The sequence below is a fragment of the Bufo bufo genome, chromosome 6 (assembly GCF_905171765.1).
Source record: "Bufo bufo chromosome 6, aBufBuf1.1, whole genome shotgun sequence".
NCBI classification, from domain to species: Eukaryota; Metazoa; Chordata; class Amphibia; order Anura; family Bufonidae; genus Bufo; species Bufo bufo.
The window spans coordinates 135,512,922-135,585,010 of record NC_053394.1 but is presented as its reverse complement, the minus strand read 5'-3'; the positions used below and the strand labels follow the sequence as shown (position 1 = coordinate 135,585,010).

Below are 72,089 nucleotides of genomic sequence, written 5' to 3'. Positions count from 1 at the left end.
AATCACTCGTCCAGAAGGTCGTCCCGCGGGGCCAGTCGGGTCAGCGCGGTCCAGGAGCCAGTTCCTCCAGTGGTACCTGTGTAGCCTCCGTCAACTTCCTCTGGTGGTGAGTTTAATTTCCCTGGGGCTTGGGGTTCGGCTTCTATGGGGCAGCAGTTAGTTCCGGCCCTTAAGGCCTTGCTATCTCAATTGGATCCGGGTACTTCCTTTCCGCCTCCTAAGCCCACTGGGAATTCAGCCACCTAGGGCCAGCGATCATAAAGAGTCTCTATTTTGTGGCCTTTCCCCTTTGGGAGCACATTTAGATAATGACACAAAAGCAAAAATTTGGAACAACCAGTATGTGTACATCTGGTCCTTGATTACTGTCGACCAACACACGGTTGACAAAGAACGTAGGCCCACCTCGGACAGATTTATTGATCGCAGGCCAAAGGTAGCTCACACCATGGGTAATTGGTTGCAGGCTTTCTCAGTATTAGACTATGTTATGGGACCGCAGCCTCCAGAACGCTGTTCAGAGTTATTTGTTTATATGGACTCCATTTACAGCGCCTACAAGTCCCATGGTGGGTCTGCTTGGTGGCGATATGATGAAGAATTTTGCAGACGCCTTTCCTACCGGGGCCCCTACCTCTTCTAGCGGTCAGGGGCCAGTGGCCGTTCGCAGACCAGGAGCTTGTTGGATCTATAGCGAGGGCCATTGCAAATTCTTCGCATTGTGCAAATATAAACACGAATGCTCTGTATGTGAAGGAACCCACACAGACCCCAGACCCCTAGCGCCCTTTAGTGGAAAAGACCCCAGTGAGCGTACTCGCGATGTCCCCGTACCTCGACCTGTACCTCAATAAAAGTGCCGCCTCCCAACTCCGCTGCGGTTTTACTTTTGGTTTTTTCATCCCTTTTTATTTTTCCAGTTCTCCTACCCATGCTGTTAATTTAACCTCCGCCAAGTGCCACCCAGATGTTTTGCGTGAAAAAAATCGCAAGGAGGATGAATTTGGTAGAATCGCTGGACCGTTTAATTTACCCCTTTTCCCGAACATTCGGGTTTCCCCGTTGGGTCTGGTTCCCAAATTGGAAACCAGGAGGTTTCGTCTGATTCAGAATCTCTCCTTCCCCAAGGTTGCCTCAGTAAACGACGGCATTTCAAAAAACAATGCATCCGTTTCCTATGTTTCTTTTGATAGGGTGGTCACATTAGTCAGGGAAACAGGCAGAGGGGCTTTGATGGCAAAATCGGACATAGAATCTGCCTTCAGGCTTCTTCCGGTGCACCCAGATTGTTACCATCTGCTAGGTTGCATTGTGGACGGGTATTATTATTACGATACCTGTCTCCCCGTAGGTTGCTCCATTTCATGCCATTTTTCTTTAGTTATTTAGCTCCTTTTTGGAATGGGTAATCCGCTACGAGACTGGCTCCCGCTCCATCATTCATTACCTAGACGATTTCCTATGCGTCTCCTCCGGTGATTCTTCCCAGTGCCAATTCCTTTTGAACTCCTTTTGTTTTTTTCATGTCCTGTTTCGGCGTCCCCCTTTCTGTGGAAAAAAACGCTCGGTCCGTCCACCTCCATTACCTTTTTAGGAATTGAGATCAACTCCTCCCTAATGGTTTTTCGACTAGACTACCCCAAGATAAGCTATCGAAACTCCTAGGCCTTATTGGCGGTTTTTGCGGCGTAAAATCCGTTACACTCAAGCAGCTCCAGTCTCTTCTGGGTCTATTGTTTTTTGCGTGTCGGGTCATGCCAGTGGGCAGGTTTTTTTTCCAGGCGACTATCCTTGGCCATGTGAGGCATTTCAAAACCTCATCACCACGTTCGTTTAACCCTGCAGTTAAAACGTGACCTCACGGTATGGCGTGATTTTCTGAAGAGTTATAACGGTCACACATGCTGGCAGCTTCCGGACATTTCTAGCTCTGACCTCTCCCTCTTCACTGATGCCGCGGGATCCACGGGTTTTGGTGCGATTATGGGTACAGAATGATGTGCCGCCCCCTGGCCGACTGGCCGTCCCAGTGGCGCACAGCTGGTCTTTGTTCCAACATCACTCTGTTAGAATTGTTTCCCATTATAGTCATTGAATTGTGGGGTCCTTGGCTGCAAAACAGACGGGTCTACTTTTGAACAGACAATATGGCGGTGGTTTATTGCATCAACAAATTGACCTCTTCCTCCCCTCCAGTTTTGTCCGTCTTACGTCACCTCGTTCTTCGCTGTCTGGAGTTTAACATCTATTCCACGGCGTCCCATGTCCCAGGGGTTATCAATGTGGCTGCTGATTCTCTCTCACGTTTTCATTTGCAGGAATTTCGGGAGCTTGTGCCGGACGCTGTGCTAGAGGGTCCTCCGTGCCCTACTCAGCTTTGGGAAGTACCGATGAACGACTGATGCCCCTTGTCCGAGCTTCAGTGGCGCCTGGGACCTGGTCTGGTTATGGTAAGGCATGGTCAACATGTTGGCTTTGCACACTGCGGGGGTTTCAGCTGTCGTTGCGCAGCACCGTCTGTTGGGTGTCTGTTTTCACTTTAGTTTAAATGGATGGCCGGATGTCACCAAGTTCTTTATAGTTCGCCAAGCCCTTAAAGGGTGGCGAAAAGAGTATGTGCACAAGGAGCGTAGACGCCCCATTTCATATCAGGTCCTCACCCAACTTATACAAGCATTAGACCGGGTCTGCTCATCTCCCGCAGAAGATTCACTTTTCACTGCCGTTTTTTTCCTTGCTTTTTTCGGTGCTTTTAGGATCGGTGAACTTCTCCCCCAGTCTAGACACAGGCCAGACGGCCTCGCCCCAGCCGATGAATCTATTTCGGACACATCTGTCCGTATTTGTATTCGGCGCTCAAAAAATGGCTTTTTTGCCGTTGGGTCGTGGGTCCCTTTGTACCGCATGGACGGCCCGGTTTGCTCTTACGGAGCTGTGGTGAATTATGCCACATCTCGGTGTGATGGCGCCTCTTTCTTATGTCATGTCTCTGGGTTTCCCCTCACCCGTTTTCAGTTTTGTTCCGTTCTTCGGCGATGCCTCGGTACCATCGGTCTACCTCCTTCCGACTACGGTTCCCATTCGTTTAGGATCGGGGCGGCCACTGAGGCTGCAAGGGTGGGGTTACCTGATTTGGAAGTACAGCGCATTGGCAGGTGGAAGTCGGCATGCTTTGCTTCTTATGTTCGCCCAGAGCTGTTATGAATTTTTTGATTTTCCTTTCAGACCCTTCCCGCCCCACAGTTTGCTTTCTGGGGCATTCGTATATTCTCTGGGCCGGGCACAGAGCCGAGTTCAGGCTGGGCGGCCGAAGCCTGTGTTTCTAAAACGTGGAGGATGTGTGACGTGTTATTCGCAGGCTTTGCTGGCCGCAGGTCCTCCCGGAGGCTGTTAATTTCAGCAAGGTGGTACAACCCCCGATTATTCTAGTGGTCCACGCTGGAGGGAATGATCTCTGTATGCTTAAGGTCGCGGAGCTCATTACCCTCATTAGAGCCGACTTGGAGAGAATCCCGTCCTTTTTTCAAGAGGTGATCTTGGTATGGTCGGAGATTGTTTCGCGAGTCACTTGGCAGGGTGCTAAGGACGCGGGTGCAATCGAAAGAGCCAGGCGTACAGGTAACGCCAGAATTTCTCGTTTTGTTCGCTCCCGGGGGGCGTCGTGGTACGTCATCATAAACTTGAAGGGGATAATTAGCGGCTTATGCGTCCAGATGGCGTGCACTTGAATGAGATTGGCCTAGATTTTTTTCTTTCTGGCCTTCAAGATGCGGTGGAACAGGCCTTGTTTTTGTTGGGTGGGGGTCGGAGCGCCGTGTAGGGTTACATGGGCTCCTCCATGGAGGTCGGTTCAAAGAATATACTAAATGGGAGTAGAAGGCGGACTTGCCCACTGGGGTGCAGTGGTGGCATATCGCTTCTCACACTCCTGGAAGTGTTTGTGGTTTTGAGAAAAAGTTTGTGATTTGCAAAATTAAAGAAAAAAAAAAAAAGAAGTTAAATAAAGCTGTGACAGACCCTCATTCCAACAAAAATCATTGTTATCGTGTGGTTATTTGTTTGTGGGAAGACATGCGATTAGGTGGTTGGATTTTAGTTTAGGCAGTCTAGTTAACGACGCAGCCATAGCGAGGGCGTTTTTGAATGCTGAGACTGAGTGTTAGGCCTTTGTCACATGGGCGTCATGTTTTTGGGCCGGATAAAGATGCGGGTGCGTCGCGGGAAAATGCACGATTTTTCCACGCGAGTGCAAAACATTGTAAAGCGTTTTGCACGCGCATGAGAAAAATCGGCATGTTTGGTACCCAAACCAGAAGTTCACAGAAGTTCGGGTTTGGGATCGGTGTTGTGTAGATTGTATTATTTTCCCTTATAACATGGTTATAAGGGAAAATAGTAGCATTCTTAATACAGAATGCATAGTACAATAGCGCTGGAGGGGTTAAAAATAAAATAAAAATTTAACTCACCTTAATCCACTTGTTGGCGCAGCCCGGCTTCTCTTCTGTCTTATTTCTTCAGGAGCTGGGTAAAGGACCTTTGATGACGTCACTGCGCTCATCACATGGTCCATCACCATGGTGATGGAACATGTGACGGACCATGTGATGAGCGCAGTGACGTCACCACAGGTCCTTTTCCTACTGCACAGCAAAGATGAAGACAGAAGAGAAGCCGGCCTGTGCGAACAAATGGATTAAGGTGAGTTTAATTTTTATTTTTTAACCCCTCCAGCCCTATTGTACTATGCATTCTGTATTAAGAATGCTATTAGTAAAAGTTTGTGATTTGCAAAATTAAAGGAAAAAAAAAGAAGAAGTTAAATAAATCTGTGTCAGACCCTCATTCCAACAAAAATATTTGTTATCGTGTGTTTATTTGTCTGTGGGAAGACATGCGATTAGGTGGTTGGGTTTTAGTTCTCGGCAGTCTAGACTGGCACTGTTATTTTTAAGATATCGGTTTTACTTCCTGGAGAAACTAGTGGTATTATGAGGGCACTGTATAGCCATATAATATAGATATTATATAGCATTGCTAAATAGTCATTGACACTGTTATGTGGGCTCTATATAACAGTATTATGTAGAGGTACTATGTATTAAATATCTAGATGTATTATGTTGCTTCTGTATAAAAGTATTATGTTGTAACTGTTGTGAGATAGTGACAGATCTCACAGAGGTGAGAGGCAAGGAAGGGGTGGATAGTGCGGGCTGGCATAAAGCACCTCCCAGGGTGTCAGTCTAGGGGGAGACTCTTTCTGCAACAGAGTCCTGCTGGAGGCTTTGGAAGAGTGGTCTCAGCCGGGCTGGCTGAGGGGCCACGGGGTTAGGTGCTAGCCAGAACATTGGGGGATGCCGTGACGCCTGGGCGCAAGGGTCACAAGGCCAGAGTCGGGAGGACTACTGGGCCACACTCCCCCATAAAGGTACTGGACTTAAGACCGTGTGTGAAGGGTGCCCTGTACAGCCAGGATGCTGATGGCCATTGGGCTGGAAAAGCCGCATGTTATGACCGTGTGTGAACGGTGCTTTAGGTGAGTCAGGGATATGTTACGTTTAGTTAGAGCCCATAATTGTTTGTTTACGCGGATGTGCCGCAATAAAGCACAATGTTTGGACCTTAAACTTGGTGTCTGGCGAAGATACTTGTGTGAATGACCCCCGGAGAAGAGCTAATCCCCCACACTGTATAGAATGTGGCCACTGTGTAGTAGTGTTAGATATTCACTATATAGAGGTATTATGTAGTCACGGTATAGTAGCATTATGTAGTCACTATTTAGCGGTAATATGTAGTAACTGTACAGAGGTATTATGTGGCCACTGTATGGAAGTATTATGTATTCACTATGTAAAGATATTATGTAGTCACAGTATAGTGGTGTCATTGTTTTGGATCTGGTCAAACTGCCAGTTCGGTTGATATACTGCTCCAAATTAGTTAATGTACGTGCACGGAGAAATCCAACTGAGACACACAGCTGGGGGTCAAAACAGGATCTCTGCTTTATTGTAGGTTACAGCAGATTATATAGAACAGGAAGAAGCGGGGGAGGTAAGGTGGCGTGTATCTTTTCTATTGGCTATAAACTCTGTATTTTCTGTCACATCTGTGTGTAAGAGGAAGTTCCCCCCTCCCCCTTCCAGATGGGGGAAGCTGCTTGCTTGAAATGAACAGAAACCGTCTTGAGGTACATAATAAAGCAGAAAGCAATATTCTTGTTATAGGCGTTGGCTGGGGGCCTGGCCGCCATTTTAACCACTTAAGGACCACAGGTTTATACCCCCCTAAAGACCAGGCCCTTTTTTACAAATCGGCACTCCACAACTTTAGCGGTTTATTGCTCGGTCATGCAACTTACCACCCAAATGAATTTTACCTCCTTTTCTTCTCACTAATAGAGCTTTCATTTGGTGGTATTTCATTGCTGCTGACATTTTTACTTTTTTTGTTATTAATCGAAATTTAACGATTTTTTTGCAAAAAAATGACATTTTTCACTTTCAGTTGTAAAATTTTGCAAAAAAAACGACATCCATATGTAAATTTTGCTCTAAATTTATTGTTCTACATGTCTTTGATAAAAAAAAAATGTTTGGGTAAAAAAAAAATGGTTTGGGTAAAAGTTATAGCGTTTACAAACTATGGTACAAAAATGTGAATTTCCGCTTTTTGAAGCAGCTCTGACTTTCTGAACACCTGTCATGTTTCCTGAGGTTCTACAATGGCCAGACAGTACAAACACCCCACAAATGACCCCATTTCGGAAAGTAGACACCCTAAGGTATTCGCTGATGGGCATAGTGAGTTCATAGAACTTTTTTTTTTTTGTCACAAGTTAGCGGAAAATGATGATTTTTTTTTTTTTTTTTTTTTTTCTTACAAAGTCTCATATTCCACTAACTTGTGACAAAAAATAAAAAGTTCTATGAACTCACTATGCCCATCACGAAATACCTTGGGGTCTCTTCTTTCCAAAATGGGGTCACTTGTGGGGTAGTTATACTGCCCTGGCATTCTAGGGGCCCAAATGTGTGGTAAGGAGTTTGAAATCAAATTCTGTAAAAAATGACCAGTGAAATCCGAAAGGTGCTCTTTGGAATGTGGGCCCCTTTGCCCACCTAGGCTGCAAAAAAGTGTCACACATCTGGTATCTCCGTATTCAGGAGAAGTTGGGGAATGTGTTTTGGGGTGTCATTTTACATATACCCATGCTGGGTGAGAGAAATATCTTGGCCAAATGCCAACTTTGTATAAAAAAATGGGAAAAGTTGTCTTTTGCCAAGATATTTCTCTCACCCAGCATGGGTATATGTAAAATGACACCCCAAAACACATTCCCCAACTTCTCCCGAGTACGGAGATGCCAGATGTGTGACACTTTTTTGCAGCCTAGGTGGGCAAAGGGGCCCACATTCCAAAGAGCACCTTTCGGATTTCACAGGGCATTTTTTACACATTTTGATTTCAAACTTGTTACCACACATTTGGGCCCCTAGAATGCAAGGGCAGTATAACTACCCCACAAGTGACCCCATTTTGGAAAGAAGACACCCCAAGGTATTCCATGAGGGGCATGGCGAGTTCCTAGAATTTTTTATTTTTTGTCACAAGTTAGTGGAAAATGATGATTTTTTATTTTTTATTTTTTTTCTTACAAAGTCTCATATTCCACTAACTTGTGACAAAAAATAAAAAGTTCTATGAACTCACTATGCCCATCACGAAATACCTTGGGGTCTCTTCTTTCCAAAATGGGGTCACTTGTGGGGTAGTTATACTGCCCTGGCATTCTAGGGGCCCAAATGTGTGGTAAGGAGTTTGAAATCAAATTCTGTAAAAAATGACCTGTGAAATCCGAAAGGTGCTCTTTGGAATATGGGCCCCTTTGCCCACCTAGGCTGCAAAAAAGTGTCACACATCTGGTATCTCCGTACTCAGGAGAAGGTGGGGAATATGTTTTGGGGTGTCATTTTACATATACCCATGCTGGGTGAGAGAAATATCTTGGCAAAAGACAACTTTTCCCATTTTTTTATACAAAGTTGGCATTTGACCAAGATATTTATCTCACCCAGCATGGGTATATGTAAAAAGACACCCCAAAACACATTCCTCAACTTCTCCTGAATACAGAGATACCAGATGTGTGACACTTTTTTGCAGCCTAGGTGGGCAAAGGGGCCCATATTCCAAAGAGCACCTTTCGGATTTCACAGGTCATTTTTTACTGAATTTGATTTCAAACTCCTTACCACACATTTGGGCCCCTAGAATGCCAGGGCAGTATAACTACCCCAAAAGTGACCCCATTTTGGAAAGAAGAGACCCCAAGGTATTTGCTGATGGGCATAGTGAGTTCATGGAAGTTTTTATTTTTTGTCACAAGTTAGTGGAATATGAGACTTTGTATGAAAAAAAAAAAAAAAAAAAAATCATCATTTTCCACTAACTTGTGACAAAAAATAAAAAATTCTAGGAACTCGCCATGCCCCTCACGGAATACCTTTGGGTGTCTTCTTTCCAAAATGGGGTCACTTGTGGGGTAGTTATACTGCCCTGGCATTCTAGGGGCCCAAATGTGTGGTAAGGAGTTTGAAATCAAATTCTGTAAAAAATGACCAGTGAAATCCGAAAGGTGCTCTTTGGAATATGGGCCCCTTTGCCCACCTAGGTTGCAAAAAAGTGTCACACATCTGGTATCTCCGTACTCAGGAGAAGGTGGGGAATGTGTTTTGGGGTGTCATTTTACATATACCCATGCTGGGTGAGAGAAATATCTTGGCCAAATGCCAACTTTGTATAAAAAAATGGGAAAAGTTGTCTTTTGCCAAGATATTTCTCTCACCCAGCATGGGTATATGTAAAATGACACCCCAAAACACATTCCCCAACTTCTCCCGAGTACGGAGATACCAGATGTGTGACACTTTTTTGCAGCCTAGGTGGGCAAAGGGGCCCACATTCCAAAGAGCACCTTTCGGATTTCACAGGGCATTTTTTACACATTTTGATTTCAAACTTGTTACCACACATTTGGGCCCCTAGAATGCCAGGGCAGTATAACTACCCCACAAGTGACCCCATTTTGGAAAGAAGACACCCCAAGGTATTTCGTGATGGGCATAGTGAGTTCATGGAAGTTTTTATTTTTTGTCACAAGTTAGTGGAATATGAGACTTTGTATGAAAAAAAAAAAAAAAAAAAAAATCATCATTTTCCACTAACTTGTGACAAAAAAAAAAAAATTCTAGGAACTCGCCATGCCCCTCACGGAATACCTTGGGGTGTCTTCTTTCCAAAATGGGGTCACTTGTGGGGTAGTTATACTGCCCTGGCATTCTAGGGGCCCAAATGTGTGGTAAGTAGGTAAATGACCTGTGAAATCCGAAAGGTGCTCTTTGGAATGTGGGCACCTTTGCCCACCTAGGCTGCAAAAAAGTGTCACACATGTGGTATCTCCGTTCTCAGGAGAAGTTGGGGAATGTGTTTTGGGGTGTCATTTTACATATACCCATGCTGGGTGAGAGAAATATCTTGGCAAAAGACAACTTTTCCCATTTTTTTTATACAAAGTTGTCTTTTGCCAAGATATTTCTCTCACCCAGCATGGGTATATGTAAAATGACACCCCAAAACACATTCCCCAACTTCTCCTGAGAACGGAGATACCCCATGTGTGACACTTTTTTTGCAGCCTAGATGCGCAAAGGGGCCCACATTCCTTTTAGGAGGGCATTTTTAGACATTTGGATCCCAGACTTCTTCTCACGCTTTACGGCCCCTAAAATGCCAGGGCAGTATAAATACCCCACATGTGACCCCATTTTGGAAAGAAGACACCCCAAGGTATTCAATGAGGGGCATGGTGAGTTCAAAGAATTTTTTTTTTTTTGGCACAAGTTAGCGGAAATTGATTTTTTTTCGTTTTTTCTCACAAAGTCTCCCTTTCCGCTAACTTGGGACAAAAATTTCAATCTTTCCTGGACTCAATATGCCCCTCAGCGAATACCTTGGGGTGTCTTCTTTCCAAAATGGGGTCATTTGTGGGGTGTTTGTACTGCCCTGGCATTTGAGGGTCTCCGCAATCATTACATGTATGCCCAGCATTAGGAGTTTCTGCTATTCTCCTTATATTGAGCATACGGGTAATGAGATTTTTTTTTTCCGTTCAGCCTCTGGGCTGAAAGAAAAAATGAACGGCACAGATTTCTTCATTCGCATCGATCAATGTGGATGGAAAAATCTCTGCCAAAAAAAGAAAAAGGAGGGGAAAGGCGTCTGCCAGGACATAGGAGCTCCGCCCAACATCCATACCCACTTAGCTCGTATGCCCTGGCAAACCAGATTTATCCATTCACATCAATCGATGTGGATGAATAAATCATTGCCGGGATTTTTTAATTTTTTTTATATATACAAAGTGTTTGCCAAAGTATATGAACACCGCCACCTCCTCAGCTCATATGCCTCGGCAAACATATCTTTTACTGCAGAGGAGAAATCTCGTCTTGCAGCGCCGCATACACTGACTTGCGTGTAATCTGACAGCAGCGCAATGCTTCTGTCCGAATGCACATCAGTGCTGCAGCTAGTCGATCGCATGGTCCACCTAGAAGGTAAAAAAACAAAACAAAAAAAAAAACAGGCCGCAACGCAATAAATTTATTAACATTAACTTTTATAAACTTTTGAAACAGAACAATAACTTTTTTGCTTACCGGTGATTTTTTTTTTGTTTTGTTACCTTTATAGGACAAACCTCTCCTTCCCCATGGGACAATGTGCAAAGCGCAAATCGCCCAAAGATGTGGCGAAGTACGTTATGCACTTTGTCCCAGGTGAAAGGAGAGGTTTGTGGCAGCTCTGTGTGAAAGGGCCCTAATAGCCCTGTGTGCCTGTCCTGTGTCACGCGATCCCTACACTAATAGTGTACCTGAGTGTGGAACTTGCGGAAACACTCCCCTATGCATAGGGCAGGCTGGTCAGGACAGTCAGGACAAAAAACGGTGGTGTCACGCCTTATTCCAGCCCTGCTGCAGACACGACATCTTTTTCTTGGGGAACGTTGAGTTGGGGTACCAGGATAGACAGACGGGAAGTGTCTGCCATGTAGCCGGCTCACTACATCAGGGCCTTGGGGCACGGACCCTCCTGGATACAGGAGTTCCGAAATGATCTCTTCCTGGAATTTTAGGAAGGATCCTGTTCTCCCAGCCTTACTGTAGAGAACAAAACTATTATACATCGCCAATTGAATTAAATATACAGACACCTTTTTATACCAGCGTCTGGTGCGTCGGGAAACTAAATAGGGAGCCAACATCTGGTCATTGAAGTCCACCCCTCCCATGTGAAGGTTATAGTCATGGACAGAGAGGGGTTTCACAATGACTCCAGTTGCCCGTTCAATTTGGACAGTCGTGTCTGCGTGAATGGTGGACAGAAGGTAAACGTCCCTCTTGTCCCTCCACTTCACCGCGAGCAGTTCTTGGTCACACAAGGCAGCCCTCTCCCCCCGTGCTAGTCGGGTACTAACGAGCCGTTGGGGGAAGCCCCGGCGACTAGGTCGCGCGGTGCCACAGCATTGAATTCCGACTAGATGTAAGTGCCGAAAGAGGGCCACGCTTGAGTAAAAATTGTCCACGTATAAGTGGTACCCCTTGTGGAGTAAGGGTGACACCAAGTCCCAAACAATCTTGCCACTGCTCCCCAGGTAGTCAGGACATCCGACCGGCTCCAGTTTTGAGTCTTTTCCCTCATAGACCCTAAAACGATATGTATAGCCTGTGGCCCTTTCACAGAGCTTATACAGTTTGACCCCATAACGGGCGCGCTTGCTGGGGATGTACTGTTTTATGCCAAGGCGCCCGGTAAAATGTACTAGGGACTCGTCTATGCAGATGTTTTGATTAGGGGTATACGCATCTGCAAATCTGGATGACAAATGGTCTATGAGGGGCCGAATTTTATGGAGCCGGTCATAAGCAGGGTGGCCTCTTGGATGACAGGTGCTATTGTCCGTAAAATGCATAAAGCACATGATGGCCTCAAAACGTGCCCTAGACATTGCAGCAGAGAACATGGGCATGTAATGTATTGGGTCTTTAGACCAATATGACCGCAATACATTTTTTTTTGTTAGACCCATGCTGAGGAGAAGGCCCAAAAAAATTTTTAACTCGGAAACGGTGACTGGTTTCCACCGGAAAGGCTGGGCATAGAAGCTTTCCGGATTGGCGGTAATAAACTGTGTGGCGTAGCGGTTGGTTTCTGCCACAACTAGGTCATAGAGATCCGCGGTGAAGAACAGCTCAAAAAACTGAAGGGCCGATCCTAAATGAGCCGTCTCCACGCGAACTCCAGACTGGGCGGTGAAAGGGGGCAATACGGGTGCGGCGGAAGCAGGGGAGTGCCAATTGGGATTTGCCAGCACCTCTGGGAGACTAAGGGTTCTACGGGCCTGTGAACGCGGTGGCTGCGACAGGGGAGTTACTGCACGTGCCACCGTACCAGCTGGAACTGCCCTTCTGGTGCTCGCCACTTCACCAGGGAATACGGCAGTGCTGGTAGAAGGTCCAGGGTGTGCTGCGCTGCTGGTGTATGCCGCACCATAAACAAGATCAGCGCCAGCACCACTCTGCTGCAAATGAGGGTCATCATGCAGGGTAGGCAGAACCCTGACATGGGATCGGGTACGTCTGGCCGTAGCAGGGACCTCTACCTCGTCATCCTCACTAGCGGTTAGAGTGCCACTGCTGTCTACAGGTTCATATTCTGAACCACTGGATTCAGCGGGTGAGTCGTCCCCATCGCTTTCATCCATCAGGGCCAGAATCCTGTAGGCCTCTTCAGCGGAATACCCCTTGTTTGACATTTTGGGTTCACTAAATTTAGGGGGTATTCCTCTGAGACTACCCAGGAAAAAGAGCAAACCTGCCTAGTAAAAAGGAGTGCTTGCGAAGAAAAGCTGCGACCGCTAATAAAGATCCAAAAAGCTCAAAAGTGATCTTTATAGCGGCGCAGCGATTTTACCGTGTTTTTGCAGTGATCAGAAAAAAAAAATTCTGTCACTGCGGTGGGGCGGACTGAACGCAAGTGTGCGCACAAGATCAGGCCTGATCGGGCGAACACTGCGTTTTTTGTAGAACCTAAGGTGACCCTAATGTACTTATATAGATCTGATTGCGATCAGTATTGATCACTTACAGATGCTATATAGTACTAGTGCTGATTAGCGACAGCGATGACGCTAATCAGCGACTAATCGGTGACTGCGGTGCGGTGCGGTGGGCGCTAAACTACCTAACAAGTGGCTAACTAACTGGCGGTGATAAGGGACCCTTACAGGGGGGGTGATCAGTGACAGGGGGGTGACAAGGGGGTGATCAGGGTGATCAGGGAGTCTAATATGGGCGATCAGGTGCTAAATAAGGGGTTAAATAAATGACAGGGTAATGTCTAATGTGTAGTGTGGTGATTTGGTGCTACTTACTGAGCTGCCTGTGTCCTCTGGTGGTCGATCCAAGCGAAAGGGACCACCAGAGGACCAGGCAGCAGTTATATCAGACGCTATTTTCAAAATAGCGTCTGATATAAGCATTTCATTCGTCCATTCAAAAATCTACAGCCTGCCAGCGAATGATCGCGGCCGGCAGGCTGCAGAAGAACTTGTGCACTATGCGTTCCTGTGAACGCGCGCTCCTGTGTGCGCGCGTTCACAGGAAATCTCGGCTCACGCGAGATGACGCCAATCGGCGTTAGCGTAGCCTGGGGGAGCCGCAGAGATGACGCCTTTCGGCGTTACAGTAGCGGTAAGTGGTTAACTACAGTATAGTTCTCAACAAGCAAGTATCCATTTTGTATCAATAGTCCATAACAGTCCCCCCTTTGGAGACTTGATTGTAGACTTTCCCTTGCCTAGCGAATCCCCTGGGCATACCATTCGTATCCTAGTTACCCTCAGTGGTGACAACCTACCCCTTCTAGGGATTCATCTCACCCTATCTCAGCCAGGCATCATAGTGAGGAGGGGAGCTGTGTTGAGCGATGTTTTCTTCTGTTCTTCCTCATCACCATACATGAGCATGATGGGTGTTCATCAGTTTTCTTCATTCTTTTTTAAAAGGCGGGTCACACAAGTAAGAACAAGCTTAATTACTATATATATCACCAATAGTATTAGGGCTACCTGTAATATTCCTTGGACAATTCCCATGAGCCAACCCCCAATACCTTTAAACCAGTTGGCTGGGTTAAGGAAGGAGAAGGTATCAGACCACCATGTATTTTTATCAGCTTTATGTGCGTCCAGCCATTTATCCCTTAGATCCGCCATTTTCTCTAGACCCACCTTAACTTGCAAATTACCCTATGGGTCTATGTAATGGCAGCAAGCGGGTCACACAACCTGGCACATACCTCCATCTTTGGCTGTAACATAGTCTAGAACTAATGTGTGTTGGTTGGTGACAATGATAAACTGGTTTTGCACACTGTTCGAGGTATTCATAAGTCTCATCACTTCCCATATTTGATCATCTAGATAATCAGTTACCGCCACCAAATGATCCCACATCTGCACTATCATGGGATATATGAAAAGGCTACTAAGAATTTTATTGGAAATGCTCATTTCTACAACATGTGGCTTACCGTTTGGTCTGGGTGTGTTCTCTTTGGCCCTGCGGTACAAGGCGTGTTTAGGAATAGCATTTATGTCAATTTCAGAGTGTGGCAGGAGTAAGCCTGGCAATGGTGCACAGTCCTGGCAGGAGTAAGCCTGGCGATGGTGCACAGTCCTGGCAGGAGTAAGCCTGGCGATGGTGCACAGTCCTGTGACATTCTTGGATAACCATTTGTACCCTTTGTGTCCACAAACTAAGTATATGTCTTCTGGAACTGCCACTGCTGTGCTATTGAATAATTGGGTAATTAATTTGGCTAATTTTATCCCTTTCGCCAGCTCATATCCTTTTAACTAACCTTCGGTGTTGTTAGCTAATATACCTGTGATAAGGTCCTGTACAGTATGGTTGTTACAGGGTAGGTCTTTTCCATTCACAGGATCTACACCAATACACTGCTCGTGCCTGTTTTTGAGTCATTGCAACCTGAGTGTATGTGTGGACTAAATGTCATACCTTTGGTTTGTACTTAGAGACAATAACAGTGTGTCCAGCTAGGAAAACATGTGACATTAGCCTAGTGTCCCTCTTGCCAGGGGGTAGAGCTATAATCTGTCGAGGGTCTTTATCATGAGCCATGGGGCATCTGCCTACCCTGCGACAGGTAAGGACTCTTCCCTGTCCTTATCTTTTCTGGATTTACCTCGGTATATGCTAGTGAGAAAGATAGTAAAGTTAGACAGGTCAATCAGTTCAGAAAGGTCCAGGGGTATTGCAAAATAAGGCATACTGGCTGAGCTCCCGGGACTGTGGGTACAGATCCAACAATCTCTCAGAGTTTCAGTTTCATTCAACCCCTGGACTAGAATTTTTATTGTGCCGTATCAGTGAATTGTCCCATTCATCAACATTGCGGATATGCCTACAGTCAAAGTCATGATAAGTAGGTGGACCCTCATGGCTTATTGTTCCAGGGTCATCAGGACAGCCTTTACTCTTTTACAATGTGAGGAGTGGATCCGGGTAGGTCTCCCTTCGAGTTTCACAGAGGTCGGGGTAGTCATCAACACCTGGTAAGGGCCCTCGTATCGTGGTTCGACTGTGTTTCTGACGTGTTTCTTGACCACCACCCACTCTCCAGGTTTGAGAGTGTGGCTTCCCTCTAGGGAGTCAGGATCTGGAATGGAAGAGAAAACTTGTGCACGTATGTTAGACAATTGTTTGCTCAAGGCTATCACATATTTTGCAACAGATTCATAATGCATTTGCAATTGCTGTGGGAAGTACTGCCCCATCCTAGGCCCTGTCCCAAACTAAATTTCATATGGAGTCAGTTTGTGTGGAGGCCTAGGGGTGTGTCTAACTGAAAATAGTGCTATTGGCAGGCATTGTACCCAACTGAGCCCTGTCTCCCTAGTCATTTTCAGCATCTTGGACTTCAGTACCCCGTTCAGTCTTTCGACTTTGTCGCTGCTTTGGGGTATGTAGGGCGTGTGATAGGCTAAGTGTGACCCTACCATCTTCCAGACTTCTTGGGTTAAGCTAGCAGTGAATGCTGGGCCCTGATCACTTTCAATGACCTCAGGTACCCCGAACCTACATACCTGCATTAGTTTCTAAGCAGTTGTTGTGGCTGTCTGATTTTGGACGGGGTAGGCTTCTGGCCACCCAGAGAACAAGTCTACCACTACTAGCACATATTGAAACCCTTGGCACATTGGCATCTGGATGTGATCAATTTGAATCCGTTGGAACGGGTACTGGGCTTTGGGGAGACATTTGGTTGGTGTAGGCATAGTTCTTCCCGGGTTGCACTGCGCACAGATGAGGCAAGACTGAGTATGCCTCACCAGGACAGGGGTTATCCCTGGGGTCACCCATGTTTTGTCAATTAGTTCTTTCATGATGGTCTTAGATTGGTGGATGGGCCCATGAGCTATTGAAGCTATTAGAGTATAGAAATCTTTGGGCAGACATACTCTCTTTTCTTGGGTCCACAATCCAGATTCTCTCTCTTCTTGGGCTGACTCAGCCAATCCAATTTTTCTTGTGGCGTGGCCTGCTTCTGTAACTGGACTAGCAGGTCCCAGGAGACCTCTTTTGGTTTCTGTGTTGGGTCTGTTGTGGACTCTGTTGCCATCAAGACTTGTGAAGTCTGTTCTTCTTCCTCTTTCACTGCTGCTTGCTTTGCTGCTTGATCAGCTAGGGCATTTCCTCAGGCTTCAGGGGTGTCAGCTCGAGTATGAGCCTTTACCTTAATCACTGCCACTTGGGTGGGCAGGAGTACTGCTTCCATTAGAGCCGCTACTGCTGAAGCATTCTTGATTTCTGATTCCTGCGGCCGTGATGTAATCCCGGGCCTTCCATATTACTCCAAAGTCATGAACTACTCCAAAGGCATATCTAGAGTCAGTGTAAATGTTGGCAGTTGAGTCTTTTGCCATGAGGCAGGCTACAGTGAGGGCAATGAGTACAGCCTCCTGTGCTGACTGGTCTGGGTGCAATTGTCATGCACACAGCACCTCATGCTCACTAGTGACTGCCATGCCTGTATGGAACTTCCCCTTGTCATCGGCGTACCTTGAGCCGTCCACAAAGAGAGTCCATTGTGGATTCAGTAATGGAGTGTCCTGAATTGATGGTGGCGTTCCTACTTCAGCCTCCATCATTGTGAGGCAGTCATGTTCCGGTTCAGCATAAATTGAGTCAGAGGAACCCCATAGTTCTTATTCTTAAAGATCCTCTTCAGCCTGTAGATCAATAAAATCTTCAGATTCTCCAGTATACTCCCCCTTGGAAGAGGGAGAAGAGCAGCAGGATTGAGGATGTGACATATTTGAATAGTGACATTATCAGGTAGGAGCAGGCAACCTTGCAACCGTAGGTGACGTTGATTAGTCAGATACCTAGGTTGTGTTTGTTGGAGAATGGAAGAAATGTCATGTGGTGCTAGGATAGTGAGGGGGTGGCCTAGTACCATATCAGACATGGTGTCCATCAGGACACTGGCTGCAAGTACAGCTCTGACACAGGAAGGGGCTGTCCTGGCTACTGGGTCCAGTCTCTTTGTATGGTACGACTTTGGTGTCCTTCAGGGTCACAGTGACTGGTGGGACATTGAGGCGTCCGATATCCTGGGGTCCTTTGGCCCAGAGAGTATCGGCAATGAGGTGCAAAATGGTTTGCAGTGAATCCCCTTGCTCATATGAATCAGTGCTGAATTTTATTGTCAGTTGTGAGCGTCACATAACTTGAGCGAAAAGCACAAAGAAGCGAGACAGTGTCTTATCAGAAAGAGGATCTTAAACTTAGAACAGCAGAAACTAGCATTTCTGAGAAAAGAAAAGGTGGGGGTCAACAGCTCCCCCGCAGCTGGGCGTAGCTGTCCTGCAGTGTGGTGGAATGATCTGCAAATTTTGCTTTTGCCCCTTTATGTAGTTGCTCTATAAAGTATTCCCCAGACTCATGATCCCAGGGGTCAAAGTTCTGACCCCTCAGCTCAGGAATAGGAATGTGGTCCATTATCAATGAGGAGTCTTCACCGGTCTTATTCTCCACTACACTTTGCAAATCAGACCACGTACATCCATATGCTTGGTGCACTTGAGACAATTTCCTGTAAAATGGCATTGGGTGAGTAGTAGGATCAGGCAGTAAGTTCACTGTAGTAAATAACTGTTGTGGAGTAAAATACACATATTTGGGCAGGCCCTGGGGACGTGTTAGTGCCATTGCTTCCCTAAGGGTTTCGTAATTGCCCCTCTCTAGATCTTGCATGTTTCTTTGCAATGCAGTAATCTGAGACTAGAGGGCGGTGTTTGGGTTCTGTGCAGCAGGACTACCCTCGTTCCATGGTGCCAATTGGGGAAGGGTGGGAGTCCTTGTGCCCGACACAGATTCTACCGCCTCGTCAGACTGCGTTTGATCGGGCTCTTCTGTCTGACCTCCCACCATTATGGGTGTGGGGGTCATGATCTGACGGGGAGTCATAAAAGTGCCATCTGGGTTTATAGAGATCACCAGGACACTAGGGGTGACGGAGGGATCCGGGTCAAAGGATATAAAAAGGTCCAGCCATGGGCGTTGACTGTGGAAAAGATGGCGCCGTAGCGGGGACTGATGAGACGTGCTGGGGAACTACAGAGGTTATGTGGGCGTAAAGCACCACAGGCTAGGCCTGTATTACTGGAGGTGGAATTCTGTTGACCGCACACTTTACAAGTCCAGCCTTTTTCCTGTCTGACGGCGCCATCATAGGGTGGTGGCTGCTCGCGCCCAGTTAGTATAGCGGGTTTACAGTAGTATCTCCGGCTGCTTTCATCATAATTTAGTTCTCCCCCTGTCTTTTCAAATTCCGTACTACAGTCCAACCACACACGGACAGTATCTATTAACTTTTCATCCTCCAACTTCCCTCTTTTCTCATTCAACAACGTCTGCCACATAGCAGGGCAGTGTGCCACCTTTTGGTATGTTATACAGATGTAGCAGGGTTAGCACTCAAACTCTTAACTCAAACTTCTTAAATCATTGTGTTATCTTGAAACAAAAGCCATTGAAAATTGAAGGTTTGCTTAGTTTAGATAACACATCTCAGAAATATCAGAAAGCATCAGTGTTAACTCTTCTACATTGGCACATTTTTTCTAAGTTGCTTAAACATTTAACATGGCGTTTGCCTCTCCGGTCCGCCACTTACTGTTCTGGTGAACAGTAGCCCTTCGGGACACTTTTCTCATTTCCCATCTTCTGGATCCTTCACCTTGTTCTGGACAACACAGAAACCCGATATAACACGTTGAGCCTAATGTCCCACACACTCTGGGTAGACACTGGCTGGTCTCCTCCCTTCTGTCGTCTCTCGGTCACAACACCGGTGTGACCGATTGACACAGGCACTTTAGAAGACCTTTGGGTTTCTATCAGTCTGTGTTTCCATTACAAAGGGAACAATAAACCACAATACATCAAGGAAGAACCCCGTACTGTCCCATCGTCTCTCGCACCTACTGGAGCCGTCTAAAGACCTCTGTATAGAGTAATCACTGGACTTGATGACCTTTGAGTCCCGGTCAAGCACACTCTGGGCTACCGCGGACCGCTCTCCCTCTTCTGTGATCGTCCCCTTTTTGGAGATTTGAGTCAGACGCCGGGCTGCACTCCAAAACAGGCTAATAGGAGAACTCAGTGTCTCAGTCAGTGATACTTGTCAACAGAGTCTTCACAACTTATAAACACAACACAGTACATCAAGACTTTAAAACACATGGGGTTCTTACTTTCATGCCCTCGAGGACATCCCAAGCTGACATGGCACCCCTCCCTCAGACAGGCACGGATGGACTACACCAAGGGCCACATGGAGGTAAGATAAGACAGTTTTCTTACCTCTTATAACGGGCCTGCAGTCCCAGTGTTCGTTAATGAGGTACTCCTTGTCTGATCTCTGGGGGTGCTGGATCAGGGGATCCTATCTTCGAGCCCCACGTTGGGCGCCAACTGTTTTGGATCTGGTCAAACTGCCAGTTCGGTTGATGTACTGCTCCAAATTAGTTAATGTACGTGCACGGAGAGATCAAACTGAGACACACAGCTGGGGGTCAAAACAGGATCTCTGCTTTATTGTAGATTACAGCAGATTATATAGAACAGGAAGAAGCGGGGGAGGTAAGGTGGCGTGTATCTTTTCTATTGGCTATAAACTCTGTATAAATGAACAGAAACCATCCTGAGGCACATAATAAAGCAGAAAGCAAGATTCTTGTTATAGGCGTTGGCTGGGTGCCTGGCCGCCATTTTAACTACAGTATAGTTATCAACAAGCAAGTATATCTTTTGTATCAATAGTCCATAACATTATGTAGTCACTGTATAGAGGTATTATGTAGTAACTGTACAGATGTATTATGTGGCCACTGTATAAAAGTATTAGGTAGTCACTATGTAGAGGTATTGTGTAGTTTAGAGGTATTATGTGGCCACTGTTTAATATTATTATATGGCCGTTTGAGTGCAGTGTATTAATGGGGTGATGGATTTTGGCTTTGGTATAGTTGGGGATACACACAGACTGGCATTTACTGCATAGGAGATGATGAAAGAATACACATGGTTAAACGGTTGTACATTTATATATTTTATTCCCTACAGTAGGGAAGATATAATAAACTGATTAAAAAAGACTCAATTAGATGAATACAATGTGAAAGTGATGAAGTGCTGCAATGAACATAGTGCTGGCCAAAACTCTCCAATATACACAGAGCTGGGATAGAAAGTGGCGTTTGCACAAAGCTGGAGCAATAACACTAGTATACTCAGTGCTGAGTGACAGTCTCCTGTATACACTGTGCAGGTCTCCAGTGTAATCAGTACTGGTGAAAATATCCCATGTATTCAGTGGTGTATCAAAGTGTTCTGGGTTCTCAATACTTGCACAGCGTCTTCACTGTTCGCTCACAGTCTCCTGTGTACACCCGGATAGTTCAGAGTCTCCATTGTGTACTAGCTCAGTCTCCATTGTACACAGTTCTCACTCAGTCCCATATGTACACTCTGCTGGTTCAGAGTCTTCAATGTCCTCAGTGCTCACTCAGAATCCTCTGTGTACACTCTGCTGATACAGAGTCTTTAGTGTACGGAGCTGTTCAATATCCAGCGTACACAGCGCTGGCTCAGAGTTTCCAGTTTACACAGTGCTTACTCAGTCTTTCATATACTTGGTACTGGTTCACTCTCCAGTCTACACAGCGCTGGTTCAATCTGCAGTGTATACGGTGCTGGCTTAGTCTGCAGTATACACAATATAATCACAGCAGGACAGTATATACAGTGCTGGTTAGTTCTGCGCTTGTTACAGCACCAACTACAGGCTGAGCTGGATGCTACACCTACGCAATAAAATAAAATAAAAAAATCACAGCTTGTGCCATAAATGTTAAAGAAATAGGAAAATATTAAATTTGCTACTTTCTATAACTATTAAAATAACAAGTTGCAGACATGATTGATCTGCCATCTTATTGGTAATGAAGTACACAGGGCAATGTAGAAGTGTTAGGAGGCGGTAACCTGAAATAGGTGGGCAACAACAGTACATTGCTCAACTGATGACTTGCAATGATGCGGTTGTGTGTCAGATCTAGATCGGCAGTGGCATTAGCGCATGTCCTGACAATCCTTATGGCTGCTGCTGGTACTGGCTTTCCGTGGCAGTGAAGAAATCCTCCAGGACACCTTGCAGGTATTCAAAAGTTGGTCGCTGCTCTGGACTTTGTTGCCAGCATTGTAGCATGATGTTATAGAGAGCCTGAGGGCAGTTGGTTGGGCACGGCATGCGATACCCCCGCTCCAGAGCAGTAATTACCTCCAGATTGGACATTCCTGGAAGAAAAACAAGTCATGCACATTAGCACATCTCCTGTGAGCCCTACAGTATGTAGCACATACTTATGAATTTTACAGTCCACAAAATGCCCACTTCCACTAAGCATGCCTGCAAAACCTGATGCTCTCACCTGGATACGGGGTCCTTCCGTATGTGACAATTTCGGTCATTAGAATGCCAAATGACCAGACGTCAGATTTGATGGTGAATGAGCCATAGTTTGCTGCCTCGGGAGCTGTCCATTTAATGGGAAACTTGGCTCCTGGGGGGAGGAGGGGGAATAGGTAAAAATTATAGTTTTATTTGCTTAGGTGCTGCCTGATGATGCCAGCCACATTGCCCCTTTCCAGTGCTCACCCTCACCAAAACAGTGTCCACCTTACAATGCCAGTGATGGTACCCTCAAACAGTACCACTATGCTCTTATTACATTACCATCTACTGTCCCCAAAACAATTATCCCCCTTAAAATACCAGCCACGGTGCCCTTTTTACACTGCCAACCACTGTATGCCAAGTTGTGTCTTCAAAGTCATGCAACTGTGTTGGATATGCACTGCAGCTAGGACCATGGTGTGACCACCAGGTGCTCCACAAAGAAAAAAACTAATGTTAGTAGTGCAGAGTGATCTGCTATACTGTTAGCTATTAATGGGGACTCACAGTACCCCCATTTGAATTTGCTGTACATTATCTGAAACTATAATCCCATGGCAGATCATGTACCCCTCCTCTGAATTCTAGCACAATGGCCAGCTTAGCAGGTACTGCCATCGATGATAGCTCTGCATGCCCCATTACTGTGCCGATATTTACCCTCTCGTGCTGTATACTCGCTGTCCTCGATCACCCGCGCTAAACCAAAGTCTGCGATTTTACACGCCATAGCTGTAGACACTAGGCAGTTGGCGGCTCTCAGATCCCGGTGGATGTAATTCTTCTGTTCAATGAACCACATTCCCTCTGCAATCTGTGTGCAAAAATGAGAATATAACCTACAGTGAGACACGGTCTGAGAGAAGACCAGACGGACTGGGGCTATGAGCCTCACCTGAGCAGAAAAGTCGATAAGCTGCGGCATCGACAGGTAATTCCCTTCCTGACTCTTGAGGAAGTCTAGAAGGCTGCCTTTCTCCATGTACTCAGTAATTATATATATGGGCTCTTCTTGAGTCACTACAGCATGAAGGCGAACAAGGCGGTCATGCTGCAAAGTCTTCATCAAGTTGGCTTCTTCAAGAAAAGCCTCAGGGGACATAGTGCCCGGCTTCATGGTTTTCACGGCAACTTGGGTATGCCCATTGTATGTTGCTGCGGGTGAAACATGGCACAAAGATGAGTGTATAGCTGACAACATTATAGAAGCAATCTCCAGGACCTGCTATCTGGGGTAAGCCTTCATGTGTGATACGATCTGCTGAGTTGTGTATGTAAGCATATCATGCGGAATACTGTCTGCCGAGCTGCTGTATCTAAGCCTTTTGTGCCTATTACTGTCTGTTGAGCCACTGTATTTATTCTTATCATGTATGATATGGTCTTCAGAGCTGGTGTATCTGAACCCAAAATGTGTCATATTGTCTCATAATGGCAGCAATCTAGATTGTGAGAGCCACTGGGGACAGCTAGTAATGATAATGTCTGCAAAGCATTGCGGAATATATCACCGCCATATAAGTAGATAAATAATATCTGCTAAGCCTGCTATGTGTGATACAGTCTGCTGAGCCATGTATCTAAGCTTTTCACCTGTGATGCTATTAGCTGAGCTACCATATTTTAATCCTAGCATGTGTGATACTGCCTGCTGTATCTAATCTTGTTATGCCTATTATGTGTGATGCTGCCTACTGAATGTCTATATCTAAGCCTATCATGTGTGATACTGTCCCTTAAGGCTGGTGTATCTAAGTCTATCCATCTTCTGAGCTAGTGCATCTAAGCCTATCGTGCCTCATAATGGTGTACTGAGCCACTGTCCTCAGAGCTGTGTATCTAAGCCCATCATGTGTGATACTGTCTGATCAACCGCTGCATCTAATCCATGTATGATACTGTCTGCTACACCGGTGTATCTAAGCCTATCATGTGTGGTACTGTCTGCAGAGCACTTACCCAGCCAAACATCTCCAAACTGTCCAGCTCCAAGCTTCTTCTCCAATTTCAGTGATTCCCTAGAGACTTCCCAGGCATCCTTCTCCCACGGTTTCTGTGGACGAGCCGTCTTACAAGCAGTGGTGAGATACTGGCACAACCCGTCCATATTACCTTAGAGCAGAAATAATCAGACACAAAGTCGGAACCTTCTGTCACCTAGCTAATAAGTTTATATATCTAAAATAATACAAATCTCTAATATGTACAACTCATTGAATTAATTATTACTTTGCAATAGATTTTGTGTTTCAATTCCCCACCATTTTAAAGGGAACCTGTCAACTGCTCAGTGAGGGCAGCACAGTACAGCGACAGACGCAAAGATTTCAGAGGTCCGTCACGGCTGTGATGGCAGTCAGTACTGACCTGCCAAAGACCGCACCAGCGCTGCAAGGGAGATGAGTCCGATGCTGCCCCCCCTCATCTCTGGACGATTAGTGACAGTTTTCTTTTCCATTGTCCATAGTAAAGAAATCTGTCAATCATTATCCGTAGATGGGAGAGGACAGGGACAGTGAGCAGCATTGGACTCAGCTCCCTCGCAGTGCTAGCGTGCTCTGCAGGCTTCAGCGGGTTAGTACTCTAAAAGTACTGTTTGCCATCACAGTAGTGACAGACCGCTAAAATCAGTAGGTCTGTCACTACATTGTGCAGCATAGTGTAGCTGACAGGTTCCCTTTTATAAACTGCTGCTTGCTGTTAGTTAATGGCAGCACGTTTGTTTACATTTGGAGTCTAAAAACCTGTCCTGATCAGGCGCTGCTACACAAGTACAGGCCTTGACAGGTGCTGCTCACACAGGTTTAGGGCTTGTCGGGCCCTGCTCACACAGGTTTAGGGTCTGTCGGGCCCTGCTCACACAGGTTTAGGGTCTGTCGGGCCCTGCTCACACAGGTTTAGGGTCTGTCGGGCCCTGCTTACACAGGTTTAGGGTCTGTCGGGCCCTGCTTACACAGGTACAGGGCTTGTCAGGCGCTGCTACACAAGTACAGGCCTTGTCAGGTGCTGCTCACACAGGTTTAGGGCTTGTCGGGCCCTGCTCACACAGGTTTAGGGTGTGTCGGGCCCCGCTCACACAGGTACAGGCCTTGTCAGGAACTGCTTACACAGGTACGGGCCTTGTCAAGCGCTGCTCACACAGGTACAGGCCTTGTCAGGCGCTGTTCACACAGGTACAGGGATTGTCAGACACTGCTCACACAGGTACAGGGATTGTCAGACAGTGCTCACACAGGTACAGGGATTGTCAGACAGTGCTCACACAGGTACAGGGATTGTCAGACAGTGCTCACACAGGTACAGGGATTGTCAGACACTGCTCACACAGGTACAGGGATTGTCAGACAGTGCTCACACAGGTACAGGGATTGTCAGACACTGCTCACACAGGTACAGGGATTGTCAGGCAGTGCTCACACAGGTACAGGGATTGTCAGACAGTGCTCACACAGGTACAGGGATTGTCAGACACTGCTCACACAGGTACAGGGATTGTCAGACACTGCTCACACAGGTACAGGGATTGTCAGACACTGCTCACACAGGTACAGGGATTGTCAGACAGTGCTCACACAGGTACAGGGATTGTCAGACACTGCTCACACAGGTACAGGGATTGTCAGACAGTGCTCACACAGGTACAGGGATTGTCAGACAGTGCTCACACAGGTACAGGGATTGTCAGACAGTGCTCACACAGGTACAGGGATTGTCAGACACTGCTCACACAGGTACAGGGATTGTCAGACACTGCTCACACAGGTACAGGGATTGTCAGACACTGCTCACACAGGTACAGGGATTGTCAGACACTGCTCACACAGGTACAGGGATTGTCAGACACTGCTCACACAGGTACAGGGATTGTCAGACACTGCTCACACAGGTACAGGGATTGTCAGACAGTGCTCACACAGGTACAGGGATTGTCAGACAGTGCTCACACAGGTACAGGGATTGTCAGACACTGCTCACACAGGTACAGGGATTGTCAGACAGTGCTCACACAGGTACAGGGATTGTCAGACACTGCTCACACAGGTACAGGGATTGTCAGACACTGCTCACACAGGTACAGGGATTGTCAGACAGTGCTCACACAGGTACAGGGATTGTCAGACAGTGCTCACACAGGTACAGGGATTGTCAGACACTGCTCACACAGGTACAGGGATTGTCAGACAGTGCTCACACAGGTACAGGGATTGTCAGACAGTGCTCACACAGGTACAGGGATTGTCAGACACTGCTCACACAGGTACAGGGATTGTCAGACAGTGCTCACACAGGTACAGGGATTGTCAGACACTGCTCACACAGGTACAGGGATTGTCAGACAGTGCTCACACAGGTACAGGGATTGTCAGACAGTGCTCACACAGGTACAGGGATTGTCAGACACTGCTCACACAGGTACAGGGATTGTCAGACAGTGCTCACACAGGTACAGGGATTGTCAGACACTGCTCACACAGGTTCAGGGATTGTCAGACACTGCTCACACAGGTACAGGGATTGTCAGACACTGCTCACACAGGTACAGGGATTGTCAGACAGTGCTCACACAGGTACAGGGATTGTCAGACACTGCTCACACAGGTACAGGGATTGTCAGGCAGTGGTCACACAGGTACAGGGATTGTCAGACACTGCTCACACAGGTACAGGGATTGTCAGGCAGTGGTCACACAGGTACAGGGATTGTCAGACACTGCTCACACAGGTACAGGGATTGTCAGGCAGTGGTCACACAGGTACAGGGATTGTCAGACACTGCTCACACAGGTACAGGGATTGTCAGACAGTGCTCACACAGGTACAGGGATTGTCAGACACTGCTCACACAGGTACAGGGATTGTCAGACAGTGCTCACACAGGTACAGGGATTGTCAGACAGTGCTCACACAGGTACAGGGATTGTCAGACACTGCTCACACAGGTACAGGGATTGTCAGACACTGCTCACACAGGTACAGGGATTGTCAGGCAGTGGTCACACAGGTACAGGGATTGTCAGACACTGCTCACACAGGTACAGGGATTGTCAGACAGTGCTCACACAGGTACAGGGATTGTCAGACAGTGCTCACACAGGTACAGGGATTGTCAGACAGTGCTCACACAGGTACAGGGATTGTCAGACACTGCTCACACAGGTACAGGGATTGTCAGGCAGTGGTCACACAGGTACAGGGATTGTCAGACAGTGCTCACACAGGTACAGGGATTGTCAGACAGTGCTCACACAGGTACAGGGATTGTCAGGCAGTGGTCACACAGGTACAGGGATTGTCAGGCAGTGGTCACACAGGTACAGGGATTGTCAGGCAGTGGTCACACAGGTACAGGGATTGTCAGACAGTGCTCACACAGGTACAGGGATTGTCAGACACTGCTCACACAGGTACAGGGATTGTCAGGCAGTGGTCACACAGGTACAGGGATTGTCAGACACTGCTCACACAGGTACAGGGATTGTCAGGCAGTGGTCACACAGGTACAGGGATTGTCAGACACTGCTCACACAGGTACAGGGATTGTCAGGCAGTGGTCACACAGGTACAGGGATTGTCAGACAGTGCTCACACAGGTACAGGGATTGTCAGACACTGCTCACACAGGTACAGGGATTGTCAGGCAGTGGTCACACAGGTACAGGGATTGTCAGACACTGCTCACACAGGTACAGGGATTGTCAGGCAGTGCTCACACAGGTACAGGGATTGTCAGACACTGCTCACACAGGTACAGGGATTGTCAGACACTGCTCACACAGGTACAGGGATTGTCAGACACTGCTCACACAGGTACAGGGATTGTCAGGCAGTGGTCACACAGGTACAGGGATTGTCAGACACTGCTCACACAGGTACAGGGATTGTCAGACACTGCTCACACAGGTACAGGGATTGTCAGGCAGTGGTCACACAGGTACAGGGATTGTCAGGCAGTGCTCACACAGGTACAGGGATTGTCAGACAGTGCTCACACAGGTACAGGGATTGTCAGGCAGTGGTCACACAGGTACAGGGATTGTCAGACACTGCTCACACAGGTACAGGGATTGTCAGACACTGCTCACACAGGTACAGGGATTGTCAGACAGTGCTCACACAGGTACAGGGATTGTCAGACAGTGCTCACACAGGTACAGGGCTTGTCAGGCAGTGGTCACACAGGTACAGGGATTGTCAGACACTGCTCACACAGGTACAGGGATTGTCAGACAGTGCTCACACAGGTACAGGCCTTGTCAGGCAGTGCTCACACAGGTACAGGGATTGTCAGACAGTGCTCACACAGGTACAGGGATTGTCAGACAGTGCTCACACAGGTACAGGCCTTGTCAGACAGTGCTCACACAGGTACAGGGATTGTCACACACTGCTCACACAGGTACAGGGATTGTCAGACACTGCTCACACAGGTACAAGCCTTGTTACAGTGGACCAATTTTTCTTGTAACAAGCCCTGCAGCTCTGTGAGTAGTGCATGACTAGGACAGGGTTTCAGCCTTTAAATGTAATCAATTATTGTTTCCATTCAATATTGGAAAGAACTGACTTGGGCACTCTTTAACTAAACCTTGCTTGGCTCACTTTTATAGTAGCTGACCAGGTCCTGCAGAGAGTTGAAAGTTTTCCGGGGAGAGACATAGAATCCTCCATTATCCAGAGTACGGATCTTGTAATGTTTCACCATGTTCCCAGACTGAGCGTTGTGGTCTCTAACCGAAAGTGAGTAACAGCCTAGAAAAACATATCAGTAGAGATGCTTAGACATCTGGAAAATAACTCCAAGGCAATTCTAAATAAGACTGCAATGCCCTCTAGTGTTTTGATAAAGATGCAAATCCATGAAATTGCTTATTTCTGGAACTCACATGCTCCGCATTAAATAGAATTTTGTATTTAAGCTTCTGATATCATGAAACCCAATACGCTGTGAGCAATCAAGATAACTATTACATTCTGGGGATTACAGTTAGTTTCCATATGCACGATTTGTCTTACTATTAGCAAGGGAAATAGAAATGCACCCTCTTTAGTATCTCACAAAATGCACCAGAGCAGAGCAAGTTGTATAAACACACTAGGCCAGCAGATGGCAGCAATGAGATGTTGAAGCCTGCAGCCTGAGAGTTGAAGGGACAGTAAATGCAGCTTTAGCTGTGACTGGAGTATTAGACATCATGATGCTCATAATAATGAAAACAAGTAGTGTGGACTTTAGGGTTACATGGAAACTTTGGTTGTGCGACAGCATTGCAGTCTATGATGAAGTCCTGTGTGACCTGTGACCAAAAATCCAACATTATTGGATTTAACTTTTCCACAATAGTTGTCTTGCTGCTGCGGGAGGTTGCAGTTCACTGTTGCATTAGATAGTTTTAACCCTATCTCTTTAGCTCACAATCACTTATATGTAGTAAGTTTTTTAAACTAAGATAGTAAAAGTTAGGTTTTAATATCTGGGACAAGTGTGGTTATTAGACTAAACAGGCTTTATTTTGGAGGTTGCAGTTCACAACACAACCCCAGTATTACATGTGCTGTCACAACGCGACGTTGTGATTTTGTTGCCACAGGACAACTTTTTTGAGTAGCTCTAACCTTAGTTTTGTGGGTTTACATAAAGAACTCCCCTTGTATATGAGGTCTGCACACACACTCACCTTTCATGGTCTCACTGTCCCGTATCATGAACGCTCCGGCCTGGTTCTCGGGGGACAGCAGCTGCCGCTCAGCTTCTTTCCTGCCAACGCCCTTGAAATACCATCTGCAGAAATAAGACGATTAGTGGAATTCACCATTTTCCAAATGTAAGTTTGAAGACTTGCTAAAATTCAGGGCGGTTTATTAGAGTTCTGTACTGTCAAGGCCACCAAAACTTTATTTTCATATTATCCTACTGCCGTAGCCTTCTAACAATCTGCCTTTCCAAAGGCCACAGAGACCTATCTGATTGTTTTAAAAATCCCAATAAAATATGCCTTCAAGGGTCACAGATAAAATTCTGCTCTGATGAATTTAATAACATACCTTTATGGGGGCCAGAGCCAGGGCCAAATCCCAGTAAAAACATAGTTACGTGATGAAAGGCCGACAGCCATCTCTTGAAAGGGATTGGTGAATAAATCTATTCAGCTCTCATTGAATTCAGTTTTCAATATATGTAAGCTCAATTTTGTTATGTAATTCTATGGCTATGCAGGGGATTTGGAGAAAAACAGAGCTCCAGAGTTAAGTTACGGTCAACGGTAGCGCATCTACCGTATATATGCTATGTACCAATTACATGTTTATCCCGATGATTACCATTATAGGATATAGGTGGGCTCCTGCCAAGCACCCTGGTTGTGTGCGACTTTGTTAAGGCACTTTTTACCGATACTGACAGTGGTTCTTATTTACTAATTCTATAAATGTTGTAAACCTGGACAGATTGTCTGGACCTGCAACAGATTTATCACAGGGGTTCAGGCTGGAGAAAAAATTTGGTGCAGGATTAGACATTGTTGTCTTACTCTATACCAACTATTGGTTGGCTTACTTTGAGACAGAATTTTACACCAGAACTGTGACACAATTTTGGCACATTCCGAGCAAGACAGAGAAAAGGGTAGATACCCTAGTTGCACCTAATTGCCCCATATTGAGCCATTTTTTAGACAGATTTTAGGTGCAGACATATTAGTAAATCTGAGCCAGTATCTTCTTGACTAATCATTGACCAAGAGTAGGTTTGGTCAGCATTTAATTGGTGGTGAATAAGGCCTCTTTCACATGATAGTGAATCATGGACACGGGACAACACACATAACGATTGACTTTAATGTGTGTATTCACACATCAGTGGTTTTCCACGGACCCGACACTATGAAAGCATGCCCTATTTTGGTCCATGATTACAGATCCCTCACACACATTATAGTCTATAGGTCTATGAAAACCACAAACACAACAGAGATGCCATCATGGATCATGCTGTTGAAATTGATTTTCAACTGAGCAGTGCCTGTGAAATATAGATGACACATGGAGACCAAAGGATAGACGCGTGGACCAAACACAAATTCTTGATGGACATCTTCACTGATGAACCAGACTACCTTGTCACAGATGTCATCACAGGCACGGAATGAATGAGGCCTAAGACTGATAAGGTATACCTGTTCAGTGAAATGAGAAGCGTAAAGAGGGTAAATACAGACGTGTTATAAGGCAAGATACTTACTCTTCAGATTCCAGGGAGTTGACCCGTCCTACATAATTGCTGGGGATAAAACCTTCCTCCCCTGTACGAATCAAGTGGGCTCTCCACCATTCCTCGGACCTACAGCGAAATGAAGGTTATGACCAAGCTGGAATATTACAATTCCTTTATGTTTGACAAGGGAAAGCAAACATATATACCCTTGTTCTCCAGTTTCTTATATTACAAGCACCAGGGGGCACTGTTCAGCTTCACTTTAAACCCTTATCATGTGTACATGTACCTCAAAAGCATGCAGGGAGTGTATGGAGTGTGCTCAGGATCTAAGACTGCTTCATATACTGCGAGTACCGGCAGTGTTATACAGCTGACACGTGCCTGCAGCGGCCAAAACTACAATATCTGAGTGATTACACAGAGGGAGCAGATGCCTACTGTCCCCCGACCCCCTCCCTTTTATACAGTGAAGGCCCCCGATTAGAGTGTAATAGGGTGACAACAAAAGCAAAATACACTTCAGTACAGGAGCATTGCAATGTATTGTACAAGTGATCCATTGTAGCAGACACCTGCCAATCACAGACAGGCAGGGCTCCATAGGAACATAATGAATCTCCCATAGACTGCAATGGTAATTCACTGTAGTCTATGGGAGAAGCGATCAGACAATTACATGTTCAAGTACCTTAGGTGACTTAATCTAAGTGGAAAAAAAGTAAAAATCACCCCCTTTCCCACTAATAAAAATGAATAAACAATAAAATAAAATAAATCCTTTGCCACATCCCAAAATGCCTAAACTATTAAAATATAAATGTATTTATCTTGTACAGTGAATGCTGTAATGGGGGGGGGGGGGAAATAACAAAATGGCACATTTGTAATTTTTTTTGTTGCGTCACCTTCCAAAAAATTTTTCATAAAAAGTGATTAAAAAGTCATACACACTCCAAAATGGCAGTGAAAAAAAGTTATGGGGGTCAGAATACGACGAGGCAAATATATTTTTAAAAAAGTTTTTCTTTTTTTTGAGTAGTAACACACAAGAAAAACTATGTAAATGTGGTATAGCTGTAATCGTACCGACACAGAGAAAGAAGGTAACAGATCATTTTAGGGAACATCGTAGAAGTAAAACCTATGGCAGATTTTTTTTCCAATTCTACCCCATTTGGATTTTTTTTCCAGCTTCCCCCTACATCATATGCTATATTAAATGGGGCCATTAAAAAAATGCAACTTATCCCACAAAAAACAAGCCATGATACAGTTCTGCAAGCAGATAAATTAAAAATTCTCTGGGAAGACGGAGTGGAAAAACTAAAAATCACCTCGTTGGGAAGGGGTTAAAAAAATCCTTTCCATTTAACATTTAAAAACCGAAAAAATAAAAGATTTAAATGGTCACTAACTTCAGAAATCCATAATACAAGTGACCACAAGAAACTGTAATATCAGAAAATGCTTTTCTTTTTGAAACATTAAGCAGCTCACAAAAGGATCAAATTACACATGTCAATCGAAATCTATGGAGAGGGGAGTGGGAAGGAGTGAGCAGGAGCTGAGTGAGACAGGACTCGGGGAGAGACACTCTGCAGACAGACTGCTGCAGCTAAATAAGAAGTTTGTTTCTCAGCACAAGTGCTTTATTCACAACTAGTAAGAGAAGAGAAGGTTAGGAAGCAGATTATCCACTACCTTCTGTGTGCAGTAGATGGCAGCTAGCCTCCACCTACCATCTTTGGGAAGACTGCAAACTATGGTGGTCATCTATTAAACACAAATATGCCTATATTAGGCATATTTCTAGCGCAGATTGCAACGCAAAGGTCCTTTGCAATCTGCGACTTTTCCTCGCTCGCACCAGATATAAAAAAGTGTCATTCATCATTTTCTACGCCAGCAAGAAATCTGTCTTACATTTTGAAGCGGCAGTGGATCCGACCGAAGTTATGTAGAGGCCAGCACCTCTACAGCGATCATATAGTGGCCAGAATTAGTGTTATTCCTCAAGTACGCACACTGTTCTATTAACTAATGCTAAGTTTGTAAGGATCACGGACAGTAATCCGACTGAGCTCACGGAAATCCAGACATGGCCTAAGGGTTTCGTCCTTTTTTTTAACAAATAAAAACCCTGCTGCCACGGGAGATTTGGAAGGTCTTATGTTTCCTTTAGCCAAACTCTCAGTAATATACTGTCTCATGGCCGTTCTTTCGGGTCCAGAAAGGTTATACAACCTAGATTTGGGCAACTTAGCTCTGGGAATAAGGTTGATAGGACAATCGTATTCCCGATGCGGAGGTAAATCCTGGCATCCACTTTCAGAAAATACACTGCTCAAAAAAATAAAGGGAACACTTAAACAACACAATGTAACTCCAAGTCAATCACACTTCTGTGAAATCAATCTGTCCACTTAGGAAGCAACACTGAGTGACAATCAATTTCACATGCTGTTGTGCAAATAGGATAGACAACAGGTGGAAATTATAGGCAATTAGCAAGACACCCCCAATAAAGGAGTGGTTCTGCAGGTGGTAACCACAGACCACTTCTCAGTTCCTATGCTTCCTGGCTGATGTTTTGGTCACTTTTGAATGCTGGCGGTGCTTTCACTCTAGTGGTAGCATGAGTCGGAGTCTACAACCCACACAAGTGGCTCAGGTAGTGCAGCTTATCCAGGATGGCACATCAATGCGATCTGTGGCAAGAAGGTTTGCTCTGTCTTTCAGCGTAGTGTCCAGAGCATGGAGGCGCTACCAGGAGACAGGCCAGTACATCAGGAGACGTGGCGGAGGCCGTAGGAGGGCAAAAACCCAACAGCAGGACCGCTACCTCCACCTTTGTGCAAGGAGGAACAGGAGGAGCACTGCCAGAGCCCTGCAAAATGACCTCCAGCAGGCCACAAATGTGCATGTGTCTGCTCAAACGGTCAGAAACAGACTCCATGAGGGTGATATGAGGGCCCGACATCCACAGGTGGGGGTTGTGCTTACAGCCCAACACCGTGCAGGACGTTTGGCATTTGCCAGAGAACACCAAGATTGGCAAATTCGCCACTGGCGCCCTGTGCTCTTCACAGATGAAAGCAGGTTCACACTGAGCACATGTAACAGACGTGACAGAGTCTGGAGACGCCGTGGAGAACGTTCTGCTGCCTGCAACATCCTCCAGCATGACCAGTTTGGCATTGGGTCAGTAATGGTGCGGGGTGGCATTTCTTTGGAGGGCCGCACAGCCTTCCATGTGCTCGCCAGAGGTAGCCTGACTGCCATTAGGTACCGAAATGAGATCCTCAGACCCCTTGTGAGACCATATGCTGGTGCGGTTGGCCCTGGGTTCCTCCTAATGCAAGACAATGCTAGACCTCATGTGGCTGGAGTGTGTCAGCAGTTCCTGCAAGACGAAGGCATTGATGCTATGGACTGGCCCGCCCGTTTTGTTTGTTTTAAGGACATTACATCAAAGTTGGATCAGCCTGTAGTGTGTTTTTCCACTTTAATTTTGAGTGTGACTCCAAATCCAGACCTCCATGGGTTAAAAAATTTGATTTCCATTTTTTAATTTTTGTGTGATTTTGTTGTCAGCACATTCAACTATGTAAAGAACAAAGTATTTCGGAAGAATATATAATTAATTCAGATCTAGGATGTGTTATTTTTGTGTTCCCTTTATTTTTTTGAGCAGTGTACATCGGCAAAATCAGATATATAAACGAGGGAAATGTTTTAGTGTTTAAAGCAGAAAAAGACGTATTCAGACAATTATGAACGCAATAATCACCCCAATCCAGAATCTGTCTAGCTTGCCAATCGATGGTTGGATTATGCTTGCTTAACCACGGTAAACCCAGAACCAACGGAGCAGGGAGACCTTCCATCACAAAACATGAGATGAACTCCTGATGAAAGTCACCCACTCTTAATCTGATGTCATGCACCATCTGAGATAAACACTTCTGAGTTAGAGGTGCAGAATCAATGTCAAAAATGGAAATGTTTTTCTCTAATGCACTCAGTGACAACCCGTGCATACGGACAAGCTGAGCATAAATCAGGTTCACCCCTGCCCCACTGTCGATAAACACCTCAATCCCCACAGTCGTAGACTCTAGTGCCACCTCAGCAGTCAGGAGAAATCGGGTACTACCAGTCAAAGACAAATGCACGCTTTCTGACTCCTCTCTTACCCCTCCAAGAGTCAGATGGGAATTAGACGTCCCCTTTTCTTTTTGACGCTGAATGCATTGACATACATTGATAAAATGTATCCCTTTTGTCCACAGAAGAAAAAAAAAAACACACCCTTCCTACGACTAATACACTGGAAAGCAGATCCAGAAGTAGCTCCCCCTAATTGCATGGGTTCATCCCCAGACCTAAACTCAGGAGTATCTTCACCCAAATTGTCAGTGGAAGACGATACATTATGTGATAGTACGTCCTGAGAGTGAGGGCCCCTAGATAATCCCTAGATAATCCCTGACAGAAATGACTACAGAGAGCCGCATCGTTCCACTCAGTATCCGTAGCCCACCTCCTAAACTCAGAGCAATAGATCTCAGCAGAACGCTCTGCCTGACGAAGGCAACGAACTTGGTCTCGGCCAGGGAGGTCCGGCCCGGGTCATCATAAATGAGACCCAGAGATCTGAAAAATTCATCCACCGACCGGAGGGACTGCGATCCGGTCGGCAGAGAAAAAGCCCAAGACTGAGCGTCCCCTTTAAGCAACAAAATACCCACACCCCCTCTCTGACTCTCATCCCCAGATGAGTGTGGACATAACTTAAAATACAATTTGCACGCCTCTATGAACCAATGAAATTATCACTTCCCCTAAAGAATCTGTCCGGGAGGGCCACTTTTGGTTCAGGACAGACCTGGTAACCACCACTAGAACCAGCAGCCTATGGTCTCTGGATCTGCGAGACGGTCGTGCAGAGGTCAGCTACCTCCAAAGACAGCCCCTGCAGCTGTTCGGCCAGTGTAGCTATAGGATCCTTGGCTGTAGACGGTTTGGTGGTTTATAACCCACACTGAACGTAGGAGGGAAAGGGGAATGGGGAAAAGGCTTGGAAACTAGGGAAAGAAGCAGGTCACCTCCTAGAGAAACCCTAATCAAAGTCCTGACTGACTGCAAGTATGAACTGACTCCAGATGTAGGTGAGTTCGTACACAGGAACCTAAAGTCCTAACTCACCCCGTAGGACTCTGGTACTAGTGTCAGGACAAGAGACAACCTGTTCCTCCAAACGGTAGGACGAACAGGAGTCTCCCTCAGGCCTAAACACAAATGACAGGGAAAAGAGCAACACCAGAAAATCCAAACAATAAACAAAAGGGGAAGAAGACACTTAACTTCAAAAGGCTATGGAAGCACAGGAACTCCGCAGAGATCCAAACACCAGCAATCCACAACAAGACTGAAGCTATAAACCTCATAGCATGGTGGGAGAAGCCACAATAAATAGGGAAGGTTAAATGACCACATAAGCAACACCTATGGAAAGGGATGTGGCCATTACCAGAAACAACACAGACGAATTGATCCACAAGGAACCTGTCAGATCAAACCATGTGTTGCTAGTCTCGCTGATCTCCTGGCACCTGTCACGGGAACGTCCGTGACAATGTAGTTGTATGGGGGAATGTTTTTTTGCGGGATATGTTGTAGTTTTTATTCGTGCCATTTTGGGGTACCCATAACTTACTTTTTAACTTTTATTATTTCTTTCTGGAAAGGAGAAAGAAAAAAACTGCAATACTGCCACTGAGTTTTTCCGTTATAAATTTTGTGGCATTTTTGTTTCTGTTTTACTACTTTAGTGCAAAAACACTCTTTTTTAAAAGAAGAAAATGTTTTTGCATCGCTGCATCCCTAGACCCATAACTTTTTTTTATTTTTCTTTCTATGGAGCTGTGTGAGGGCTTAATTTTTGTGTGACGACTTGTAGTTTTCATTGTTATCATTTTGGGGTACATAACACTGTCATTTTTGGTGGCGAATAAGCAAAAAGCAGCAATTTTGAGATTTTGGTTTCTTTTATGGCATTCACCATATGGGATAAATGACATGATAACTGTGTAGTGCAGGTCGTAACGGATGTGGCGATACCAAATATGCATTGTTTTTTTTATTGGAACTTTTTCTTCCCCTTTTTTTTAACCAATTAATAGTCCCACAAGCGGACTATAATAGGTGATATTTTGATTGCTATTTCCGTAGTGCATTGTATTTTAATGTGAGGAAAGGTTGGAAAAGTCGGGCCTTCAGTAGACTGTAGCCTGCCTGTACTGGCATTGGCACCCCACAATCTCATTTGCAGAGTGCTGATGGGAGACAGAATGAGTGTAACCGCATAAATGTCACGGGCATTATTGGCTGCAGCATGTAAGGAGTTAAATGGCGCAGATCGGCGCTCCTGCCAGTCTAGGCCGTTAGAGCAGGAGAGCAGAACTCATGGGAGACCTGTGCAGTGCTTAGACTGGGCCAGCTTAAAAAGGGTTAGTACAAAGCATTGTAATAGTGCAGCACAGTGATGGCATAGCTCAGGAGCTGTGCTCATGGCATCACCTGCAGGTGCCCTCACTGCCGGGATCAGACATAACTCTGATCTCGGCAGTTTACCCCCTCAAATACCCCAATCAATAATAACCGTGGCATCTGAGGTCTTAGACAGAAGGAGGGGCTGAGCAGTTGTCATGGCAGCATGGGGTCTTCTCAAGAAACCCAGAACTTCCATGTTACTGCACCTACAGTATTACATGTTGCCTGGTAGGATGTAATTGAATACTGGTAAAAGTCTAAACACAAAGGTGCACATTTATTAAGACCAGCATTTTAGACACCGGTCTTAATAAAGACCTAAACTTGGCGGTGGATCCGCCGAAGTTATCGCCTCAAACAGGCGTAGAAAATGGTGAATGAGATGGGCCTGCCGGTCCGTCCCCTTCCCTGCCCACGCCACACCCAGGGATGCATCTAGCCTTTCTGCTGCATGAGGCAAAAACTAAAATGACATCCTTCCCCCCATGCCAAATTCTCAACCTAACCCCTTCCCTCCAGCCTTACTGTTAAAGGCATACTTGGAAAACATGACATGGAAAACATGGAAGTTGTCTCCTAGGCGCAGTATGGGCTTTGTCCAGTAGAGGTCACGGTTTCTTCTAGTGTCACACTATACATGCCTATCTGCCCGCAGCCCGCTCTCTCTGCTGTGTGTGAGGAGTCGGAGATACTTCCGCAGCGCAGCCAGCAGTCCGTACCCCATAGAGATGGGGATGCCACAGGTTGCAGGGGGTGAGCGGCGGGCAGGGCCGGCGCCACCCATAAGCAAAGTAGGCCACCGCGGGCGCCCCCAGCAAGAGTGCGCTCTACGCGGTGGCCTACTTTGCTTATGGGTGGCACTGGCTCTGCATAAGATCAGCATTTCTGTCACTATTTTATGCTGCCCTCAGTGAGGTCAGCATAAAGTGGATGACAGGTTTCCTTTAATCTCTTAAATGCTATGGAAGCAGTAATGCTGTACTTCATTTTTCACAAACGCCTGCCTTTTGCCTAGTTTTTAGTTACATAAACAATGACACAGTATATTTTCTCATGTGATGTTGGTAATCTGAGATGGTATGTACCTACCTTTAAATGCTATGTACACCTTTGGAGGCAATTTTTTGCATTTTACTCATTTTTGGCTTAAAATCATGTTTAATTGGCCTTTTTTTTTTAAAATACTAAGCCATTCTGTCATAGAGGGTTAACAGTTTTTTTTTAACTGAGTGACTGGTACTTTCACTTTGTACAATAATAAAAAAAAATTACCCCCAAAGGTGTACATACATAGCCTTTAAGACCTTCTAAGGACCAGATGTGTTTTCCTGATCTGTAAAACCATACAGTTGTTTTTCTCATAACTGTATGTAAAGTGTGAACCCAGCCCATAACACTCATCACACTACTTCTGAAGTGGATGGGGATTTGGTTCTTATAATTATATTATCAGGTCTCATTCAGACAAGTGTAGAATAGACAGCACATACTGTAGACTGAACAAGGACCCATAACGGTGAATGGCCCTATTTATATGTCTGAATTGCTCTCCCAATAGAATGGAATGGGTCTGTCAGACTGGACAGCACGTGGTCAGCCAGAACACAAACAAGTTTTAGATCACTTATCTGAGGAAGCCTAAGGTGGACATTTATCAAGACTGGCGCTTTACACACCCGTCTAAGCCTGGCTTAGATGTGCCTCAATTATTAAGCGATGCATCTTAATATTTGAGGAACATCTGTAAATGTTCATAGAGAGCTACGCCATGAAGTTGTGTAGTTCTCCGCTACAATCTACACTAGTTTCCTGCCGTTGATTGCAATGCATTTGAAAAAACTCCGTACAATGGCGCTTCACCACTAGCCACTTTGAAAAGTAGTGAGCGGCGCCTCAAACCCCAAACAGTCACAACATTTTGTGCAAATACAGTGTGTGCCAAACTTTGCGACTCTTTGGTGCCAGTATTTTTGCGCACAAGGAGAAGATAAATGTCCCCTTAAGAGCTCATGCACACGACCGCATGTGTTTTGCGGTCTGCAAAACACGAATCCGCAAAAAATACGGATGACGTCCGTGTTCATTCTGTATTTTGCAGAACGGAACAGCTGGCCCCTAATAGAACAGTCCTCTCCTTGTTATGTGGACAATAATAAGATATGTTCTATTTTTTTGTGGAACGGAGATGCGGACATATGGGAACGGAATGCACACGGAGTAAGGGCTCATGCACATGAACGTATTTTCTTTCCGTGTCCAATCCGTTTCTTTTTTGCGGACCGTATGCGGAACCATTCATTTCAAAACGGAAGTTACTCCTTATGTACGTATTTTCGTTCCGCAAAAAAATAGAACATGTCCTATTATTGTCCGCATTACGGACAAGGATAGGACTGTTCTATTAGGGGCCAGCTGTTCCGTTCCGCAAAATACGGAACGCACATGGACGTCATCCGTATTTTTTGCGGATCGTTTTTTGCCGACCAAAAGACACATACGGTCGTGTGCATGAGCCCTAAGGGCTCATGCACAAGAACGTATTTTCTTTCCGTGTCCGTTCCATTTTTTTGCGGACCGTATGCGGAACCATTCATTTCAATGGGTCCACACAAAAACAGAAGTTACTCGGTGTGCATGTCCGTTCTTGAAAAAAATAGAACATGTTTTGTTATTGTCCGCATTATGGACCAGGATAGGACTATTGTATTAGGGCCCAGCTGTTCCGTTCCGCTAAATACGCAATGCACACGGACGTCATCCGTATTTTTTGGGAATCCTTTTTTTCGGAGAGCTCAAATTACATACGGTCATGTGCATGAGCCCTAACTTTTTGCGGACCCATTGAAATAAATGGTTCCGCATACGGTCACCAAAAAAACGGAACGGACATGGAAAGAAAATAGGTTTGTGTGCATGAGCCTTAAGTCTTTATATTTACTGCTTTTGCACTATGTAATCTGAATTTTCCTCTGTTACTCACTCCTCAAGTAGCTGTAGAGTATCGCCCTTCCGAAATGTCAGATCATCTGGGTGCACAGCCTCATAATCATATAAAGCCACGAGCATGACGGGATCATCACCTGTGAGCAAACAAACATCAGAATATTCCCTGCACCACAAAGTACTACACAACCCATCATGCGCTACTGTATCTTAGAGTATCATGTGTGATACTGTCAGCTGAGCTGTGTATCTCATGTCGGATATTCTCGGGAGGACTGGCCATAGACCTTACAGGGAAACGTCCCGGTTGGCTGATGCCCAGGGGGCCTCTCGAGCCCTCCTCACGACCACGGTTATTGCCAGGAGAATCAGGTATTATGCACCTGGCTGCAGGTGCACTCCTAAATTCAACTGTATGGCTGTCCTCAGGATGGCGATACAGCTGAATGCTGAGGTGGGGTGGCAGTATATAGTGCTGCACTGTGAAATTGTGTTCTGCTGGGGCAGTATTATATGCTGCCCTACGGTATTGCAAGCCCTGCCTATTGGGTTGGCCTCACCTACTTGTGTTGCCCTGCCTTCTGTCACTTTGGACTCGCCTACAACATGGGGCTACTTTTAGGCTTTTTTTTTCCAGGTTCCCAGTCTGCCACTAGTGATATTGTTTCGAACCAATGTATCTAAGTCTATCATCTGTGATACTCCTTTGTATAAGGCCTCATGCACAAGACCATTGTTTTATTCCGTGTCCGTTGCGCCGTTTTTTGTGATTTTCTGCGGACCTATTGATTTCCGTTTTTTTCCTATCATTTGCATGGCAAACCTGTCTAAGACTTTTTTTTACATTCCTTTTTGTCTGGTGGTCCTCCGAAAATAAAGGAAGACACACGGAAACAAAAACGTAAACGGATCACGGAACAACGGAACCCCATTTTGCGGCACGGAACACAACAACGGTCGTGTGCCTGAGGCCTAAGCCTATAATGTGTGATACTGTGTACTGAGCTGCTGTATCTAAGCCTACAATGTGTGATACTGTCTGCTGAATCTAATCGTAACCTGTGTGATACTGTTTGCTCAGCTGGTTTACGTAAATTACTCAAATGCCGGGCAGTGTATCTAAGCCTTTAGTGTTTGTTCCATTTCTAGGTCTTTTCTGAACGACACCCTCTGCGGAGATGTCTATGATGTATCATACTGTCTACTGAGCCCCTTGTATCTAACCCTATTATGTGTGATACTGTCACCTGTCTATCATTTGTCAATACTGCGTGCTGAACCGGTGTCTCCGAGAACCAGACAGCACTACATTCCCCATCATGTAATGTTATTGAGGTTCATTTCATCAGATCCACTGCATTTCTGTGCTACTTTTTCTATTGCAGTCACTTACCTCCTCCGCTCAGGCTCTCTTTCGGTTTATTCTGTAAAATAATGAATACATATAAAGGAATCATTGTCTCGTGAAAGGACAAGACACATACAATCCTAGAAACAGAATTATAACACAGACCAAAAACTATAAAGCAGCTCCCCTCCCCCCAGTCCAGTGGGAATATAAGAGTGACAACCACGGTTGCAATTGCTATTTTCTGACACCCATAGCATTTGGCACTTCCCTTTGCACATACACCAGTGAGAAGTAGCAATGCTGGTAAGGGTTCATTCACACGTCCGCAATTTCGTTCCGCATTTTTCGGGAAACGGAATTGCGGACCCATTCATTTCTATGGGGCAGCATGATGTGCTGCCCGGATACGGAATTGCGGACCCGCACTTCCGGGTCCACAATTCCGTTCCCGAAAAAAAATAAAACATGTCCTATTCTTGTCCGCAATTGCGGACAAGAATAGGCATATTCTATTAGTGCCGGCGATGTGCGGTCCACAAAATGCGGAACGCACATTGCCGTGTCCGTGTTTTGCGGATCCGTAAAACACGTTACGGACGTGTGAATGGACCCTAATAGTGTCCCTATGTGGAATTTTTAGGTGACTGTCTGGAAGTCTCATTATTATTGCTCAGGGCTCCGTTTTAAGATGTAGAGAGCATTTACACGACAATTTGCGGAAGCGTCAGAACTTCCGTTCACAGATAGAATGAAGTAATACGGGTTTATTGCAATAGCTTCCTATATCTTTTGTGCAAACTTGGACTGTTCCTTGGTGGAAAGCACCCACCTCGTTATCAACCATATTCTCATAATTATCAAAACAAGCCTTCGCATCACATATAAGTCCGAAAGTTTTAATTACGAAAGCTAACTACTAAGTTTTAATCATTAAAGTTTTAACATGCTTTTATCTATTCATGTATATTTTTAAAATCAGTTATGTGATTATTCACATGATGAGGATTATTTTAGTAACTAAAAAAGGGTATATCTTGAGAAAGAATTAGGCCCCTTTCACACGAGCGAGTATTCCGCGCGGATGCGATGCGGGAGGTGAACGCATTGCACCCGCACTGAATACCGACCCATTCATTTCTATGGGGCTGTGCACACGAGCGGTGATTTTCACGCATCACTTTTGCGTTGCGTGAAAATCGCAGCATGCTCCTCTTTGTGCGTTTTTCACGTAACGCAGGCCCCATAGAAATGAATGGGGTTGCGTGAAAATCGCAAGCATCCGCAAGCAAGTGCGGATGCGGTGCGATTTTCGCGCACGGTTGCTAGGAGACGATCGGGATGGAGACCCGAACCTTATTATTTTCCCTTATAACATGGTTATAAGGGAAAATAATAGCATTCTGAATACAGAATGCTAAGTAAAACAGGGCTGGAGGGGTTAAAAAAAAAAAAAAATCATTTAACTCACCTTAATCCACTTGCTCGCGATGCCCGGCATCTCCGTCTGACTCTTTTACTGTATAGGACCTGTGGAGAGCATTAACTATAGTTTAAGGACCTGGGATGACGTCACTCCGGTCATCACATGGTACGTCACATGATCTTTTACCATGGTGATTCACCATGGTAAAAGATCATGTGACGTACCATGTGATGACCGGAGTGACGTCATTGAAGGTCCTTTAGCCAGGTCCTAAAGAAAAGAATACAGAAGCAGATGCCGGCTGCGCTATCAAGTGGATTAAGGTGAGTTAAATTATTTTTTATTTTTTTTAACCCCTCCAGTGCTATTTTACTTTTCATTCTGTATTCAGAATGCTATTATTTTCCCTTATAACCATGTTATAAGGGAAAATAATACAATCCACAGAACACCGATCCCAAGCCCGAACTTCTGTGAAGAAGTTCGGGTTTGGGTACCAAACACGCACGATTTTTCTCACGCGAGTGCAAAACGCATTACAATGTATTGCACTTCCCGCAACGCACCCGCGCATTTTTCAGCAACGCCCGTGTGAGAGAGGCCTTAAGATAACTTCAAATCCTTTATCCAGTTTGTTAGGAATGTCTTTTCAGCAGCATTGGACAAAAAACGCATTGGGGGGGAAAAAACGCATGAAAAACGCACCGTTACTGCACCATGCATTTTTTTCTTTTTGTTTTCTTTGGTGTTTTTTTTTCTCCAAAAGCAAGATTTTGACACAATACATCGATCTGCTAGTCAAAAACCATGGATAGATGCAATATTTTTGATTAACAACACTAATAACATCAAAGTGACTTTGTACATCAAAATCCGGTCCAGACTTTCTATTTAAAGAGGACCTTTCACTACTCTACAAACTAAAAACTAACTATATCAGTGGGCAGAGCGGCGCCCAGGGGTCCCCCTGCACTTACTAGTATGTCTGGGCGCCGCTCCGTTCGCCCGGTATAGGCTCCGGTGTCTGCGCTCCCTCTGCTGTACTGGAGTGATTTTTTGTATGAGGAGTGTCCCTTGCTGCAGCGCTGGCCAATCGCAGCGCACAGCTCACAGCCTGGCTATGAGCGGCGCCCAGACATACTAGTAAGTGCAGGGGGACCCCTGGGCGCCGCTCTGCCCACTGATATAGTTAGTTTTTAGTTTGTAGAGTAGTGAAAGGTCCTCTTTAACTGCTATCATGGTCCAAGACAGGATTTTGTTTTCACTGGATTTCAATCAGGAAATGGGATATAAAAAGGTGGTAAGGTGGGTTCCAGATTACCACTGAGGAAGAAGTCAGAACCCATAAGGCTTCGAAAGGCGTCTGGGAGAAATTTGGACCCTCTAATACCACCATTTCTGCGTACGCTACAGACCACCAGGACCTGCACCTCTCTTATCTGCTGGCTGAGAACAGATTGCCCCGTGCCTGCTAAAGAACTCCCTGGAGCTACACTGTTCCACTCCACCCTAATTGGAGCAACCCAGGACTTAAGCACGAGGGACGCTGAAACAGCAGAGACCAGAGGAAAGGCTTTTTTGCGCTTTGGAGGTAAGGGAGTAGTACAGCTCATAAAGAGGTGGGACGCCACCAGAGAGCTGGAATCCCGAATTATTCAAGTTAATCTGTGAAATTGATACAGTGTTTCTATAACGAAATATTGACTTTGTGAGCTGACCAAATATATAGTGTTGGATCGATACAACACCTGCAACTCACAGCCAATAATCGAACTGAAACCACGTCCTGCTATCTGGGAAAATTATACAAATGCATTCCAACATGTTTAATGGCGATTATTAATGCCGAATATTTGGTGACCATCCAATCGAGATTCTGGTTTGAATGACTATTCTATCTGTTAACCAGAGCATATTGTGAATTGCGGTTATTGAATTTTTGTGGTTATCGAATATATGGTGATGGTCTGATCGACATCCAGCCCGAACGATCACCTTGATTTGATGACCTGACTACATTTGCTGCTAGGCACATAGGTTCAACGAATACCCAATTCCTCAGCCTTTAAAGGGAACCTGTCACCGGGATTTTGGGTATAGAGCTGAGGACATGGGTTACTAGATGGCCGCTAGCACTTCCGCAATACCCAGTCCCCATAGCTCTGTGTGCTTTTATTGTGTAAAAAAACCGATTTGATACATATGCAAATTAACCTGAGATGAGTCCTGTACGTGAGATGAGTCTGGGACAGGACTCATCTCAGGTTAATTTGCATATGTATCAAATTTTTTTTTTTTTACACAATAAAAGCACACAGAGCTATGGGGACTGGGTATTGCGGATGTGCTAGCGGCCATCTAGCAACCCATGTCCTCAGCTCTATACACAAAATCCCGGTGACAGGTTCCCTTTAACATAATAATCGTCATTTTAGTGACGTTTTAATGGTTTTATTGTGTATTTCTACTACAATTTACGTATCTTGTATGTTGATTTTAGATGCATGATTTTTAGTAATTTGTGACCTGCAGAATATTTGAATATAATAAAATCAAATGTTTGAGCGGTCTTCCGGATATATGAGTGCCATATCTTTCTTGACTATCTTTTCGTATTAACCTTTTGGTGTGTGGAGTTCACACTGAGATATAGAGCACCATCCCATCCCCATTGATTAGTAGAGCCACCTCATTCTGCAATTGCGGACAAGAATAGGCATATTCTATTAGTGCCAGCGATGTGCAGTCCACAAAATGCGGAACGCACATTGCCGTGTCCGTGTTTTGCGGATCCGTAAAACACGTTACGGACGTGTGAATGGACCCTAATAGTGTCACTATGTGGAATTTTTAGGTGACTGTCTGGAAGACTCATTATTATTGCTCAGGGCTCAGTTTTAAGATGTAGAGAGCATTTACACGACAATTTGGGGAAGCGTCAGAACTTCCGTTCACAGATAGAATGAAGTAATACGGGTTTATTGCAATAGCTTCCTATATCTTTTGTGCAAACTTGTCACTTCACTTCACTTCGTCTGCATTTAGGGAATTTCCAGAACAGTGGTTTATTTTCCCTGCAGATCGTTAAGTAAAATCTGCACTTTTTGCAAGTCAAGAATATTGTGTAAATGGGGGAGAGCGTTCAGCGAGAATGAGGAAATGGGATTCATCAAGTATTAAAATAAATGTCTGCTACCGCATTACTCAGCAGTACCAGGAAAGGCTTGGAGGAATTGTGTCCATTCTTAGTTTTCTGCTTTGTATGGGGTTTTGTATGTGAAAGTTCAATTGTGACCCTTGATGAATACATTTCAGGTATTTCATCTAGAAGCCAGATGATAGTTACTCCTTTTGCTATTGAGAATGGAGAGGCGGTCAAATATACCCCTCCCCAGTTTCATTTTCGGGACCTGACATTTAAAAGGCATCTGTCAGCAGATTTGTACTTATGAAACTGGCACAGAAGCGGACTGGCCATAGACCCTACAGGGAAATTTCCTGGTGCGCCAATGCCCAGGGGACCACAAAGCCCCCCTTATGGTCGGGTTCATATCAGTCTGATGTTCTCAGCATTAATTAATGCTAGGAGCATCAGGTACTTATTCACCTGGCCGGCGGGTGCAGGTGTCCTCCTGAATTCAACTGCATCGCCGTCCTCAGGACAGAGATACAGTTGAATACTTGAGCAGCAGTATTGTGTGCTAAACTGTGGTATTTGGTTCTGCTGGGGCGATATTTTGGGCTGCACTACAGTACTGTTGGCCTCAAGTACTTCTGTTGGCCCTGCCTACTTGTGTTGCCCCACCTTCTGTCATTCTGGACTCACCTAAAACATGGAGCCATTTTTATTTATTTTTTCCAGGACCACTTTAAGTTCCCAGTCCGCCCCTGAACTGGCTGACCTGTTGCACGTGAGCTTGGCAGCTAAAGGCATCTGTGTTGATCCTATGTTCATATGTGCTCGCACTAAACTTCATCACACCTGGCCCTGTCAATCAAAGTGGAGAGGGCGCGTCCGTTGCAGAAAGAGCTGATCCGCAAGGTGTAACGGCAATGCCCCTGTTGCTCCTAGAGGCTCCTTTGCATATATTACAACATCATTTTTCTCAGCAATGCGGGCACATACAAATATGGAACCAACACAGATGCCTTCAGCTGCCAAGAGCACATCCAACAGGTCAGCGGATTTCATAGGTACTATTCACTAAGCCAGTGGCCACCAATAATGGAACACTGCACCACTGGACACTAAACCATTGTTCACCAATAGTGGAACACTGCACCACTAGGCCCTAAACCATGGGTCACCAATACTGGAACACTTAACCACTGGACACTAAACCGTTGGACACCAATACTTGGACACCACTAAACACTAAACTACAACACCAATACTGGGACATGGCACTGCCGGATACCAGGACTGGGGCACTAAACCACTACAGCAATACAGGGACACTACACTGCTGGATGCCAGGACTGGGGCACTAAACCACTAGACACTATTACTGGGATACTACACCACTGGGCGTTAAACCACTGGACACTAATACTGGGACACTACCCCACTGGACACCAATACTGAGACACTACATCAATAGACACTAAACCACTGGACACCAATACTGAGACACTACATCAATAGACACTAAACCACTGGACACCAATACTTGGACACTAAACCAATGCACACTAATACTGGGGTACTACACCAGTGGACGCTACACCATGGGACACCAGGACTGGAGAACTAAACCACTAGACACCAATACTGGGACATTACACCACTGGACACAAATACTTGGACATGATATCACTTGTTACTAATACTGGGATACTACACCATGGGACACTACAACACTGGACACCAGGACTGGGGAACAAAACCACTACTGGGGAACGAAACCATACTGGGACATTACACAACTGGACACTAAACCACAACATTAATACTGGAACACTACAACAATGGACACCAATACTGGAACAATGCACCACTGGTCACTAAACCACTGGACACTAATACTGGGACATTTTACTACTGGAAACTAAACCATGACATCAATACTGGGACACTACACCACTGGACACCCTAACTGGAATCTAAACCACTAGACACCAATATTGGGAGATTACTGAACTGGACACTAGACCACAACATCTATACTGGGATGCTACACCAATGGACACCGCACCACTGGACACCAATACTTGGACACTAAACCAATGCACACTAATACTGGGGTACTACACCAGTGGACGCTACACCATGGGACACCAGGACTGGAGAACTAAACCACTAGACACTAGACCACAACATCTATACTGGGATGCTACACCAATGGACACCGCACCACTGGACACCAATACTTGGGCACTACACCATTGAACACTAAACTAGTGGACACTAATAATGGGATATTACACCAGTGGACGCTAAACCATGGGACACCAGGACTGGAGAACCAAACCACTAGACACCAATACTGGGAAATTACACTACTGGACTCTAAACCATGACATAAATACTGGAACACTATACCATTGGACACAAATACTTGGACGTGATACCACTAGTCACTAAACTATTGGACACCAGTACTGGGACACTACACCAGTGGACACCACAACTGGGGAATTAAACCACTAGACATCAATACTGGGACACTACACCACTGGACTCAAATATTTGGGCATGACACCACTGGCCACTAAACCACTGGACACCAGCACTGGTATACTAGACCACTAGGCAACAGGACTGGGGATTAAACCACTGGACACCAATACTAGGACAACTCCAGATCAGGAACTACAGGATATAGATGGAGAGGCAGTAAACAATTGGACAGCAGTAAATTAGGTATTAAACCACAGACTAGGGACTAGAGAACAACTAATCCAGATACAATGATTGTGTATGGTGGATCTTTTGTGCAGCTTGCGGATTGACGCTTCTGCAAATTGTTCAAATATAGATGATACATGAATTGAAGCCCCATTATCTCAAGTTTTAAATAAGGGGAAGTTGGAGCGTTGCATTTGTGGTTTCTTAGTCCCACACCTCTTCTGAGAAACTTCTGTTGAACGCTGGGACATTAAGCAGCTGTTCTGTACGCTTGATAAAACACTAACCTGACACAATGATGGACCAAGACAATATGTCACACAAAGCATGTCATTGAAGATATGCAAAATGGATGAGGCAGAATGCAAACCTCTGTTGGTGTCAAATTTCTACACCCTAGTCAGTGGTGTTAAAATGCATACCCCTATCCCAACGCATAGCCATGAAGTATCCAGAGAACCCTTGCCCTATGATAAAATCAGTGGAGCTATAACTTGGATACAGCATGAAATCCTTTACTATTGCAAAGTAAATATATATGGTGTGATGATCATAAATTGTGCTGGTCCGTGACATTACTCGATGGCACCAGACTTTGTATAGAGATAAGGACATGGGTTGCTAGATGGCCTCTAGCACATCCACAATACCCAGTCCCCATAGCTCTGTGTGCTTTTATTGTGTAAAAAACCCGATTTGATACATATGCAAATTAACCTGAGATGGGAGTCCTGTACGTGAGATGAGTCAGGGACAGGACTCTTCTCAGGTTAATTGGCATATGTATCAAATTACATATATACCGTGTAAAAATATGTTTTTAATATAGTGTATACAATGTATACAGCGTAATATACACTATGGGGGAGATTTATCAAACTGGTGTAAAGTAGAACTGGCTCAGTTACCCATAGCAACCAATCAGATTCCACCTCTTAGTTTCCAAAGGAGCTGTGATAATGAAAGGAGAAATCTGATTGGTTGCTATGGGCGACTAAGCCAGTTCTACTTTACACCAATTTGATAAATCTTCCCCAATATTTTTTTATAGTATAATTGCAATAACGTACTAGCATATAGCATGTCTCTAATATATGGACACATACTACATATCTAGTTATACCAGCTATATTATATATCTAGTTATACCATGCTCCAAATATAGTGTGCAAAAACATTTTAGAGCTCTAGATATAGGAGCATATTTATTAGGAACAGCATTTTAGACGCCGGTCCCTAAGCTGGCGGTGGTTCCGCCGAAGTTACGAAGAGGCGCAGGCCTCTTCATAACTTCGGCGGATCCTCCGCCAGTTCTAAACGTAAGCCAGCGTCCGAGCTGTCTTACATTTAGACTTTCTTCTACGCCTAAAACAGGCGTAGAAAATGGTAAATGAGGCCAGCCCATCCCCGCCCATACCATGCCCACTTTTTGTTAGACCTGACATGAGCAGGGAAAAGTTGCAGATCTGCAATCTGCGCCTGAAATACGTCTAATATAGGTGTATTTCAGTATAATAAATGACCTATAGGAACATAGGAAGACAGGCACTCTATATGAGGTCACCAGCAGATATCCAAGCCCTGGGAAGCGCTTCCAAACTCCCCTGCACCATCAGGCTGCCTCCATCCATTGACAACACCGGGAATTAAAGCGCGCGCTAAACTGCCGCACGTGGCAAGAACGCCAGACACAGTCAGCAGCCCTCTGACCAGAGGAAAAGACAGCAACATTCGCACCGACAGACCGATCCACAAACAGCAGCCCTTCGCGGTCATCGCATCCATCTGCAACCGCGCTGCCGGCCCCGTCTATCCATAACCGCACTAAGCATCCACAGCACACAGAGGATCCTGCGCAGAGACACCCACATAGAAGAACCGACGATCCTCCAGAAAGGTAAGTAACAGCGACCAGATAGCCAATTTTAGGTGGGACGCCACCAGGCACTTTCGCATAGCTGTGTATACACATACATCGGATCTGAAATGCTGCTGATATATTCTTTTAAACCTGTCACAATTTAGATTTTTGTACTAACTTTTTACTTATTTTAATCAACTGAATCCATCTCAGACTATTGACTATATTTGTCTAATATTTAAAGTTCTACATACCATGATTCTGGACTTATAGCCCAATACAGGGTGTTTTATCATCACATTTTTACATTATTTTTATTTTTCTTTATTCATTTATCCATTCATCTATTTTACACCACCCACTCCTCTCCCCGTACATTGGGAGTGACCTATATTGATAACGTTTTTATTACTACCCAAATAAATATAGTTTTTACCATATACGCACTATCCCTTGTCCTTTGTTGATATCTGCTGGTGACCTCATAGAGAGTGCCTGTCTTCCTATGTGCCTATACGCCTGCCTTTTCTGACTGGGTGAGTCAGCTTAGACACGTGCACCTTGCATATTGCCCACACAGGAGAGCCACCGTATTCCCTCCAAATAATAAATGACCGTCATAGTTTTTACAACATGATAATATTTTATCTTATGGAGTTTACACCATAATAGTATAATATATAACAAGTTATACAATTATAGGGCACATTTATTATGCGATGTTTCCCCCTCAGTGTTTGGGTAAAAAAAAAAGTCACAACTTTTGGCACACACTATAGTTCTGTGCAATTTGTGTCTTTTATTTTTATGTCATTTTTGATAATGTTGAACAATGTGAGTGGGGCTTAACAGGAGGAGACGGTCTCCTGTGGCCCAACAGATTTACCCAAGAAACTTAAAGGGGTTGTCTAACTTCAGCAAATGACATTTTTAGTGTAGAGAAAGTGAATGCAAGGCACTTACTAATGTATTGTGATTGTCCACATTGCCTCCTTTGCTGGCTGGATACATTTTTCCATCACATTATACACTGCTTGTTTCCATGGTTATGACCACCCTGCAATCCAGCAGCAGTGGCCATGCTCGCACACTATAGGAAAATTGCTGGCCTCTCTGGTGGCCGAGACCGCGGGAGTGCGCATAGTCCAGCACTTTCTTCTATAGTGTGCAAGAACGGCCACCGCTACTGAATTGCTGGAAGGTCGTTACTAGGGATGAGCGAATCGACTTCGGATGAAATGTCCGAAGTCAATTTGCATAAAACGTTGTTCTAATACTGTACGGAGCAGGAGCTCCGTACAGTATTAGAATGTATTGGCTCCAATGAGCCAAAGTTATTGCTTCGCGAGATTTTGCGCAATAACTTCATAAATTAATTTGTACTGTAAAAAAACATTTCCCGAACTCGGCTTCGGTTCCAAGGTACCACTTGGAACCGAACCCGAGTTTTTACAGTACAAATTAATTTATGAAGTTATTGCGCAAAATCTCGCGAGACTTCGCAAAGCAATAACTTTGGCTCATCGGAGCCAATACATTCTAAAACTGTACGGTGCTTCTGCTCCGTACAGTATTAGAGCTAAGTTTTATGCGAATCGACTTCGGATGTTCCATCCGAAGTCGATTCGCTCACCTCTAGTCGTTACCATGGAAACTAGCAGTGTATAATATGATACAAAAATGTATCTATCCAGCAAAGGAGACAATATGGATAATAACAATACATTAGTAAGTGCCTTGTATTCAATTTGTCTACATGATAAACGCCATTTTCTGAAGTGAGACATCCCCTTTAAGTAAGTTATAGCACTAATGTATGCCAGCTCACAGTCAGAAGATGCACCGAAGTTATTGTGTCTGTGCCTCATAAAGAATTTGGCAAGTCTTACTCCAGCATATGAATACATTTTCACCATAGTGTCTACTGTACAATATAAATCTATTGTATATAGTATAATAATATACTATACATCCAGTTATATCAGTTATACAGTGTTTATAGTGATATACTATATATCTAGAAATCACATTTAGGCCTCTTGCACACGACCGTATGGTTTTGCAGTCCGTTTTTTTGTTTCAGTAGTGTTTCTGTTCACGCTATCGTTCCGTTTGGTTTCCGTTTTTGATCAGTTTTTTGCGGATCGCAAACGGAAATGGAAGCATACAATAATATTTAAACAGTAAGTACATTAAAAAATTGAGCTGGGCATAAAATTTTCAATAGATGGTCTCGTATGGCATATACAGTATACAGTAATTACATGGAAAAAATTTGGCTGGGCATATAATTTTTAATAGATGGTTCCGCAAAAACGGAACGGATACGGAAGACATACAAATGCATTCCGTATGCATTCAGTTTTTTTTGTGGACCCATTGACTTGAATGGAGCCACGGAACGTGATTTGTGGGCAATAATAGGACATGTTCTATCTTTAAACGGAAATACGGAAATGGAATTCATATGGAGTACATTCCGTTTTTTTTGCTGAACCATTGAAATTAATGGTTCCGCATACGGACCGCAAACAGAAACCGCAAAAACGGAACGGAATCGAGAAAAAAAAACATTTGTGTGCAAGAGGCCTTATAGTGTAATGATATATTATATATAATTTGCAGTGTAATACACACTACATCTAGTTATAGCAGATAGGAAGTACCGTATTTTTTGCCCCATAAGACACACTTTTTCTCCCCCCAAAATGGGGGGGGGGAAGCCCCTGCGTCTTATGGGGCGAATGCTGACAGTTTTACATCGCAGGCTGCGATGTATGAGCGAGCGGGGAGGGACTGGGAGGAGGAGCTGGGGGCCGGCAATAGCGGCGGGGCGGTGCAGTCACTGTACTATAGCCCCGCCGCTCCAGTGCTGCAATATTCAAATATAAAATGTCTTATTTAATTAAAACTGATTACACATGCCCCCTCACTCCTATTATTACCGTACATCCTAACAGCTTCAGTAGAATGCAGGCACGCAGGCCGGGCGGGCGGCATCGTAACTCCCTGATGTCACGTGCCTGCGCCGCCTACTTTATGGATGAAGCAGGCGGCGAAGTGACGTCAGTGAGTGATGCGCCGGCCGCCCGGCCTGCCTGCCTGGGTTGTCCAGAACCTGTTAGGATGTAAGGTACTATTAGGAGTTGGGGGGCATGTGTAATCACTTTTAATTGAATAAGACATTTTATATTTGTATACTGGAGCGGCGGGGGGAAGATCTGTGGATGACAGTTTTATGGGGAACTTCTGTGGATGGCACAGTTATGGGCTGGGAGGGTCTGTGGATGGCACTGTTATGGGGTGGGGGGTCTGTGGATGGCACATATATAACAGTGCCACCCACAGATCCCCCATAACAGTGCCATCCACAGATCCCTCCTGTAACAGTGCCAGCCACAGATCCCCCTGTAACAGTGCCAGCCACAGATCCCCCCACAACAGTGTCCGTCATCCACAGATCCCCCATAAGTGTCCGTCATCCACAGATCCCCCCATTACAGTGTCCGTCATCCACAGATCCCCCCATAACAGTGTCCGTCATCCACAGATCCCCCATAACAGTGTCCGTCATCCACAGATCCCCCCATTACAGTGTCCGTCATCCACAGATCCCCCCATTACAGTGTCCGTCATCCACAGATCCCCCCATTACAGTGTCCTTCACAGATCCCCAGTAATAGTGCCATCCACAGACCACCATTAGTTCCAAACCCACCAAAAGCACACCTTTTGGTTAAAAATATTTTTTTTCTTATTTTCCTCCCCAAAAACCTAGGTGTGTCTTATGGGCCGGTGCGTCTTATAGGGCGAAAAATACGGTAATAATACACTGTAAATATTATGGCTGGGAGATATTGCCTAAAATTAAAATCTAATTTTTTTTCTAATTTGAAGATGATTATCAATTTTAATCTCCATTTTCAGTTTTTTTCTCCTTTTCTTTTCTCTGGGAGCCCTATGGGGTCCCAGTGGTCGGACTCCCACCAATCAATTAGTTATCTCCTAAAGGGCTATTTAGGTGCTAAGGCCATAAGATTTTTATATTGCGTTGTCGCATTCAGACAGTCATAACTTTTTTTTTTTTTTTTTTGTTAATGTAGTTGTTTATTTGCAGGACAAGTTGTATTTTTTAATAATAACATTTTGGGGTAGATACATAATTAACTTCCTTTTTTTTTGTGTGTTTTGAAAAAAAATTATTTTATTGATACCATTGTGGGGTACATGGAACTTATTAAATTGTTTATTTTTTTGAGATGGGAATATGTCGTTCACCGGGTGGGTTAAATACCGTAACTTATTTTCATTAAATGGTTTGTGACAAATGTGTCAGTATTAGAGATGAGCGAATTTCATGTTATATTACCACGGACCATAAAGAAATTCTATAGCAGAATGCATATCGGAATGCCTTTAGAGGCATTCCGTTATTCATTCCGTCATAATAGAAATCTATGGCCTGCATAACGGATCCGTCCCGTTTCTGTTATGCAGGAGAGGACTCCCCTGCATAACGGAAACGGGACAGATTCGTTATGCAGGCCATAGACTTCTATTATGACGGAATGAATAACGGAATGCCTCTAAAGGCATTCCGATATGCATTCTGTTATAGAATTTCTTTATGGTCCGTGGTAACGGAATCCATAACGCAATTCTGCTTTTACCACCAAACGAAACGTGAACAAATTTCAAAATATGAAATTCGCTAATCTCTAGTCAGTATCATATGTGTGCATGTGTGTTTTTATATAAACTTTATTAACCTTAAATTCTACATTTTTTTTGTCCTATAATGGAACATCAGAATGCGATCACTTTTAGAATGCACTGGGATGCCTTGTATATAAGTGCATTATAGTCTAATCACTATAAGGCCTCATACACGACCGTATGTATTTTGCGGTCCGCAAAAAATACGGATGACGTCCATGTGCATTTCGTATTTTGCGGAACGGAACAGCTGGCCCCTAATAGAACAGTACTATCCTTGTCCATAATGCGGACAATAATAGGACATTTTTTTTTTTTTTTTGCGGAACGAAAATACGGTAACTTCCATTTTTTTTTGCGGACCCATTGAAATAAATGGTTCCGTATAAAAGAAACCGGAACGGACACGGAAAGAAAATACATCCGTGTGCATGAGCCCTTAGGCTGTAATTGCAGTGCTTGGTTATCTCTGGCAGTCCCACAGAGTTGAATCCGAGTCCGCTGCTCTATTCAAAACACAGGGGTCCCCGTTCTAGTGAATGGTGAGGGTCCCAGCAGCCAGACCTCTGCTAGTCAAACACTTATGCCCTATCCTACTGACAGGGGATAAGTTGTCATGGAATAAACCCCTTTAATTTGATTAATCACTTAACCCTAATACTGTATATCTAGTTACTGTGCATACAGTGTAATACACTAAATATCTAGTTATAGTGTTTACTGTGTAATAATATAGTAGAGATCTACATATAATGTATATAGTAAAAGAACATTGTAGTGTAATAATTTACTGTATATCTACTTATTGTGTACACTAAATATCTAGTTATAACATGTATACAGTATAATGATATATTAAATAGCTAGTTGTGGCAAACTCCATGCATACAGTATAAAAATATATTAAATATTTACTTATGGCATTTACAGTTTAATAATATATCTAGTTCTAGCATATACAGTGTGATATACCATAAATCTAGTTCTAGCATATACCATATAATAATGCTTCATATCTAGTTATACAATACACTGTAATAGTACGCCATATATCAAGTTATTGCATTTACAACTTAATAATGTAGCATATTTCTAGTTACAGCTTATATAGTGTAATATGCTATTTAGCTATACCGTAAGCCAAGAATACAGTCTAATTATTCATTATATATCTAGTCATACAATACACCAAATATAGAGTGTAATTATATATTTATATCTATTTATACCATACACCAAGAATACAGTAGAATTATATATTCTATATCTAGTTATACTATACTCCATGTATACAGTGTAATAATAAATATCTAGTCATAGTTTATACAATGTAATAATACAGTATATAACTAAGTATAGTGTATACAGTGTAGTAATACAGTATATATATATAGTTCTAGCATATACAGTGTAATACAGTATATATCTAGTTGTAGAATATACAGTGTAATAATACAGCATATATCTAGTTATCGCCTATACAGTGTAATAATACAGTATAACTAGGCATAGATTATACAGTGTAATAATACAGTATATATCTAGGTATAGTGTATACAGTGTAATAATACAGAATATATCTAGATATAGTGTATATAGAGTAATACAGTACATAAGTATAGCGTATACAGTGTAATGATACAGTATATACCGTAACTAGTTAGAGTATACAGTTTAATCTAAGGTATATATCTAGATGTAAAAACACAAATGCAATAGCACTCTGCAACCAGCGCTCTGCCCTGCCTCTATGCTGGATGTTGAATATATATATATCTAGATGTAATGCATACAGCGTAATAATACAGTATATATCTAGGTATAGTCTATACAGTGTAATACAGTATATATCTAGGTATAGTGTACACAGTGTAATAATACAGTATATATCTAGGTATAGTCTATACAGTGTAATACAGTATATATCTAGGTATAGTGTACACAGTGTAATAATACAGTATATATCTAGGTATAGTGTACACAGTGTAATACAGTATACATAGTTCTAGCATGTACAGTGTAATACAGCATATATCTAGTTATCGCCTATACAGTGTAATAATACAGTATATAACTAGGTATAGTGTATACAGTGTAATAATACAGTATATAACTAGGTATAGATTATACAGTGTAATTATACAGTATATAACTAGGTATAGTGTATACAGTGTAATAATTCAGTATATAACTAGGTATAGTGTATACAGTGTAATAATACAGTATATAACTAGGTATAGATTATACAGTGTAATTATACAGTATATAACTAGGTATAGTGTATACAGTGTAATAATACAGTATATAACTAGGTATAGTGTATACAGTGTAATAGTATCTCGAGGTATAGTGTATACAGTATAATACAGTAAATATCTAGTTATAGTGTATACAGTATAATAATACAGTAAATATCTAGTTTGTGTAATATTATGTACTCACTGCTCCATTGGGAGATGTGGGATCTTTGACATAATGCCCAGGTTCTGTCTTGGGTATGACTTCCCATGTTTTGACTGGCACACTTGCAGATGATTTGGACTTTATGCAGCCCATGCTGATAGCACCGTTGATGGTCCAAGATAAAGTGAGTGCAGGGAAGAGGTGATGGCTGCAGCGCCAAAGACGACTATTCGCCAAACCACTAATGGTTCCAATTCATGTTTCCCTAGAAGGAATGAATAGGATGTGGCAAGAGTCAACAGCACAGGTCAAAAGTGACACCTTGTTGGAATGGCTGAATGCTCGAGTGTATGTAACTTCTCTTTTCAAGAGCTGCATTTACATGAAATGAGCTTCCTTCTATAAATGCGGAACTGACGGGTGAGGGACAACTCCAGACAGCACAAAATACATCACTTAAAGGGCCACTTCCCCAAAATGAATACAAATCCTTGCTTTATCTCCTGATGTCAAAACTTCAATGTGACCATTAATCAAGTATGTTTCTGAACCTGGAAAAGTTGACAGCACCGTTATAGCTCTGACAGCTACTGTCACCAAGCGCACCTGGAGTCCTGAACACCAATGGCTACCAACAGATCTACCACAAGGAGGATCCTCCGGTGGGCCCAGTCTCTGGTGCCATAGTGGACCCCAAAGGTCCAAGAGAAAAATCCTATTTGGAGCTGTCTTCAGAACTAAACATTTGCCACAAGTATTCCGTTTACCTGGGATCCTGCAAACCAATGGACAAACCTTACTGGACAACGTGAACAGCAATGGCAGCAAGTACAGCTACCATAGGGATGATCGCCCAAGTTCCCCAGGGTCCTGAACAGCAGTGGTTGTGTATCAATTATCAGGGGTCTGATGGCCTGTTTAACTTCTTAAGCCTCATTCACACGTCAGTGTTTCACGGACAGCACACGTCCCCATTAATTTTAATGTGTGTATTCAGACATCCGTGTTTTAGCACGGTCCGTGGATCAGTGTTTTTAGCACGGATGCATGCTCTATTTTGTCCGTGTTCATGGATCCATCACGTCCATTATAGTCTATGGGTCTGTGAAAACCATAGATGCAACACGGACAGCAAAAAACGGACACACGGACCCAACACGGATCCTTCACAGATGCATCACTGACCACCTGCTCACGGATTTCCGCACGGACACGGACGTGTTAATGAGGCTTTAAAGGGGTTGTCCAGCCCCCAAACCAAAATGAATTACCATCAAGCACCATGTAAAATAAAGAGAAGAAATCACTCACCTCTTGAAACCTGTACTATTCCATCACCAAGGGCCCTAATTCTTGCTGCTTCCAGTCCCTGCTGGATCGGAAGTATGACGCCCCTGTACATGGTCATGTGCACCGCTGCAGCCATTCATTCTTCGAGCGGCACATGAACAGCAGGGATAGGAACTACTTTTAAAAAGGGAGTGGCTATTTTCTTTCATTTACAAACATTCCCAGCTGTTATTTTGGGAACACCCCATGAACACATAAATACATAATGCATGTTATTAGATATAGCTTTTTTTTACTTAGTTGAGCAGTGGGCATTTATGGGTTGTGTTAGTATAGTGGGACCGCGCTGGTCCTCATTCACACACAGAGCGTTTTTCCACGAATGCAGGTATTCACTTTACTTGGCCCAAGACAGACACCCTTCAGTTGAATCGCAGTGTGCTTCTACGCAGATTGAATCTCAGCATATCTATGCTGGATCGTCGTAGGCTCCTCTGCAAGATGTCATAAACCGCACAATAGTGAGAGTACCTCCGGCACAATTAAAATCCTGCTTTATTATACTCACAGAAGTAAAATGGTTTAACAGCATATCAATATAGCAATATTCTTTCCGCACAGCCCGACCCGGGTTTCACATATAGCTTCGCCAGGGGCGAGAATCTACCACGCCTAGGGTAGGCGGATATTTATCCCCCTTCCTCCCACATGGCACAGCTGATAATTATATTGCCCATCCAATTGCACAAAGGATTTCTCCAAAATGCTCATATTCCAAATAAAACACTTAAAACACTAATAAAAACACATTCCATTCATCTTACATAAATCCACATACAGATTATCGCAGTTATATCATTTTTTCATGCTGACTCTTCCTATTGGGAATTGTATTACAAACACGGCTAGGTCAACCAATGACTGACTACCAAGTGCTTCATTCATGAATTCCCACGTCTAGGTATGTTCCCTCCCCCTGCTGGACAATTTGTTACTATACACTTTCATTGCTCCGGCGCACTACAATGCCAATATTCCAAATGCATTCAAACTAATCAGGGCTTAAGGTCGAATTCAATATTCATCCCTTTAGGTTGAAGGGTACTTAGTTTGTATTCAATATGTGAGAGAGAATCTAAATCGCACATCCCCATTACTATGCTTTTGATATAACAACAGTTTTAAATTTCAGCATGATAAAACATGGCTGCCCAGTGCAGCACAGTGCCGCGCCAAAGTTAGAGTAGATCCCCACTTAAAGAGGCAACCTTGTCGCGGTAAGTGGGCCTATGCTCTTTGATCAAACTGTATACTAATGCCTCCTAATAGTGCATAGCAATAGATTGATAATAGTGCTGTATAGCCATGTTTTATCATGCTGAAATTTAAAACTGTTGTTATATCAAAAGCATAGTAATGAGGATGTGCGATTTAGATTCTCTCTCACATATTGAGTACTTAGTTTGCATATCCATTCAATCTCTCTTCTGTTTATTTGCATGACTGGGTCCCCACCCCGCCAATGGGGTTTAACCAGTTCCACTTCCACGAATTTCAAACCCCTGGGGCTCTTTTCAGGTTGCTCTTTAAAATGCATAGAAACACTATGTGTAGTTAGACCTTTTTTGATGTTACGATTGTGCTCCTGTATTCCAACTTCCAGTTTCCTGAGGGTCCTTCCTACGTACTGGAGGCCACAAGGGCACTCCAGTTCGTATATCACCCCCTCATTCTTACAGGACAGACCCCCTTTCACTTTGAACTCTTGTCCACTTACTGTGGACTTTACTACCCCCACATGCTGCGTTCTCTCTTTCAAGATTCTGTTTTTGCAGCCTATACAAAAGCCGCACCATGTGAACTTCTGCGTATCGTTTTTTTGGGGGACAGTCGAGATTGCGCTGTGTACTAGGCATGTGTTCAAATTAGGGGCCTTCTTAAATATGATTTCTGGCCTCCTAGGTATCTCTTTCCCCAGAATGGGGTCGTTCTTCAGTGTTGCCCAATTTCTTTTAAGCGCATTTTTCAAGAACCCTGCATTGGCATTGTATTGCGTCATGAACATGAAACGGAAATCCCTCTCCTTCTTATTCTTTTTTCCACATTCACCCTCTGTTTTACAGACCTCAAAATTATTTCGGCACTCTTCCAACTCCTCCTCCTCATATCCCTTTTCCACAAACCTTTCTTTAATCACTTTACTCTGCTTCCTGTAATCTTCTATTTTTGTACAGTTACGTGCTATTCTTTTAAACTGCCCTTTTGGAATATTATTTAGCCATACACCATAATGGCAACCAGTCCTATCAATATATGCATTCACGTCTCGTAGTCAACTTTCCATTTTCCAAAGAAATACAGAGATCTAGGAAATTAACCTCCACATTGCTTCTATTACTGGTAAAGAACAAATTCCAGTTGTTCTCATTCAAATTCTGGATGAGTGTTTCCAGCCCCCTTTTTTCTCCCACCCAGATTAAAAGGCATTTGTCGATGAATATCCTCCATACCCGCAATTCACCTCCATAAATTTTCTTTCCTAGTATCGGGGTAATGTTCTCCTCCTCCCATGCTCCCATAAAAATGTTTGCGAAACTGGGTGCGAATTTCGCACCCATCGCCGTTCCGCTGCATTGGACATAGAAGTTACCATCAAACCAGAAATAGTTGTGGTCTAGACAGTACTCTACGGACCTCAAGATAAATGCACCTTGTGTGTCTGTCATTAGTGGGTCTTTCAGCACCTTTAGTGGGTCTTGCAGAGGAGCCTACGACGATCCAGCATAGATATGCTGGGATTCAATCTGCGTAGAAGTACACTGCGATTCAACTGAAGGGTGTCTGTCTTGGGCCAAATAAAGTGAATACCTGCATTCGTGGAAAAACGCTCTGTGTGTGAATGAGGAGCAGCGCGGTCCCACTATACTAACATTTTACATTTGTGAAGAACCCACTTCATGTCGGGAGACCAGCAGTGCAAGTACCATTGAAACCTAGTGACTCATTTTATCTTATTTTATGGCATTTATGGATTAATGAGTTAAAATATCATAGATATGGACATAAAATTATAATAAAGATAACACCATAATAACAACTGTAACCAGCCTGCTTGCTGAAGTTGTTTTTTCCAACATAACACACAGAGTAAAAACGCACTGAAAAGAATATGTAAACAGCAGCCAAAAAGGATCATTGTACACAAACTAAAGTTTCCCATTTGCTGACTATAGAGTCTATAGTAGAGCCTCTTGTATCCTATAGAGCTGCACTTAGACTCCATAGCTGGTCATAAACACACCATAACTGCTGTAGCCATTCATCCCATTAATCATGGACTGGGCTGGACTATTAATTCCAACATGCTTGAACACACGTATAGGTAACTTCAATTTCCCACTGTAATGGACAGGACAAACACAGGAAGGGTTATGTAAGGCTACCTGTACACGTTGCAGATTACGCTTTGCTGTTTTCTCTCCGTGTGGAAACTGACCTGCCGTACAGATTTTTTTATCTTTTGTGCAGAATTAAGCCTTTTTAATGGTGACATCTGTGGCAAAACGACGTAAAACCACACCAAAAACGCAAGTAACATATGCGTGTTTTGGTGCGGAAACACAAAAGAAATCCTCATGGAAATCTGTGCGGATTTTCTGATTGTAAACCTGCACCTAACGCACTGCTCCACTAGCTCACTTCCACAGTGCCCACAACCTGACTAGTCAGTCATGAGGCAAGCAAGACGGCATGGGACCTGAGACTTACCTTAGAACTTAGAGGTGGTGTAACATCTAAGCCAGTACACAACACTACATGAGGAAAAGAGAAACCAGAGATGAGATATCAGCAGGAAACATAAAGCTGTAAATACATAACCACTGAACCCAGTGTCATGGTTAGCTAGTCCTCCTACTTACCCGCCTTCAACATCTTACTCTTAAAATATATCATATAGTCATCTAATAATTCAAAATCATCTTGTGTCCTCATGCAATTCCATGCAGATTTGTTCATCGTGAGCTTCCTAATTCACAAACAGAATGAGGATTAATACACTGCTCAAAAAAATAAAGGGAACACAAAAATAACACATCCTAGATCTGAATTAATTAAATATTCTTCTGAAATACTTTGTTCTTTACATAGTTGAATGTGCTGACAACAAAATCACACAAAAATTAAAAAATGGAAATCAAATTTTTCATCCCATGGAGGTCTGGATTTGGAGTCACACTCAAAATTAAAGTGGAAAAACATACTACAGGCTGATCCAACTTTGATGCAATGTCATTAAAACAAGTCAAAATGAGGCTCAGTAGTGTGTGTGGCCTCCACGTGCCTGTATGACCTCCCTACAACGCCTGTGCATGCTCCTGATTAGGTGGCAGACGGTCTCCTGAGGGATCTCCTCTCAGACCTGGACTAAAGCATCTGCCAACTCCTGGACAGTCTGTGGTGCAACGTGACGTTGGTGGATAGAGCGAGACATGATGTCCCAGATGTGCTCAATTGGATTAAGGTCTGGGGAACGGGCGGGCCAGTCCATAGCATCAATGCCTTCGTCTTGCAGGAACTGCTGACACACTCCAGCCACATGAGGTCTAGCATTGTCTTGCATTAGGAGGAACCCAGGGCCAACTGCACCAGCATATGGTCTCACAAGGGGTCTGAGGATCTCATCTCGGTACCTAATGGCAGTCAGGCTACCTCTGGCGAGCACATGGAGGGCTGTGCGGCCCTCCAAAGAAATGCCACCCCTCACCATTACTGACCCAATGCCAAACCGGTCATGCTGGAGGATGTTGCAGGCAGCAGAATGTTCTCCATGGCGTCTCCAGACTCTGTCACGTCTGTCACATGTGCTCAGTGTGAACCTGCTTTCATCTGTGAAGAGCACAGGGCGCCAGTGGCGAATTTGCCAATTTTTTGTGTTCTCTGGCAAATGCCAAACGTCCTGCACGGTGTTGGGCTGTAAGCACAACCCCCACCTGTGGACGTTGGGCCCTCATAGATTCTGTTTCTGACCGTTTGAGCAGACACATGCACATTTGTGGCCTGCTGGAGGTCATTTTGCAGGACTCTGGCAGTGCTCCTCCTGTTCCTCCTTGCACAAAGGCGGAGGTAGCGGTCCTGCTGCTGGGTTGTTGCCCTCCTACGGCCTCCTCCACGTCTCCTGATGTACTGGCCTGTCTCCTGGTAGCGCCTCCATGCTCTGGACACTACGCTGACAGACACAGCAAACCTTCTTGCCACAGCTCGCATTGATGTGCCATCCTGGATAAGCTGCACTACCTGAGCCACTTGTGTGGGTTGTAGACTCCGTCTCATGCTACCACTAGAGTGAAAGCACCGCCAGCATTCAAAAGTGACCAAAACATCAGCCAGGAAGCATAGGAACTGAGAATTGGTCTGTGGTCACCACCTGCAGAACCACTCCTTTATTGGGGGTGTCTTGCTAATTGCCTATAATTTCCACCTGTTGTCTATCCCATTTGCACAACAGCATGTGAAATTGATTGTCACTCAGTGTTGCTTCCTAAGTGGACAGTTTGATTTCACAGAAGTGTGATTGACTTGGAGTTACATTGTGTTGTTTAAGTGTTCCCTTTATTTTTTTGAGCAGTGTAGTTTCTATACTACTGCCTCCTATGTACAAGAATATAACTTATATAATAATGCCCTCTATATCCAAGAATATAACATCTATAATTCTGCCATGGCCACCTACATACAAGAATATACAGTGCTATACTACAGTAAAAATGCCCCTCTATACAAGGATAACTACTACAATACCATTCACTATGTACATGAATATACACGGAACAAAAATATTAACGCAACACTTTCGGTTTTGCTCCCATTTTGCATGAGCTGAACTCAAAGATCTGAAACATTTTCTACATACACAAAAGACCCATTACTCTCAAATACTGTTCACAAATCTGTCTAAATCTCTGAGTGAGCACTTCTCCCTTTGCCGAGATAATCTATACCACCTCACAGGTGTGGCATATCGAGGTACAGATTAGACAGCATGAATAATGCACAGGTGTGCCTTAGACTGCCCACAATAAAAGCCCACTCTGAAATGTGCAGTTTGATCACACAGCACAATGCTACAGATGTCGCAATGTTTGAGGGAGCGTGCAATTGGCATGCTGACTGCAGGAATGTCTACCAGAGCTGTTGCCCATGCAATGAATGTTCATTGCTCTACCATAAGCCGTCTCCTAAGGCGTTTCAGAGAATTCGGCAGTACATCCAACCGGCCTCACAACCGCAGACCACGTGTAACCACACCAGCCCGGGACCTCCACATCCAGCATGTTCACCTCCATGATCGTCTGAGACCAGCCACCCGGACAGCTGCAGCAACAATCGGTTTCCATAACCAAAGAATTTCTGCACAAACTGTCAGAAACCGTCTCAGGGAAACTCATCTTCATACTCGTCGTCCTCATCGGGGTCTGGACCTGACTACAGTTCGTCGTCGTAACCGACTTGAGTGGGCAAATGCTCACATTCAATGGCGTCTGGCACGTTGGAGAGGCGTTCTGTTCACGGATGAGTCCCGGTTTTCACTATTCAGGGCAGATGGCAGACAGCGTGTGTGGCGTTGTGTGGGTGAGTGGTTTGCTGACGTCAACGTTGTGGATCGAGTGGCCCATGGTGGCGGTGGGGTTATGGTATGGGCAGGCGTATGTTATGGACAACAACCACAGGTGCATTTTATTGATGGCATTTTGAATACAAAGGGATACCGTGACGAGATCCTGAGGCCCATTGTTGTGCCATTCATCCACGATGATCACCTCATGTTGCAGCATGATAATGCACGGCCCCATATTGCAAGGATCTGTACACAATTCCTGGAAGCTGAAAACATCCCAGTTCTTGCATGGCCAGCATACTCACCAGACACGTCACCTATTGAGCATGTTTGGGACGCTCTGGATCGGCGTATACGACAGCGTGTTCCACAATCAACAACCTGATCAACTCTATGTGACGGAGATGTGTTGCACTGCGTGAGGCAAATGGTGGCCACACCAGATACTGACTGGTTTTCTGACCCACCCCCCAGTAAGGTTAAACTGTGCACATTTCAGAGTGTCCTTTTATTGTGGGCAGTCTAAGGCACACCTGTGCAATATTCATGCTGTCTAATCAGCACCTTGATATGCCACACCTGGGAGGTGGGATGGATTATCTTGGCAAAGGAGAAGTGCTCACTAGCACAGATTTAGACAGATTTGTGAACAATATTTGAGAGTAATGGATCTTTTGTGTATGTAGAAAATGTTTCAGAACTTTGAGTTCAGCTCATGCAAAATGGGAGCAAAACCAAAAGTGTGACACTGTGAGTTATATTTTTGTTCAGTGTAAGTACTATAGTAGTGGCCCCTATGTACAAGAATATAACTCCCATAATACTGATTCTATGTATAAGAATAAAACTACTATAATACTGCCCCTATGTACACTAATATATCTACTATAACACTGCCCCCTATATACAAGAATATAACTTCTATAATAATGCCCTCTATGTACAAGAATATAATATCTACAGTATAATACTGCTGCCTATGTACAAGAATATAATACAGTAAATATGGCCCTATAGACAAGGATAACTACTACAATACTGCTCCCAAAGTACATGGATATATCTACTATAATACTGCCCCCTATATACAAGAATATAAGTAGTATAATACTGCCACTATGCAGTGGCTTAAAGGGGTTGTCCGAGTTATTGGAAAAAAAAGATATAGCACTGTAAATCTGATGGTCAGCGTTATATATAACTAAGCTAAGCAAGTTTTAGGCAAAAAAATATCTATTTCCTCATTTCTCTGGTTCTCTTCTGGCCCTTTGTTTACTTGCAATAAAAACAATCTCTGCCCCCCCCCCCCCCCCCCCCCCTGCTCTGCAAAGGGAGTGAATAAGTCAGCCCTGAGTGACATATCTGCCTGCTGGGAGACTGAGCAGCATGTTGTATGTGTAGAACTACAAGTCCCAGCTGTATAATGACACTGCTAAGTGAATACAAGTGCTGCCCTGAGTGACATGTCTGCCTGCTGGGAGACTCAGCAGCATGTTGTATGTATAGAACTACAAGTCCCAGCTGTATAATGACACTGCTAAGGGAGTGAATACAAGAGCTTCCCTGAGTGACATGTCTGCCTGCTGGGAGACTCAGCAGCATGTTGTATGTGTAGGACTACAAGTCCCAGCTGTATAATATTTGTTCAAAGTCCCTTTTAGAGACCCTCGGGATAATTTATATGAATACATCAAGGGTCTAGCAAGACCTTAAATCCCTGTAGGGGTCCCTAACTAATGTTAAAATTTTTTACTTTATTATTTATTTGAAAAACACACACAACAGAAAGAAAAATTATTAAAATTGTCAGTGTCGCAGTATAATCTGGGGTATTGTCGGAATGGTGTGGTTGCTTTCACAGGGTGTGATTGTTGCACGGTAATTTTGTACGGTTCCCTTTAAACCTCATTCCACCACTTAATGCCAGATAGTGTTCACACTGGCAATTGTTGGACAAATTTGTGACAGTGGGTCAAGGATGCACTGGTGACAATCTCTCTGCCACCAATTGTATCTATAGCTGGTCACTATATACAGGGTTGCCTGCAGCTAACCTTGTTACTATTTGCTACTTGTAGCTGTTTGTATATCTATGAGAGCTGCATTAATTCACCAGTCACCTTGTCCTCTGTCTGCCCTCGTTTCTGAACTCTATCAGCACTAGGCTGCATCCTCTTTAGCTGTTCTCATGGGCGGTATGTGTGACCACTACAATCAACACTCCTGTAAGCTCACAATCTATCCTGGTATACTCGGCTGCTCATCCGCAGCATATCACAATGTTTGCCCTGTACCTGCTCACTGTTTAAAAATCTCGCTCTATACCACCCCTCCCGACATGTTTCGCCACACACTGTGGCTTCGTCAGGGGATGCGGGGTATATGAGCGCGCGCGCTTCATAGGACCTTCTCTTGTACTTCTCCAGATCCCGCCCAGGTATCGGAGCCAACCCCCGACGACCAATCACAGTCGCTTCCACCACCACACCCCCCGCTTTCCGGCCAAGTCGATACACTGACGCCACATCCTGTACGCCTCCCTATGCCGCCTCGTCATCTCCACCTCAGGTAAACATAACGTGGGGCATGAATGGAGGGACGCCTCCGTTCTATCTCAGATGGTTAGATCGTCACTAGTCTCCTCCCCCCTATTTTGAAACAATCCCCCTGCCCTCAAGGTCAGATATTAACCTATTCCTTGCCTCCCATACATGTGATCAATACACTCTGTGTATGGTTGTACACCGTTTGTCTGCATATGGAACGGCAGTTATAATTTTGTTTATCTGCACATCATTGTCACTCCAAACCATTAGTGGATAGCATAATACTATAAAATTAATTATAGTAGTATACAACACATACACAATGCGTCCACCATGCTTTACATCACCAATGACAGGAATTTATTCAAGTACCAAAGTTACCAATAGGTGATTCCACCATATTCTATACTAAACCACTACACCACAACGTGGTATTTATCGCTGGGGAATTGTAACTCAGACAGGCAGCTTGTTTAATCACTGTTAATTATTCATTATTCAACAGAGATGTCCTGATCAGTACAATCCTTTTGTTCTTTTACTACGCTTTGTTATTCATCACTGATAATGGAACATGTAGTGGATTGCTTCTCCATAATATTACACATACAGTGGGGGAAATAATTATTTGACCCCTCACTGATTTTGTAAGTTTGTCCAATGACAAAGAAATGAAAAGTCTCAGAACAGTATCATTTCAATGGTAGGTTTATTGTAACAGTGGCAGATAGCACATCAAAAGGAAACTCGAAAAAATAACTTTAAATAAAAGATAGCAACTGATTTGCATTTCATTGAGTGAAATAAGTATTTGAACCCTCTAACAAAAAAAGACTTAATACTTGGTGGAAAAACCCTTGTTTGCAAGCACAGAGGTCAAACGTTTCTTGTAATTGATGACCAAGTTTGCGCACATTTTAGGAGGAATGTTGGTCCACTCCTCTTTGCAGATCATCTCTAAATCCCTAAGGTTTCGAGGCTGTCTCTGTGCAACTCTGAGCTTGAGCTCCCTCCATAGGTTTTCGATTGGATTAAGGTCCGGAGACTGACTAGGCCACTCCATGACCTTAATGTGCTTCTTCTTGAGCCACTCCTTTGTTGCCTTTGCTGTATGTTTTGGGTCATTGTCGTGCTGGAACACCCATCCACGACCCATTTTCAGTTTCCTGGCAGAGGGAAGGAGGTTGTCGCTCAGGATTTCACGATACATGGCTCCGTCCATTTTCCCGTTTATGCGAATAAGTTGTCCTGTGCCCTTAGCAGAAAAACACCCCCAAAGCAAAATGTTTCCACCCCCATGCTTGACGGTGGGGACGGTGTTTTGGGGGTCATAGGCAGCATTTTTCTTCCTCCAAACACAGCGAGTTGAGTTAATGCCAAAGAGCTCTATTTTGGTCTCATCAGACCACAGCACCTTCTCCCAGTCACTCTCTGAATCATTCAGGTGTTCATTGGCAAACTTCAGACGGGCCTGCACATGTGCCTTCCTGAGCAGGGGGACCTTGCGAGCCCTGCAGGATTTTAATCCATTGCGGTGTAATGTGTTTCCAATGGTTTTCTTGGTGACTGTGGTCCCTGCTAATTTGAGGTCATTAACTAACTCCTCCCGTGTAGTTCTAGGATGCTTTTTCACCTTTCTCAGAACCATTGACACCCCACGAGGTGAGATCTTGTGTGGAGCCCCAGAGCGAGGTCGATTGATGGTCATTTTGTGCTCCTTCCATTTTCGAACAATCGCACCAACAGTTGTCACCTTCTCTCCCAGCTTCTTGCTAATGGTTTTGTAGCCCATTCCAGCCTTGTGCAGGTCTACAATTTTGTCTCTGACATCCTTGGACAGCTCTTTGGTCTTTCCCATGTTGGAGAGTTTGGAGTCTGCTTGATTGATTGATTCTGTGGACAGGTGTCTTTTATACAGGTGACTAGTTAAGACAGGTGTCCTTAATGAGGGTGACTAATTGAGTAGAAGTGTCTAACCACTCTGTGGGAGCCAGAACTCTTAACCCCTTAAGGACCGGGCTCATTTTCACCTTAAGGACCAGGCCATTTTTTGCAAATCTGACCAGTGTCACTTTAAGTGCTCATAACTTTAAAACGCTTTGACTTATCCAGGCCGTTCTGAGATTGTTTTTTCGTCACATATTGTACTTCATGACACTGGTAAAATGAAGTCAAAAAAATTATTTTTTTTGCACAAAAAAATACCTAATTTACCAAAAATTTGGAAAAATTTGAAAAATTTCAAAGTTTCAGTTTCTCTACTTCTGTAATACATAGTAATACCCCCAAAAATTGTGATGACTTTACATTCCCCATATGTCTACTTCATGTTTGAATTGTTTTGGGAATGATATTTTATTTTTTGGGGAAGTTATAAGGCTTAGAGGTTTAGAAGCAAATCTTGAAATTTTTCAGAAATTTACAAAAACTCAATTTTTAGGGACCACTACAGCTCTGAAGTCACTTTGCGAGGCTTACATAATAGAAACCACCCAAAAATTACCCCATCTAAGAAACTACACCCCTCAAGGTATTCAAAACTGATTTTGCATACATTGTTAACCCTTTAGGTGTTGCACAAGAGTTATTGGCAAATGGGGATGAAATTTGAGAATTTCATTTTTTTGTCTAATTTCTCATTTTAACCCATTTTTTCCACTAACAAAGCAAGGGTTAACAGCCAAACAAGATTGTATCTTTATTGCCCTGACTCTGCCGTCTACAGAAACACCCAATATGTGGCCGTAAACTACTGTATGGCCACACAGCGGGGCGTAGAGTGAAAGGTGCGCCGTATGGTTTTTGGAAGGCTGATTTTTATGGACTGGTTTTTTGACACCATGTCCCATTTGAAGCCCCCTGATGCACCCCTAGAGGAGAAACTCCCTAAAAGTGACCCCATCTAAGAAACTACACCCCTCAAGGTATTCAAAACTGATTTTACATACGTCGTTAACCCTTTAGGTGTTGCACAAGAGTTATTGGCAAATGGGGATGAAATTTGAGAATTTCATTTTTTTGCCTAATTTTCAATTTTAACCCATTTTTTACACTAACAAAGCAAGGGTTAACAGCCAAACAAGACTGTATCTTTATTGCCCTGACTCTGCTGTTTACAGAAACACCCCATATGTGGCCGTAAACTAC

General features: G+C 44.2%; 1 protein-coding gene across 2 annotated transcripts; it reads right to left on the bottom strand.

The window, feature by feature from the left end:
* Positions 1-20,756: 20,756 nt before the first annotated feature.
* On the bottom strand, positions 20,757-63,757 carry HCK (HCK proto-oncogene, Src family tyrosine kinase). 2 transcript variants are annotated; one of them, XM_040435109.1, is made up of 13 exons: positions 63,701-63,757; positions 63,549-63,592; positions 58,530-58,755; positions 42,282-42,312; positions 40,926-41,025; positions 31,415-31,513; positions 29,853-29,956; positions 28,777-28,926; positions 24,136-24,288; positions 23,072-23,331; positions 22,837-22,990; positions 22,151-22,282; positions 20,757-22,016 (listed from the first exon to the last, which is right to left on the bottom strand). In XM_040435109.1, exons 3-13 carry the CDS (start codon positions 58,641-58,643, stop codon positions 21,814-21,816), a joined length of 1,500 nt encoding a protein of 499 aa, XP_040291043.1. In that variant the 5' UTR covers positions 58,644-58,755; positions 63,549-63,592; positions 63,701-63,757; the 3' UTR covers positions 20,757-21,813. The 2 variants fall into 2 exon arrangements, with proteins under 2 accessions (XP_040291043.1, XP_040291042.1); XM_040435108.1 differs by lacking the exon at positions 63,701-63,757 and having other exon boundaries at positions 63,549-63,619.
* Positions 63,758-72,089: the final 8,332 nt, after the last annotated feature.

Coding starts and splice junctions, on each gene's coding strand:
- HCK (XM_040435109.1), bottom strand. CDS start 58,643: ATGGGCTGCATAAAGTCCAAATCATCTGCAAGTGTGCCAGTCAAAACA. Junction 31,514..40,925: donor ACTCTACAGCTACTTGAGGA/GTGAGTAACAGA, acceptor ATTTCGCTGTAG/GTCCGAGGAATGGTGGAGAG. Junction 23,332..24,135: donor GTTTGGAGATGTTTGGCTGG/GTAAGTGCTCTG, acceptor TTTCACCCGCAG/CAACATACAATGGGCATACC.